This window comes from Triplophysa rosa, linkage group LG18 (genome assembly GCF_024868665.1).
Source record: "Triplophysa rosa linkage group LG18, Trosa_1v2, whole genome shotgun sequence".
In the NCBI taxonomy this organism is placed as follows: Eukaryota; Metazoa; Chordata; class Actinopteri; order Cypriniformes; family Nemacheilidae; genus Triplophysa; species Triplophysa rosa.
In genome coordinates, this window is record NC_079907.1 from 2,008,777 (window position 1) to 2,080,865 (window position 72,089).

At 38.7% G+C, this 72,089-nt stretch overlaps 1 long non-coding RNA gene across 2 annotated transcripts; it reads left to right on the plus strand.

Moving 5' to 3' along the window:
* Positions 1-3,567: 3,567 nt before the first annotated feature.
* LOC130569672 (uncharacterized) lies at positions 3,568-29,447 on the plus strand. 2 transcript variants are annotated; one of them, XR_008964871.1, is made up of 4 exons: positions 3,568-3,687; positions 4,024-4,090; positions 7,214-7,403; positions 29,358-29,447. It is a non-coding gene; the product is annotated as an uncharacterized LOC130569672 (long non-coding RNA). The 2 variants fall into 2 exon arrangements; XR_008964870.1 differs by lacking the exon at positions 29,358-29,447 and adding an exon at positions 17,797-18,010.
* The last annotated feature ends 42,642 nt before the right edge of the window (positions 29,448-72,089 follow it).

The window sequence follows — 72,089 nt, forward strand, 5'->3', positions numbered from 1 at the left end:
AAACCGTGATAGGTCAGAGCTGATGTCCGCCCGGGTCCCTGTCTTTACACCCCCAACAATCGATAAACCTCCACACATAACATGACACGATGTGAACTTGTGTTTAATGAAAGATGTGTGTGAAAGTGAATAAAAGAGCATCCAGGGATCCAGCGTGAACGCAGATGATGAAGATGCATTTGTCATTTGCATCAAACATTAGCCTAAACGTATCAGAGGTACAGGCCGGCGAGAACATTGGCGAGGAATTGCATTAGCTCAGTATGAGCGATGGTGGAAGCGGCGTGCGAGCAGGGCCCATGTCAAGCCCTTAAATGGCTCGCTGTTTCGACCTTCTTAAGTAGCCAAATCTTTATTGAGTGTTGCTCCTCCGGGACATTTTAGCCTTTGAGAAGGTTGTTCTTGTTACTATAGCTTTAGTGGATAAAACCCACAAGGACGTTCTTTTAACTTGTTTGGATTCCAACTGTTGTGTTTCATTTGATTTGAGGTCGCCGGGGAAAGGCTAATTTAAACAGCTCCGTGTTGCTTTTATTTTGGACTTTTTAACTTGAGAAAGGCAGGCAGGTGATCTTTACACGGTGTACGCGCAGACACTTTAGAATCGACCCCGACGAGCTTTTGCTCAAGTCAACATGTGACTTCAGACGCAGGGCTTCTGGAAGACGTGGTCCCGAGGGCCGCACGGAGGAGAAGAACACGAAACACGTCTGGCGAGAAAACAATTGAAAGTCGGTTGAAAAAAAACGATGCAGGCACACAAACAAAACCTGACCAGAGAGAGAGAGAGATTATTTGTCCTATTTTCCAACAGTTTACACCTTTTACAAATTTGCGCAGAAATTGAGCGGAGAAATACTCAAATGATTTATCAAATGCGGAGAAAAAATGAACAAACTAATGAAACAAAGTAACAAATAAAAGACACAATTTAGTCTTTGATCTTTTGTAGTATCCGAGTCTAAAGGAAGTTTGTGAGCAGTTAGTCTCTGTTCAGACCAAATTAAGATTTAGTTGAATTAAATTAATTTCTAAATGGTTTCATTTCATCAATACGGAAATGTAACAATAAGGGGTTTTATTTGCATAAAATCCCCACATTCACAGTTTTGCGTATGTGCTTACGATTAAAGGAACTCTTCTTCGTTTTACCAATGTAAATCAGAAACAAACGTACATTAAAAATCATAAGTTGTAATAACAGCTTTGTCCACAGGGTGGCACTCTTAAGCTGTGAATTACCAAGAAGTACAGCGCTCTCTCATTTCGGAAAGCCAACACACAGGATTTGTTGAACAGCATCACAATGATTATTGCCCTCGAAGTGGCCAAGAATAAATCTGCCACGTGTTAATACATACATTCCATATGTTTATATGAATACCCGATATTGCTTTGACACAGCCATAGAGTGACGGGACAGTGGAGGTTCTTTCTGGACCCATTAACATTTCAAGCTTAGAAGAAACAACTTTGAAACCTGCAAGTATTTCCTCAGCTGAAATGTGAGGAAGTGGCTTGATTCGCTGTAGGAGAAACAGACCGGAGTTAAACTAAAGCTGATTGTGAATATTGGAAGAGGCAGTGAGAGGGTGAAAGCGGGTCTCTGGGTTTCAAGGGAAAATGGGAGTCAATAACATGTTCCAGATCCTCCAGACAGGCAGAAGGTCAAGTACTCACTTAAACACGGACTCCACAGACAAAAACCATAAACCACACTCTCTCTCTCTTTCTCTTCCATCAGCGGCTTAATTTTTCTCGTTTTTCTCTCATAACATGGTTTATGTCAGTTTATCTTTGGCCGTGTTCTGTCACTTCTGTATTTTTGATATATAGCAGCGTTTGAAACTCATGTTAACAAAGTCAATATTTGGTATGAACATTCTTGTAAAAATGCATCGCTCGGGGCTGAAATAGCGTATAGACCACTTCACAAGATACAAACAATGGTCCCGAAGCCCTCCTGGTTTCAGTTCGTATTTATATATTATCATTAAAAAAATGTACATATACAGTTAAATCTTAAAGATACTTGTTTAACATTTTAAATCGGTTAAAAATATTTTGTTTAAATGTTTGTGAAGTGTTGAAGAACTGAAACAGGAGGTTCTTCAGGATCAGCATTGAACAAGTGTTCTTTACATCATCCGAAGTGTATTTTTATTATGCATCATTTTTGTTTATTTGTGAATTTACTAAGTTGGAGGCATTTTTAGTAATGTACTATTACGACTTGTATTTACGTAATACATATTAATGTTTGTATTGATGGTAAGGCTGCATGATATTGGTGAAAAAATGTGATATGCAATATTGCAATGCTTAAAGTGTGTTAAATGAAGTGAAATTGTATTCAAATATATTGTTAAAAAAATTATATGACCAGCTTACATGATTTACATTCGTTCTGAGGAAAGAAAGGAGAACGTCATTCAGTTAAGCAATATGAATATTGTGATAGGCTTGTTTATAATATTTATTTTATTTTCATTGCAGCCCAGTTTATGATTTGTGTGAAAAAAAATAGATTTAGATGATCTGAAACTATTGGAATGATATTGATGCAGTGATTCAGGAACATTGTTCAAAAGTTTACGTAAAAAAATGATCAAAATGAGGTCAGATAGTAGTTTCTGGTTGTCAGACATGTATTGTAAAGCATGTATGAACTTCTTCATCTGCTTCTCTTCCAGATCACCCGTGTGAACTTGAGAGGACCAGACTGACCACATCCATTCAAAATCACCTGTGTCAACTGCAGTTTGTTAAAAGTCACTGCAAAACCAGCTTTGAGAAGTTGTGTTTATTCTAAAGAAAAAGCCCAGCCTAATGTCTGTGCATCTACTATTTATATTTTACTGTAATACAATGGCATTATAACAGATGTAACTGTTCAAATACATTTGGGTCCACTGTATATAACTATAAAATGGTCAATGCATTATTTAATGAGCTCGCATATCGTTTTAATCCTACAAAATGTCAGCCACGTTATAAAACTAGGTTATGTGTGAGATGGACGGCTCTTTAATTTCCAGGTTGGAGTTTCTCTCTGAGGGTTACCTTACAACTGCTTGCACCGATGATGACTTTTGTCTTTAGTGATCAAAGCGTTGCAGAAAGTGCTTGAAAGTACAAGTAAACGTGAAATATGGATGAAGCCGGCCGGGTTTGATGAAGGCTGTGCTAAGTGTGCGAGTCGGGGGCTTTTTGGAAGAAAGTAAATGTGATTTGTTCCTGACTGCGCTTCTTATTGGCTACCTAACTGTGCGTTCACATCGGCCATGCATTGTTGTGTGTTATATAACCGCGTTCGAGGGCCAATTATATAACGTCAAATTTAGAAATGGGTCTTCGTGAGGGTGAAGTGCAGTGCCAAGGCCTCACTCCATAAATGAGGACAAACCGAAAGAAAAACAAGGGCAGCGATCAGAGATAGATAAAAAGATTAAAGAAGCAAGACGGCAAGAGCAGAAAGAAGTGTTAGTGTTGAAAAACAACTGCAGAGAGTCCGTAAAGCGTCTGATATGCTGAAGAGTCCAAATTGTGCATCTCTCAGGTGGTGGCCCGCTGGGTTTCTGTGGAGAGCTCTGGGGGGCCGTGCTGGATCCGTTCCCCTCTCTTCAGTGGGGCGTCTGGGGTCGCTCTGATCGCCCGCTCTGGAGCCCGACCGGGCGTCTTAAGAAGGTGATAAAACTCATTATAGCTTCTGAGGGGAACTCAAAAGCCCTGTACCTGCGGTCTGTAGGGGCCCGAGCAGCGTCTCTGGATCCTCGGAGGAGCCTTCACCCGGGATCATCCTCATCATCCTCCCGCCGTGAGCTCACCTCTGGGGGGCAATGCTGTAGTCTGTCATGACCTGAGAAATGCAAACTTACTATACGAGAAAAGTTTCACTTTTAACAAAAGAAAATAACGTATGAATGTATGCGTGTCTTATTTGAGAAACATAAATTCATATTTCATCATTCTTTTCTAAGTAAAAGTGTATTTTTGAAATGTAAAATGTGTTTTCTATTACAGCTTGGTGGATTGCTTTGCCCAAAAAAGTGCGAAGACTTTGGCTCAAAACATCGCTCATGACATGAGGGTGAGTAAATGATTTTTCTCACATATTTGTTAATGTTTAGGTCTTTTATGTGCTTGTAGTTGTGGACAAAAGTAATGTCATATTTGGGCATATTTGATAGAATATTTGCATTTAATGATCAAAAAACAAGTTGAGTAAATGTAACTTGTTTAGGTATTTATTTGACAAAAAAGGCCAACTTGTGTGTCAGAAAATATGGCTTTTATTTTCTTTTGTGTATAAAAATGTATAGATCCCGACTTTGACAAATGTTGTTCTCATGTATTTTTTTTTGCCAAGCCTTCTTACATTTTTTTTTTAAGCTGAACTTCAGTTTTTCAAAAATACAACATTCATACGATTTTTTTAATGCATCTTTAATAATATATTTGAATTAAAAGCAGACATCAATTTTCCAAAGTTTTGGACTATATGTTCATGAACATGTCACTTCCTTCACTGTAACATCACACACTACATGTCACTCTCCCATGTGTGTGTGTGTGTGTGTGTCCTCTCTGAGTTTCTTGCCTCCCGTCTCATCAGTATAATCGCAGCGATGCCTGTTCTTCCGGCCTCTCTCAGCAGGGCCGTCTCGTTCTTTGATGGCGGTTGCAGATCTAGAGCTGGAACCTGCGGTTACGGTCACCCCTACCGACAGCCCTGGCTGTGACCATCAGAGACCGACCGCGGTCAGGAACCGCAGGACGTCAGCGCTCTCCCACCCGGCCTGTTATCCCTCATGCCCGCCCCCTACCGGGCCGCTCTCTGCCTTTCCAAACACCCTCTCGCCCGCTTTTGATCAGCCCCGATCCCGTCTGCTCCCGCAAAGCAGCGGGCTCGAGGCCGGGTAACGGCGTCGACCGGTTGCCGGGGCGTGTTGCTACGGAGGGGGGTGGGATGGTCCGCGTTTGGTCATTCGGACTTCAAGGTTGGACGTACCACTGATTCTAAGCTTTAATTAGACGCTGGCATAATCATCGCTTGCTGAAGACGGCAAAGGGGCCCGTTGAGAGGTGGGGCCCGTGTGAGTCCTGTTTAAAATGCCCTCATATAGAGGTGTTCGCAGGCGGGGAGGTCTCTAATCGCTTTGTATTAATGAAAATTCAGAATAATCTTGGCAGCTAAAGTGTAATCTACATTCAGCAAGTTGATTGAATTAAAATAAACCCCAGTGTGAAGTTGTAAGAAGAACACAAAGTGAAGCTTTGCCAAATAAACAGATTTACGTTTTTTTAATAAATATCACGAACGTTTTCTGATTATTTGGAAGGTTTTCAGGTGCTGACAGGTGATGTGTTCTGTCCGGGGACGGTCACCCAGTGAAGGAAACTACACATTTTGCAAGACGTAAACAACACTGGTTCAGAAGCACTTCCTGTTTGTTTTTCTAACACTCCACAAACAAAATACAACCAACAGAACATTTAGAACTAAACTGAGATGTTAAAAGAACATCTTTAAAGGGCAGTTCACAATATGGGAGATAACTATAAAAATAAAGTAAAAAAAGAGTTCACATTAACTATAACGATAAAGATACAGAGAACGATGTCGTTGGCATCACATTCAGAACGATTTTTTCCAGCTGATGAACGATAAAACAAACAGTCTCTAATGTTTGGCTATTGATGATTGCAACGTGGGTTTGATGTAAGAATTAAAGACTGTAGCGGTCGGGAAGCGGTCTGTTTACGGCTGTATATTATATACCAATGTAACGCATATATAAATCTGAGCAAGCTGGCAAAATATATGCTTTACACCCCGGACCGGAGCGCACCTTCATCCTTCAGAGAGAGCATCCAGCCTTTGCTGTCATATTTTGGAGAAAAGACGTTAAGGATGAAAACATCATCAGCAGGTCATCTAAGTTTATTTTAGTGACTGCACGAGAACACTGCAGCGCGCGGACTTAAAATAAACATAACCTTATCGTCCACTGGTGTAGACGCCAATATAGTTACAGTTAACGTTATAGTTATCGTTATAATGAAAACGCCCCTTAAGACTCAATTATATACAGTATTTGAATTTAAAAATAAATATAAAAGTAAATAAAATAAAATAAATAAACAGGAAGTGCTTTTGAGCCGTGTTGTTTATATCCTGCTAAATCGATCAGTAAACACGAAGTGGTGTTATACTTCCTGTGCTGTTTATGCAGATGTGTAATTTTAAAGGAGGTAACCACCATTTAGTAAGTAAAAACAACCCAAAATCATATTTACAGTCATGCATTTATATTAGAAGTCTATGGGGTAAGACAGTGTGGCAGAAACATGTGGTTAAACATGAAAGTATAACCACAAGACTTGTGTTAACATGCGACTAACGCAACAACATTTGATATTTTCTGTGTTTAAACAGTAAGTGTCATGCCCATTCTGATTTATATGGGCAGGTTTTTTGAATATATCATCAAAACAATCCACAAATAAATATAAATATGTGTATCTTTAACAGTTAAATGGCGTAACACATAACTAGACATTATTTATCTAGAGCAGTATTTAAGTTTTTAAATATAATGTTATATAACGTAAGAAGTTATTATTTCTGGCTATAATTCCTCGCCCCATAGACTTCCATTGTAAGTGACTTTCTGTAAACGTGATTTACTGTAAGCCGTTAGTTTGTTCATACAAGCTGAGGGATGAGTCAAAATGATTGTCTGTGGTAGTCAACAAAATGTCACCAATGTCATCCCAAAATATTCTTAAACCCAAAATGTTTTGTTGTCACTTCTCTCTTTTTAGTCCACTGCAACAAAAATACGGAAATCTTATTTGTTTCTCTCTCTCTTTGTCTCTCTCTCTCCGTTCGGTGGGGTTCAGACGGGGTCAGGGTAATATCTGTGTGCTGTAATGAAATATTGATAATCAATGATGTAGCTGACAAATACAGGGTTACGGGGACGAGCACGCAATGACACCGGCCGCGCGGCCCGGCGAAGACAGACAGCTCGGTTTAATCTGGATACAGCCAGTGAAAACACTGTGAAATGCTCTTAAAGGTGGCCCGCTAATGTAGGATTATCCCATCACAGGAGTGACAGAGATTAGAAATAATTACAGACGTAATCCTAACAGCTCTGCTCTTCGAGAGAGAGTTGAGATTCTGTGTTTGTGTGTGTGTGGACAGGCTACTCATAGATCTTGAAAAGGTCAAGGATCGTAACTCAACAGAAGCCCAAACATGGAGCACTTGACCCTGGATAGAAGCGAGAGAGATGATCCAGACCTGATGAAAGCCGGCAGCTAAGCCCTGATGCTCCGAGTAAAACCTTCAGCAACCGAAGGTGATTGAAGACGAGTGTGACTGAGATAAGGAGGTAAACGCTCTCTCTCTCTCTCTCTCTCTGTGTGTGTGTGTGTGTCCTCAGTAATAGCCCTGATAAGTGGATGTGCTCTGTGTCGGCTCTCTAGGGAGTAAACACACTCAGATATACATCCATTAAAGAAACACAACAGTGTGAGGACATTAGGACTATAGCTTCAGTCTGGATTTCTTTAAAAACCTCACGTGTTTGTTTCTTGTTTAAGCATGTGTGTCTGTCTGTTACGTAAGAGAAAATGTAAGCGTTATCGGGGTTTGCAATAACTGAATGTTTTAAATGTTTTAAAAGTTAGTCAAAGTTTTAGGTGGATGCAGCAGAGACTGCAAGGGAATTATATTGTTTTGTTACAACAATTTTGTAGTTGTTTTATTATTATTTTGAATTGTTTTATTGTTTTTATGTTCATTTTGGTTACGTGTTTGGCTGTTTTATTTTATTTGGCTATTTTATTATCTTTTTATTTTGTTGCTATATATAAGATTCATTTAATTTTGTTTTAGCTTCCTTTTTGATTTCTTTCCAGTTAATATCAGAGCCTCAACTTAAATACATTTCATTTTATTCTTACATTTTTTTTTGTTTATTTTAAGTTTTTAAAATAATATTTAGTTTAGTTTTTAGTTCTTTTCAGTTAACTTTACTGCCTCAACTGAAAACGCATTTCAGGTTATTCTTGGGACAACATTTCCTATTTTTGTTGAATTTAAGTTTTTACAATAATATTTAGGCTAATATCTTTTGTGATTTCAATGAACGGAATTGTTGTAATGGTTCTAGTAAATATTACAATCTTAACGTGAATGTTAATGCCTTGTGTGCACGAGTATATATATGTATGTGTTTGGTTGTAACTTTTTTTTTTAGATTTAGTTTAATATTGTTTACGGACATAAAGCATTATCATTTCACATTATTTATCACATTAAGTTATCGCATAATGCATTTTCTTCAGTTTTGTGTAGCCCTAATGCAATGTATCCTCGCTTTGGATAAAAGTGTCTGTCAAATGCATAAGTGTAAAGGGAAGTTGTGTTTTCTGTGCAAAACTCGAGTGTTTTCCCAGACATCCTTTTTGGTTTTGTGGTGGTTAGGGTGTTGTCTAGATAATTGCTGTGGAATTGTGGGAAGTTGTCTGGTTGTTGCATCGAGAACAGTCGATATACACCTGTGACCAACATCAGTTGAATTTTATATGAATGCTTCAAGAACAGTAAAGAACTAAACTCTGCTTTCCGTTATGTGTTGTATTGTTTCAGGTCTTCTCTAACCGAGACGTTGTGCTCAGACATTCGTTTTCGTCCTCTGTTGAAGCGTCTTTTAATTGAATCAAAGGTCTACATTCAGTATCTGACTGATAAACCGCATTTATTTTTAATAGACACCAAACCCCCAAAGTTAAAGCGCAGTACCCGCTCAGATCCACTCTGTTAATCTAACAGTCCCACGTAGACCCGTGTTTATCACGGCAAAAGAAAGTTTTGCTTTCTTTTGACTTTTAACTCCTAAATATCCCCAATTCTATAACTCACTTCTCAAATGTATGTATTCTGCACACATCTGCTCAGATGCTAAGATGGTACTTTAAGGAGGCGTTTTTAAGTTCCTTCTAACAATTTTCACACGCCGTTTTCCGTGTCTCCCGAGTACGGTTTTCCACTTTTTAACACTCAGCAAAACACCCCAATTTGGTTCCGTGAAGTCGACTCGGATCGAGCGGAAATTTGAAATGCACGCGAGCCGAGATGTTTGTGGTCCGAGGGCTGGTCAGTCAGCTGCTCTCCTCCCCAGAGAACAAGGAAATCACTTGAAAAGATATTAAGATGTTGGCGGAAAAAGCGAAGGTGGTCAGAAGGTCGGTAAAGTGCCGAACGCTGTTTCAGAGCCTCTCTGCATGCGTTCCCAGGGCGCCTGGGACGAGGACCCTTCCCTTCTCGGCCCCCTCCTGTTGAGACGAGGCCAGCTCCAGTACTCCTAAGAGTAGTTTCAGAGGGAGCCTGTTAGCTTTCAGAAAATACACGCGTCTGGCAAAGCGAGAGCGTATTTCCTTGGTCTTCCTCCTGGAGAACAGAGATGTCCAATATTTGATCAGGAGACCGGCCACCGCACCATTCTGCTCAAATGCTAAATGTTGTCAAATGAGACCGAGCGGAAAATCTCCGTCCCGGCGGCACGCTGCGCTCGGCGTTACATCTTAGAGCAAACCAAATCAGAGTCCAGTAAATGCTGAACATGCCCGCGTTTAAGTGATGTTTTGCAGCGTTTTCCCATTTTGAGGATTTTACTGGGAATCACCAGGAGAATACTCGCTTTTCATCTTTTCCCTGCTTCTGTGTGCAGAATAGAGTTTAGTAACCTTCATAAAATCGTGACATTTTGTAGTTTAGTTAAGACAAAAACAGTTTTAGCAAGCCATAACATCTGTCTCTATGTCGCCATCTCTGTTTAAAGCCTGACAATGCAGGTTGGATCTTTTTTCGCTTTGTTGTATTTCTGCTCTGTTCTCTTGGCTGTGCTGCAAACAGGATTGTCCCTGAACGTACGCTTTTATCATGCACCACAACGGAGAGCTTTATTTGATTGGAAAGAAGGCATTTGCGCGGATGGTTCATTGTGTGAGTGCATGTGACAGTATTTACCTTGTTTACAGTGTTTAGGGCTAATCTGACCAGCTCTAATCCGGTTTCCAGTGCGAAGATTTGTGCTCACTTTGATGTACCCAATCCTCTTTACCATCGCCTTAAGCGTTGGCACACACACTTCTCTGTGTGGTCCGTGAGTCTTTGAACTGAATATTTCATTAAAAAGATCTCTCGAGACTGGAAGCGCTGTGCTTAGAAATCTATAGATCTAAATAAAACAATTAAAGTCTGAACGAGGCCCGAGTGGCTCCTGTTTGATTTGGGTGAATTTCAGAGGCTCTTTCATCAAGCGCCAGTCAAGCAGAGGTGATATGATTCCAAAACGCTTTAATAAGATCTTGAAGTGAATTTGACCGTATGACCCTGGGAAGATAACCTTCACAGGTATGTTTATGAATTTGGCTTTTTTCTTTTCAATATTTTCTATGATTTTTACAACAAAGGCAGTGCAAATAGAAATTTCGTTTTTTCTTTTCTTTTTTCAAATTGTTTATACCAAAGGGTTGTAGTTATTGATAAACTGATAACGCTTTACAATAAGGCTCCATTGGTTAACATTAGTTACCTAGATTAGTACTAACAATGTACACTTTTGCATTTTATTTAATTATTTAAATGAATCAAAATGTTAATTTTAACATTTACTAATACATGTTCATGTTACTATACTAATACTAGTTCATGAATAAATTAATTAATTAAAGTTTTTTTAATAAAGTGGTAGAGAAACGTATGTTTCAAGAAACATATGTTTTGGATTTTTGTTGTAAAATGTCAAAAAGCGGTAACCCCGACTATTTGTGTAAAATCAAACAACTAGAATGGGATTATTTGCTTGTCTTTCTGCCATGCAGTAAAAATAACCCAAATACCAAATGGCTATTACAAGAATTTTCCATTTTTTACTTGTATCTTTTTTCATAGGAAGTGCCCTTTCTGTTACCTCCTGACCTCTTAAAAGGACAAAAACAATTATTACACAGAAACTTTGTGAGTTATAGCCATCCCCATACAGTGAAACGGAAGTTTTCACCCCAGTAATTCCCGAAAGGAGAGGGGGGGGGAGAAAAAATGGTGTAATTTTTCTTTCTTATGAGTTTCAAAGTCATACACGCATGCATCAAATGAAATAGCTTTTCACTGGCACTCGATAATGGACACCGAATCCTTCTTACAGCTACTGAGGGATTGATGCTGAACTCACACAGGGACGGATGTCTTTGTGTGGCTTTGGGTGAATATATCCCATACTTTCCCATACTGTCACATGTCTGCATTCAATTCTCATTTTTTTACAGTGTTTTTCTAACGGTTTAGGTTTTTCAGCTGTTTTTATTTCATTTTTTCATGTCTCTGGATGCTTTCTGATTGGTTTGGGACTTGGAGTCTGTTCCACCTAATCTGTGTTGTTGCGCGAACCCAGGCGCTTGATTAGCGCCGTTCAGCTTTGCATGGCCCTGTGGTGTTCGCGTAATTTATGGAAAATGAAATCCTGCCCTCAAATCCACTTGGTTTCCATTTAAAACACTGCATTCAGAAGCTACGCTGCTTTTTTGGCAAATACCCCGGTGTTTACTGGCCATGGGATGAGTGAAGGACATCAGTGTGAGTGAATTTAGTTATGTAATGTAAAACTCACACAGAAAGTCTTTTTACCTATTACTTTAGAGCAGGTGTTTGACTGCAATTGAAATATTTAAAGGAACAGACTTGGTGTGACTGGTAAAACACGCATACGACATTTGTGAAGAAATACACAAACAGGAATGTTTTATGCAGCATTATTGGGCATTTAAATTGAGTTCTTAAAGAATCTTTTCAATTTCAATTAAATAAAGTTTCTGAGTTTGTGAGTTCCCAGCATGCATTGCATTTACAGTTGTAGGAATATTGTAATAACGTTTGCTTGTTTTTATGCTGTTTTTGTTGTTGCAATCTTCAAAAAGCTGGGTTATTTTCAACCAGCATTGGGTCAGAAAGAGGTGCACCCAACCGTTGGGTTAAATTAACCCAGAAAATATCAACTCAAACTGCTGAATTGCTTTTAACTTTATTACTTTAGTTTTTTAACTTTTAGTACTTTAGTTTTTTGAGGTTTGTTTGTTAAGGTTTTGCTTCATAAATAATGAATTAAGTTAATATAATAAAAGACAAGTAACTCAATTTGTTGACATTTTGTGCCACAATGTTGGGACTTTTGAGAAAGTTACCCTTGCATGTACATGTGTCTGTTCAGCTATGATTTGTGTTTTACTCAAGAAAAACGTTACCTTAAATGAGTAGTTCACTTTAAAATAAGCCCCCATTGACTTTCCAAGGTAGGAATAAAAATGAAGTTCATTTTATTTTGAAGTGAACAACTCCTTTAACACTTGTTTATTGGCAAAACTGTTTGCATTTTTAGTTTTAAGTCAGTTTGCATGTACAAACCAGTTGTGTTACTGAAGACAAAAGTCTAAATGCGCTGTGTTGCCTTTTCAAAATGATTTTTTGATGTATTGACAGTGCCATTTAACGTTGCATTGATGTTACATTTAACGCTTTAAATGGGATGTGGTCTCCGTAACGTACGGCAGGATTTTTGGCAGCGTTTAGAGGGAGTGCGAGAGAAATTCTCCAGCCGCTTAAGATGTGGAAATTATCCCTTTCCACTCGTATGATAATGTTCCTTTTTCCCGAAACAGAAAAGACAAAAAGGGGGGAAGAAGGAAAACGAGGGGTGCAGCATATATTATATATATCCTTGTCTTTTTTTGTACCCCCTCCACCTCATTCCACAAACCCCTCTCTTCACATTGCATTCCTGAAACATAACTTGCAGAAACTTTCTGCTTGCGTGGTGGATTTTCATTTCAGATGTTGCCAACTCAAGGGCATTTGGACCAATCGATATCTGTCTGTCTTCTGGCACACACAAAGTTGGCCATTAGAAGTGAGCTTCTTATAGCAGGCTCAGCCAATACCATTAGCTCTAGCCTCGGGGCAGTTCTATCCGAGAGACAGGCAAGGCACCTGCCCCCCTTCCCCGCCCCCACCATTAAGCGTCTCCCGCGGGACGTCATTTGGACATATCGGGCAAAGAGCAGTTCTTTATTCTTCCCCTCTTCAACACCCAGACTCTACCAAAAATCAATAAATCTGTTCTTTGCTTATTTTCAGAACTTTGCTTCAATATAAGCAGGACTTACCTTACAGCAACAAACTCGTACGCCAGCAGGTCATTTTTTCAATCCTCTCTCTCTCCATTTCTTTCTTTTTTTTTGCGATTCCCTCAAAGCTCCAATTTGAAGTCAAATAAATGGAGAGACGCTTTGCTGTGCGTTTTGTTTTGACCAGATTAAAAGGATCTTCTAAAAAAACGGGATGCTCTCTCATCGCTGATGTCAGTAACGCTTCTCTCTCGCATCCGAATCTGTGAATTTAACTCACGGGATTGTAGCGGTTTGACTTTCCTGCCGTGTGAACGATCCCAAAAATGGGTTGAAATGAATTCCGCCCATAGAGGAGCTTTCGGTCTTGGCCTGGTCATGATAGTCAATTTACATGCTTTGACCTGAACAACTGGCTTTTACGACACATCATATTGTCTGTTTTTGTGTCCGTGTTATATGTTACAGTCTCACGGCTGTGATTTCTGAGAGCAGTCCGTAGGGATCCCATAATAACAGAGGTCCACATCACCGTATATATATTTGGTATCGCGGCGGCACCATCTATCAGCGTTTGTGATCAAATTGCTTACACGTTATTAAAAATGACAAGAGCTTTTATTCACTGCTGTTCCATTATTTACGGGCCAGTATACTTAATTTCCAAGTATTAAATCCATCTCATTATGCTTTTAAGAGAAGGAAATATCATTCAGTTTGATTATATTATCCAGAGTGACAAATGGACATTTAACATTCTGTCCACATCATGCATATCTTTATTTTTATCTCCCTCTCTCTTTCTCTCTAGAGATGAGTAAGGAAGAGAGAGAATGTGTGAATGTATTCAAAGTCAATGAGCTTCCATTCATCTCGTTTTTTCACTTTTGAATATCACACTTGCTGCCAAGAGAAGAGTTGACCAGAGAAGTCTGTCTGTCTGTGTGTCTGTCTGTGTGTGCGTGTGTGTGTGTGTATCCGTCTCTCTCTCTCTCTCTCTCTCTCTCTCTCTCTCTCTCTCTGCATCTGTGTGTTTCCCTCTTTATTTATGTGTGCATATGTATTTGTGTCTGTCTGTCCCTGTGTATCTGTCTTTCTGTCAATCTTCCCATTTCTCTGTGTATCTGTCTTGCTTGTCTGTCTGCCTCTCTGTTTGTCTGTCTGTCTTTGTTTCCGTCTGTGTATGTCTGTCTCTCTTTCTGTATGTGTGTGTATGTGTCTGCCTTTGTGTGTTTCTGTCTGTCTGTGTGTGTGTCTGTCTGTATCTGTCTCACTCTCTCTCGCTCTGCATATGTGTCTGTCCCTGGGCATCTGTATTTCTGTCAATCTTACTATTTGTCTGTGTATCTGTCTGCCTCTGTCTGTCTGACTGCCTGTCTCCATGTATCTGTCTCTCTCTCTCTCTCTCTCTCTCTCTCTCTCTCTCTCTCTCTCTCTCTGTCTCTGCCTGTCAGTGTGTTTCTGTCTGTCTGTCTGTCTGTCCCTGTGCATCTCTCTTTCTGTCAATCTTCCTATTTATCTGTGTATCTGTCTTTCTCTCTGTATATGTCTGTCTGTCTCTGTGCGTGTGTCTGTCTGCCTGTCTTTGTGTTTCTGTCTGTGTCTGTCTCTCTTTCTTTATCTGTCTGTCTCTCTCTCTCTCTCTCTCTCTCTCTCTCTGTGTCTGTATGTACTGTATGTGTGCCCATTTGTCTCTGTGTATCTGTCTGTCTCTGTGTATGTGTCTACCCCTCTCTCTCTGTACTGTCTGTCTGTTTGTCCGTCTGCCTCTGTATCTTTGTCTGTCTCTTTGCATGTATGTGTGTCTGTCTCTCTACCGTTCACTGTGTCTGTGTCTCTCTCTCTCTCTCTGTTTGCCTGCTTGTCTGTCTGCCTGTCTCTGTCTATCTGTCTGTCTGTCATCTATCTATGAACTACGAGCGATTTTGGATTAAAAATAAATACCGTATTGAGAGAGCAGAAGAAAAATAAGCGCGGACAAAGAAAATGCTTGTTTAAAGAATTGAGCGAGAACTGGAGAAGAACCTGTCCGACAGAGCGAGCAGGGAGAGACAAATAAAGACGGATAGTGAAGGTGCCATGTGTTGGACTAGCACAGAGAAGAAAGAGAGAGTTTCTGCTGGCCAGAGGATGGGCAGCAGTGGCCTGTATTGATCAGCTGTAATGAGCTCCAGAGGAGAAGAGGCTAATGGTACAGCAGCTGTTGTGGACGGTACAGAGGGGAGATTGGAGATCAGCCTCTGGGGTTCAGCTCCTCTCGCCCTGGTCTCAGCCCTTAGGGCACACATGCACTTGAGACCGTATCACTGCATCAAATGAACTAGACTCATCCTTCATTTTTTCTCTTCTGTCCTGTTTTTTATTCTTGAAGTTTGAGCAAAAGGGTTTTTCATGTGTTGGGTCAGGCCATGCTCTTTAATTGTGTTTCCTTTCACTTGCATCACTTCTAAATGAAACATTTTAAGCATTGTAAATGATAAATTCATTTATTAAATGTGAGTCACAACAGGTTATTCATTGAGAAAAATGTAGGGGCGGGGATTAATTGTTACAAGAAGTGGGTGGGGCTTAGGTGTTTCTGTTCAAGACATGTAGGCGGGACTTAACTGTAGCTTTCAAGACTCGTGGGCAGGGTTTATTTTCCATTTCAAAAGTTGTAGGCAGGGCTCGATTGTATCCTTTAAGGTTTGTGGGAGGGGATTAATTTTATCCTTGTTTCTTGGAGCTGATTGGATGGTAAAAAGAGGGCGTCTGTTCCAGAAAGGATCCACATGTGAACGTGAGTTTACTTAAACAACGTGATTCAATTGTCTGTGTAGCCTTGCTTGCATCAGCCAGTAGGCAAAGACCTTTTTTGCAAGATCTTATTTTTGATGAAAAGGTTCTAAAGACAAAAAACGTTTGCTGTTTGTTAACTTTGAAATAAAATAAAAACAGCGAAATGTGATAACTGTATGACTGTATGGTGTAAATACTGTGCAATGGTTAATTATCTGCGATATTCATATAAAACAATTCATTTGATTCATTTGCACAATTGCCATTTTCTGCACTAATAAAATGAGTACAATAAGACCGGAGACGTGTAAAGTTTGAGGTAAGTTTTTTTAATCAATAAGTTAAAGTTTAGAGAAACATATTCATTTCTGGCTGTGACATCACAAGTCAAACTCCGCCTCCTGACTGTCCCGTTGGTTTTCCCTTCACCCTGCGGTCACTCTAGATAGCTGTATTATCCGTGTCTCTTGTTCCTGAGGAGACTGTGTCCTTTATACGCAGTGGGGGTTGACGTGTCCGACGAGACTCTGTCCGGGACAGCTGGTTCAAAACCTTTGCTCATCCTCAACAAGTGTCTGGGGATCTGTCAGACCCCCGGAGAGGGACAGGGGTCCCTGCAATTGGCCCTGCGAGGGCTGGCCCTATGGTCCACCTTAATTAATACACAATTATGCAGTGCATACGTGTGAAGTGGGAAGTGACCCGTGTCAAACAACACAGATTACTGTGGGAGCTCAGAAGAGAGATGCCGTCGCCCCTATAATGTCCTGCGGTTAAATGCACTGTATGTAAAGGTGCTCTATAGCGGTGTCTCTGCGATGTCCTGGGTTAAATCTTTCCCCTGGCATTACAGCCCTGGAAAGAAAGGACATTTGTAATTCTCTAAATTCATTCACATCATCTGTTATCCCAGAGTGCACAATAGGGTACAACAGTGCAAAAGGCCCCGTAGGGAAAGTGTGTGTTTTAATATTAGATTCAATATAGCTGGAGAATCACTATCATTCGTCTAAAATCAAATGATAAAGGAATTTGTTTTAGAATTGTCAAGATTTTAGATTAGCATTATATAAATTTATATAAAAATTAATTAAAACATTATTTAACATGAATAAGAATATATATCTATATCTTGGCATTATATAAATGTATATCAAATTCATGAAAAAAGTTTATACACATTTATTATTACTATTATTATTATATTGTTATTATTAATAATAATAATAATGATGATGATAATAATAATACACTTTTCTTGACATGGCTGAACATTTGATGTTTTTTAATACAAATTAATCTCAAAAATATGTCCATTAACTTTTTTAATCAACTTTAAGTTTTAAGTTAGCATTCTATTCATCTTATAAATCAATTAAAATGAGATTATAAAAACTATGCACATCAGTCTATACAAAACAAAGATCTCTCTCTCTCTCTCCTCCCTCTCTAACTGTATAAAGCACATATGAAATAAACATAAAACCTTGATATGGATTTTTACAAAAAAGGTAAGTGATTCTCTTAAATGTCAAAGAAAACAAAAAGTTTAATTAGTAATTTAATATAATGAAAAATTATATTATAGGTTTCCTGACGTGGCTAAGCATGTGTAAGAATGTGCTGAAAGTAGAGCATGTGTCCAGCGGAGAGAAACTGTAAATGGTCAGTAGCAGCAGCAGTATTTGTTTCGCCTCCGCCGCATCCGCGCGTTTGCTCTGCTGTTCCTCTTCATTGGCCTGTGCGTGTGCAGGATGGCGTTTAAGGCCTTGCTTGTTACTTCTAATTGATTTCTTTTCATGTGCTCGTCTTTCTCACCAGGCCAGTGAAGTGTTAAACGGTCCCAGCAAGACTCATCTCCCCCCACCCCTCGCGCTCACCGTCAGCCAAACCAAATTGTACTTTAACTCCAGGAAAGATGAAATGCCACCTCTCATGAGGCTAGCTGTCTATCCTGCATCTCGCCGACATTTATGGAAGAACTCGCCATCGCGCCGGCTTCCTCGCGACTGACAACTACTGAAAAACACAAGGGTGAGTCTGTGTTGGGTTTACCTCTCAAAACTCGCCCGTGTGCCCAGAGAAAGAGACGTTTCCTTTCTCACCTCTGACTGGACGCTGTTGATGATCAGGTTGCGTCTCATCTGTGAGGTCTGTTTTACATTTGCTGTGTAAAGTTTGACGCTGACCCCAGGGGGGGCTATTTTCACCTTAGACCCCAGAGCACTTTTGGGGTTACCGGCTCCCTCTGGAAGCGGTTCAGCACCTCCACATGCCCCCAAAACCCACCTTTGTATAAAATACTTTTTTGTCACCAACTAGCATCCAATGATCTCTCATCCCTTCTCTCTCTTTGTTGATGTGTCTTATGTGCTCTGAGCAGAGTTACCACCTGATATAAGGTGAAAGTGTTCTTTCTTTTCGGTCCATGAAAATGTATACAGTGTTGAAAACGGTCACTGTCAGTCTGATTTAACCTCTGAAAGCCCAAAGCCCAGCGGACACGCCGTTTCTGAGTGACATGCAGATGTTGACATTGTTCTGATTCACTGAATCCAGCATTTCTTTTCACAAGAAGCATAATTTTACATGAGTTGAGTGAGTTCAGGTTATTATCAATTTTAGTGTTTTTTAATACTTTTTTTGTTTTCTTTATAGCCTTATTTTTATTTAAAATTGTCTTGTTTTCAAAATATTTAAAAAAATATTTTTTGCTTCTTATCCTGTAAGATGGGAAAAAAACTCTTCAATTATTTCTCTTAGACATCAATGTGATAAAATGGTGAGCAAATGTTAACTTTTGCTCAAGTCTTATCTGTGTCCTGAGAAAAAGAGTAAGAAATCTCAATATTATTGAGTGAATATTGAAGATCTCAAAATGAATTTTCTCATCAAATTTACACAAAATCGTTTTTGGGTTCTGAGTTCATATTGAGATGGTATATAATATAAACTTTTAATTGCAGACTTGACAAATCTGAGCTCAGTTTGAGACATTGTTGACATCGTTTCTGAAACTCATTTCTAATGAGACATTTGTGAGGTTTCTGACTCTTTTATTCATTTATGTATTTTAACAACAGTCTAAATAGATTTTTTTTATTTTTCCTACACATTTTATGGAAAACATCTGAGACCAAGGTGATTCTTAAATGAAACACAACTGATGTTTTATTTAAAAACTTTTTCTCTTGTTCAAATTGTTCAAATGCACTGAAAAATGTACAGCTGTCAAAATGAAGTGGATAAAATGGATTGGATTTATTAGACAAAGTAGTAAAAGTACACAGTCAAATTTTATGTAAACTGGAAAACAGAAACATACCGTAAAATGTTTTTTTTTCTGTAAAATTATAGGATATAAGGATATATATTAAATTGTTTTCCCCATTGTTCTTGTTCTGTAATTTTATAATTTTTGACCGTATTTCAAAAATAAACTGTAAAAAAAGAAATCTTGTTTAAAAAAACTGAAATTTTCTGGCAGCTTGCCGCCGCTGGGGCACGAGAAATAAACAGTAAAATAACAGTTTTTCCTGTAAAATACAATTTCCCCCTGTTCTTCTTGTAAATTTGCTGTCTTTTTCTGTAATTTTGCGTTTCTTGACCGTATTTCTGAAAATACATAAAATCTGTAAAAAACCTGTCAAATTCCGGTTTTTTTTACATTTTACGTGAAAAACCTGTAAAAAATTAAAGAGAAAGTCTGTAAAATTACTGTTTTTTTACAGTGTAGTAAAATACACTAATTTGTCAAGGATCATTTGGTCAAGATCATCAAGATCATTTGGTCTTAGAAGAATTACTGTGTTTGAGGTTATGTTGAAGACTTATCCAATTTCAGTTGGTTTCCTTACGATTATTCTTTGTCATGAAATAAACCATTTGCTTCTTTACTTTCATTTTCAGGCCCCTACGTCATTCCAACACAATCCCTCCGGATGCTCCAGTGTCTAAAATCAGAGCAGCGACTCGACACAATTCTTCTCATTCCTGTGCTCTTTCTGTTTGTTTGCACTATAAAAAAGCTGTTTTATGTAGCGTCACTGCTTGTGGATCAGTTAAAGGTTTGAGCACACAGAGTTTCCCACAGAAGAGTCTGAGCTGGATCCAGATTAACTTATCACCCAGCTAAAGATGCTGTCAGGGGGAGATGGCAGGACTTGGCAGTGCAAATTCAAATGCATGTAAATTTCCCTGGTGGCTCACCGCACACTATGGCTGTGCTGTCAGCGAGTGACACGTCAAAAATGCATTAACACGGTTAAAAATATATCAGCGCAGAAAATCTTGTGTTTTAATAACATTCGAGAGGACAAATTCGAAGCGGATGCCACCACCGTGGCCTTATTAGAGTTTTAGCATCTCACGAAAGGGAAAAAAAAAACAACGGCGACTAGAAAGACGGCAATATCAGAAGGGTCGCGAGCGAAGTCGTTATTGTGCCAGGTTGTGCCTCGAACAATTAGCAATTATCTGTCAGAGCCACGGCGAGCCCCCGGGGGCCCGACAGCCTCGCTGGAACTTAGAGAGGCAATGTTCCGATAGCCTGGTCTGCCAAATTCACTTCATTTCAAAAACAAAGAGATTAAAAACATCTCGGAGACATGACGCAGCCTTCAGCGGCGAAACTTTGGAGACGTTCAGAAGGCTGGTCTTCTAATGAACCGTCTGTGCTGTTAAAGGCTGTGTCATTATGGTATGTGAACACATCAAGGCTGTCATGTGCGGCCATGGTTCAATCGAAACGCTTCTTTCGTTCCTTGAGAATGTTGGAGAGAGAGACTGTGTCTAATTGCATTGTCGTTGTCCTCGATTTTTTTCACGTTGCATTACTAATTAGTGTCAAGTTTGTGACACGCTTTAAGATGAAAAATTAGGGGTTATGCAATCCCAGCATGCAATTCTTCATAACCTGTAAGTAGCCTAGTCTATCACCCAACTTCATTTGATCTCAACAATGTGTCAAACTGAGCTCAGAAGTCTGCAATCAAAAGTCAATATTATTGAAGATCAAGAAATGAACTCAAGCATTTCTCATCACATTTACTCAAATCCAGATGATTTGACATCCACCATCTACAAGCATTTTACATGCATGTCTCATTTGTTTCTGTTCCTTTTCTTCTGAAGCAATTTTAGAAGAAACGTCAGAGACAAAGTTGACGCTCAAATGAAACAGTCTATCAAATCTCCTGAGCTATGAAAGAGCAAAGTCTGAGCAATAACATTTAAACAAAGCAAAGAACACCACGGTGAGTAAAGTTTCATTTCTGAATGAATGATTTCAATCTCCTGATCTGACCTCCGTCACACCTAACATGGCATGTTCCTCTGTCAGGACTTTGTCTGGTCGGTCTGAAGACATGAGAGATGTAGTTTTGAGAAGCAAACGACATTTCTTTCAATGATTTATCTTTAAACTGTCACCCGGCAAAAAAGAAGAGAGCGAGAGAGAGGATGATTCTCCTCCCTGTGGCATCGATGTCAAATGTGACATGGGGAAAGCTCAGCCCATGATGTGTCTCTAAAACAGATCTGTCATCTATTAATCATTCATAAACAGGAGAATGCAGAGGAGTCAGACGGCATCGGCGTGGGGAGGGACGACACGGCGAGCCGCAGGCGTGCATGTGGGGTACGACTTTGATGCTAAAATGAACACGACGAAGGGTAACGTGTCAGAGGCCTTCTCGCTCGCTCGCTGAGAGCCGGAGAGATAGAGACCCTCGGTGGGATTTTAAGTCTTAAACTGTGTGGTTGTATTCCACGCCCTTGTACCTTGACCCAGTAGCTTTTGTTACCTTTAGCTTCATTAGGAGGGAAGCACATACTTGTTTGTTTTATACACAACAGTTGTTTGGTTTCTTGTTTGTTTGTTTGTTTGTTTGCAGGTATGTAGTATAATCGACCTAGTTTGTTCTTGGAACCAAACGTTATTATTTCATAATTTTTTATTCCAATAATTCATTTGGAAGATGCTTTTATTGTATCCAAAGTGCATTCCCTGGGTACCGAACCCACGACCTACTGAGGTACACAGTATTAATATTCCTTAAAGGGACAGTTCACTAAAAAATATAATTGATATCATCATTTGTTCACCCTCATGTAATTTAAAAAATGTTTGACTCTTTGTTCTGTGGAACACGAAGGAAGATATTTTGAGAAATGTCTCAGTGGTTTTTTGTTCCTACAATGAAAGTCAATGGGGGCCAGTGTTGTTTGGTTCTTTAAAAGATCTTCTTTTGTGTTCTGCAGAAGAAAGAAAGTCATACAGGTTTGGAATGACGTACGGATGAGTAAATGATCAAAGAATTTTTATTTTTGGCCGAACTGTCCCTTAAAATATTTTGTTTGCTATTGATTCGTAACATATAGCGTTCAAATGACATATATAGATTCCTTTTGGTATACTTTAAATTATACTTTATAATACTTTTTTATTATTACTATAATACTTTTTCTTTCTCTGCATTGTGTTTCTGAATAGCGCGCTCAAAATGAATTTGAATTCAAATTGAATTGATTCTACACATCCGACTGGAAACGTTGACTAAAACTCTTCACAGCTGCTTTTTATTTACATGGCATAAAAACTTACTTAAAACATAGCACCGTTCTTTTGGCTTTCCTTTAAAACTCCAAAATCTAGTTTCTAATTACACCTCCATAAAAACGACCTCATATGTTTTCTCTCTGTACTCATCTGAAAGTTGCAGACGCTTTCGAGTGCGACACGTCTGAGATCTACCTGTCACTCGTGACCTAGATCCTCAGTTGCAAAGACTTAAAATAAAGTTGAAATAATATCTTCAGCGCTTGACGTCCAGGGTCGCCTCAATCTTCCTGAGCATCAACAACGGCCTCCCAAATTACATTATGCATGACAGCGGAAAGTTAATTTCCAGCATAATTCCCATCAACCTGTCAGCGGCCTGACAATTAAAAGAGCCTCGGCTTTAAACATTAATGAGACGCGCCATTGACAGCGTGCTAGAGGGGGAACCCGAAAGAAGGAAATCTCAGGACCAGACGCCACGTGAACGTGGGACGCGCTTGTCGTTTGTACCCAAATATCAATGCTAATGATATCGTGGCGTATTTTTAAATACACAGAAGAAGGATGTATAATTTACAGTTTCTTATGCCCTCAGAATGAATATTTGATGTCGGCGTTTCTCTTTTTTACCCGAGAACGAAGGAGAAAAGTGTGAATTCATTGTCTGGGGGTGGAACTCAGGTGTCTTTATGCGTGTTTGTTATTCTTTTGTCAGTCTTCCTTTGAAGAGAGTTTTTAAAGTTGGCGTAACTTTCGTGACAGAGGAGCAGACCTGAGAACACTGTGAGGTATTAGCCCTCAGAGAAAGAAAGTTTTTTTTTTGTTGAGTATTTGTAAAGAAAGTTTGTGAAATGAAATGAGGTTGAAAGGCATGCATTGATTGGTGAGGGTCCTGGTTTCTGACCTGCGGTCTGCACGCGTGCTGTGTGGAGATTTTCATCAATGGAGCTGTGCATCAGTGTCTGTTGCATTGGGGCAGTTAAAGTGATGAAATACTGTGTTATAAAAACTTTAGCTGTCTGTGTGCATGTATAACTGTGTCTGCATGATTTTGCGAGCCTTCTGTGGGTGTGCAACACAGTCTCAAGGGAATTCATGACATTGTCACGAATTGTAATTTATTAATTCGTGTTCAGGGAACCGAATTTCCCCCTTTTTTCGTGTCATCCAGCACGACTTGCAGTCTAACGTACTTTAATACTCGGTATCGTTCATATGTATAAATATATATCAAAGCAATCTGATGGGAATTCATACCTATTTTACAAGGTGGCTCATTCGTGTGAATTCCTGTTTCCTATACAATCTCATTCGTATGTTTTGTAATGAGTTGACTGTGCCCCTGTGACGTTAGGTTTAGGGGCGGGGTTAGAGTTGCCATTCATCAGGGACATTCTAAAACGCTTAACGTGAAAAACGCTTAAGGTACCTAAACAGCCATCAAGGAAAACCAAATTTCAGTCAAACCTTCCTTGTACTAAACACTCGCTGCTGTCGCGTAACCACGCGACCCGTGTATTGAAAGTCGTGCAGAGTGACACGAAAAAATAGATTCCAAATTTCATGCCTGTATGCCACAAACTGCATTGAGACTGGGTTGGTGTGTGTGTGTGTGTCAGTACCAATGTATTTGTGTGTTTCTGTAAGCGTGTATGTGTGCGTGCATGCGTGACTTTGTGTCTGAGTGACTGTGTGTGACTTCATTACTTTGTGTGTGACTGTGTGGTGTGTGTATGTGTATCTGTGTGTGTGTGTGTGTGCGTGCGTCTGCGGGTGTTTATATGTGTGAGTCTGGGTGTGTGTTTCTCTGTGTCTTTTATGTGTGCATTAATGTTATTCTGTGCGTGTGTGTGTAACTGTGTCTGTGCGTGCAGGTGTTTTTGTCTGTGTAACTGTGTGTGAATGTGTGTGTGTGTGTGTGTGCGGGTGTTTCTGTGTGTGTCTGTCTGGGGGGGGGGTGTTTGCGTGTCTGCTCGTCTGATTGACTGGGTGTGTGTATGTAACTGTGACGGTGGGTGTTTCTGTATGTGTCGGTGTATGTGTATCTGTGTGTCTGAGACAGTGTGTCTGTCTGTCTGTGTTTCTGTGTGTATGTCTGGGAGTGTGTGTGTCTATACAGTGTGCTTAACTGTGTGTGTGTGTGTGTGTGTGTGTGTGTGTGTGTGTGTGTGTGTGTAGTCTGCTGGTGCTGGATAAATGGCAGCTGTACTGTCAGGCCACGAGGATGGAGGCAGAGCAGAAAACTTGGTCTGGCCTGGTAAATGGAGGTTGATTGAAGAGATGCTTCAGTGGCTGCCTGACTGATAGACACACACACTCTCTCTCTCTCTCTCTCTCTCTCTCTCTCTGTCTCGGCTGCTGTTGAGGGTCTTTGTCAAGGCTTTGCCACTCAGACTGATGGAGCTCTTGACCTCAGTCCTTCATGACCGCTGCAGTCTGTCAGTCAGACATTTTTACAAATGCATCTAAATCCTGCTGATTATACCTTTAACCAACATAGAGTCAGTTTGTTATGTTCATTTGTTTATTGCTGATAATGTCTTGGATCTAAAGTAACAAACTGGACCTGATTATTTGATTATCATTTGTGATATTTTTTCAGTTAAATACAAAAAAACTAGTTTACAGCTTTTTTGGTAATATTTAGTTTATATATTCATAAAGATTTTTTTACATGTATTATATACTTTTCTAAGTATACAATCCAGAACTTAAGCGTAGGTCAGGTAACCAAACTGTGTCCGAAATAATACATTTAACAATAAAAATGTTTTAACAAATATATTTGCTTGAAGATAATTAAATCTATTTTTACAAAATTTGCATGATCATGCATGACAATAAAGCACATTTGCCCCCAAAATATCAATTAATGTGAAACTATAAAAAATTGTACAGTAATTATATTTTGTATTATTGTAGTCAGACTATTCTAAATTAAATTCAGCACATAAAATACTACCATTGATATATCATTGCATTTTTGTATGCATTACATAAAAATAATCCAATATTTATTTACTGTACGTTACAATATAAGCTACTTAAAATTGTAATAATGAGGGTTAACACCTGCTTATTTGTCACGAAAATAACGACGTCACATTTTTTTCTGTAAGACTTACCTCATATTGTACTTGTTTGTTATACTAAACATACATATATAGTAATAATATTTCAGTAGAGACGCAGCAGGATAGTTTAATATCTGAAATATCTCAGATTGACATGAAAGATTTTTCCATCAGTTTACGTGCAGTGTAGCAGTGCTTTCACCAGGCTCTCCATGTTACTCGGGCTGGTCAGTAATATCAGAGTGTTGAGAGGTCAATTAAAATAGATGGTGAGAGTGTGACCAGGTTAAAAATTGCTCTGCCCTTATAGAAGTAAAGGCGACAAGGCCATAAAATCCAATAAGAGCACGCACGCAGACGCACACGCAGACTGTGTTCCACATGGTAAAGTCTGATTGTTTACCTCTGTTAGTTTGGCTGACGGCTAGCCTTGCTTATGGCTAAGAGCCGGTGACAGCAAGACCACAGGCCTGTCCGACCCCCCCATACACACACACACACACACACACACACAAATCCCTGTCATTCAAGAGAGCTGTACTGCATAGACCTGTAATTTAGCCACAGCTGTACAAAACATCTAATGAAAATCCAAAACAAGAAATTGAAAAAAAAACCCAACAAGAAAATGAAGTGTCTTAAATGTATTTCGGAATCCAGAGAATGGTAAATTTTAAAGCTACATTTTCTTTCCCTGTTTACAGTAAATGGGTTTGATGTGGTACTTGTGGTGTTCCCATAATTTAGACTGGAATCCAGTGGACCGGAGAGTCCAGGGTCATTCACCCGTTCTGTGTGTGCCGAAATTGTTGGTTTATCTATACTGTACATTTTAGATTAATGTGTTTGTGTTTGAGTTCACGGCTAAATGGTTAACGGGTTAAAAATGTTAATTTATTTATTTACTATTTTTGTTATCTTTTTTTAGATCAGCTGTTTTGACTGCAAGAATGAGTCTTGCGCGTCAATGACCACTTGGAGCTGTGGCTTTGCGCTTATAAAAAAAAATCACAGGCATGTCTTTAATGTCTCGATTTTTTTCTTCTATACACCTAAATGAGATTAAATGTAGAATGATTAAAAACATCTCAGATATTTCTCCTGGGAAAATGACAGAAATCTCACAAATGTCTCCATTAGAGTTTCAGAATAGAGTCTCAAAATGAGCTCAGATTTGCCAAGTCTGAAATCAATCGTCAATATTATAAAAAAAATCTCAATTTAATTTCAACCATTAGAAATAAAGAGACACAAATCTTAAAAATGAAGCAAAAAAACGGCTGTGGGGAGCACAGTTCAGCATTAAATCACAATTGACAAGAACAGCAAAATCTGTCCTGGACCTGCATAGTGGGACAAGATTTTGTCTTCGCTATTAATCAGCAGTTCTTAAAATAAATCAAAAGATCTTTACTTGGCAAATACGACACGGGCAGAACAATTCTAATGGTCCAGTGTGAACAAGCTGTCTCTGAACTAAAACAACTCCAAGAGCTCTTCCTAAAGGTAACGTGCACGTCAGTGTAGAAAACAGTGTTTTACGAGCATGTCAAATCAGCAAACAAGAGAAAGGTTTTGCGAGTTTTCTAAAAGAAAGTCCCAGGTTGGCTTAGACTTTGGAGTGGAAATCCAGTCCTGAATCCAGACTCTGTGCCGTCCCGTTGGGCTGAATCGTTGTTCAGATTTATCTTCATTCGCACGGAGTCCGATCAGAAATGCAGACACGAGCACATCTGTGTTAGAAAGCATCATAGGGGGAAATTTGCACACTGTCAATGTCAGAAGGTTCGGCCAGGGACTGTGAAAAAACGTTTTTTCTTAGTGTTACCAACCTAAGTGTTCCCGAAGATTCCAATAGAGTGTGTCACGGAGGACCCGGCCCTCCCAACGCAAGATAAAATGCCTCATAAAAGCGCGGAGAAGTGGGCCCATTTGTGTCTATTAGAGAGTAAAGTTCCAGCAAGCCAGCCGTTCCCGGCAACAGGGCTTGTCACCACCGAGATTCCCGCGGGATCGCGCTCTCTCCACCTGCGGCTACCGCGTTATTATTTCTCCTCTTTCCCATCTCATCCTTCTCCACGAACCCAGCGGAGGGCGAGAGCTCTTCCACTTTTGAAGAAGAGAAATGTTTGTGTTTGTTTCAGCCGTGGACTGTGAGCGTGGAAGATCCAGTGACTACAGACAAATGGAGTTATACAACTGATCTCACTAACTTTATCTGTGTTACGACAGTTCAATGTAGTTCATTGTGCGTTACTAACAATAATGTAGCAAACATGTACAGGAAGTGTACTGAACTGCAAATGTACCTCATTTCTTTAAGTGTGTACTTTTTTAAGTGCTTTGAGTTTTTCCAGTGTTTTTCTGTCCCAACACAACATGCAGAAAGTACCTTAAGTCATCCATTTGAATAAAATGTGTATATCCTTTTGAAAATACTATGACTTTTAAAGAAATTGCTTTATTTGTGTGAACTTCCAGGCTTCCGTAGTGTTTGAGAATCCTTTGGTTTTCAACACACACTTCACTTTAAGGTTTAGTTTTAAAGAATTTAAAGACTTAATTTTCTATTAATTTTTTTAATTGCAGCTGTGCACTAATGATTTTTTAATTCACGGTTCTGTGCAATGATGGGCTGAAAAAATTGGTTTTCATATATCGCAAACTATTTACAATAAGATGCACTTTGCGATAGATAAATTGTGATTGAATGCATTGTGACGAATAGTTTCATCTTATTTGGTTCGCAGTTGAAGGAGAGATCCAACGCATCCATACAGAATCTGCTGGTTCAGTGTTATTACCTCTCACGTCGTTTGATTCACTTTTATGGCAATATGGCAACTCATAAAAGTGTGTCTGACCACAATGAAAAATGACAGCTTTAGAGTTTCAGTTTTCAGTTTTATGTTTCTGCAGATACCCTTGCAAAAAAAAGAATACTTCGAGTTAATTTAAAAACAAGTACATTTTTATTTTAAGTTTTGGGTGTACTTAAGCAAAGTTCAAGTATATTTTTCAGTATATTTAAATGTTGTATTTTAAGTATATTTTTAGGTTTGATTTTAGTTCCTTTTCATGTACGCCTAAGCAAAGTTAACTTAAATTTAAATGAAACATATATTTACAGTATATATTTTTAAGTATACATAAGCAATGTCTAGGTATATTTTTAAGTAAATTTTATTTAAGTAGTAGTATTAGTAGTATACTTTTTAGTGTACTTTTACAATATTGCTAAGTTGGCCCATTTTTTACTTTGTAATAATAGCTAATTTTAATGTAATATTAGTTAACTATGTTTTTTACTGAGAAATACATAAAGTATAATTTTGAGAAGAACAATAAAAAGTAGACTGAAAATTTAATTTCTTATTTTTAGTTTTCCTTATCATTTTAAATAATTTTCTTTTTTGTAAGAGTATGCAAAAAATTTCAGTACAAGAAGCGAAAGTATTGATGCGAAAGAAAGAAAGAAAGAAAGATAATCAGTGTTAAATATATCGAAAGAAAGAAAGATAATCTCTGTTTAAAATACCTAAATCCTGAATGAATCTGTCAAAGCATGACTGATGTGGTTATATGAGCAGTGAAAACATGTACCTCAGTTCAGTGGTTCATCTGATTCACAGTAGTCAATCTGACAGCACGACTGCTCTAATACAGTTATTTCATCTGCAGATGAGTGACCCCCAAAACTGCTCATTTCCATGGACAATTTCAGAGATGTCTTTCTCTCCTATCAGCACACCCTGAGCAGCAAGCCGAGAGAGAGATGGAGAAATAGAAATGAAAGACAACCATCGTTCACATCTGATGCCAGAGATCCATCAGGCCACCAGCTAACAGAAAAAGAAGGAAAATCCTCTCCGTTCATATTGATGACTGAGGATTTTCAATGACCTAAAAAACAACCAGCCAGGAATGAGGTGTGTTTTCCAACTTTAGTTTCACGGCATGTTCCTAATAAGTGTGCAGCACTCCTGCAGGAGCCGTGAGTCTCCATGGATAGATGGTCTGTCATCCAGCCATACAATTATTCCTCGGCTGTCCCACTATGAGCAGTAATGGCCCGGAAGGTTGGGCTCAGACGAGAGAGAGAGCAGGCTATTAATCTACTGTATATCCTAGTTCACCTCTTGAAATTTTTCTACAGATCACTGCCATAAAACATTTCCTGCGTCCTTTTTGGTCTGTGATCTAATCGTGGGGGTCTGGAGAGTTTGTCGAAGGTAAACACTGCAAATTGTTATAAATGATATTAACAGATTTGCATTGGCGAGCATGTGTAACATTGTGGCATCGTGTTCTTGTAGCTTAGTTGGTAGATCATTGCGCTAGCAACACAAAGGTTGTGGGTACAAGTCCTAGGAAACACACATGCTGATAAAAATATACAGACAATTGCACCGTTTGGGTAAAAGCATCTGTGAAACGCTTAAAGGGATAGTTCACACGAAAATGAACCCCATTCACTTGACCATAGTCATTTTTATAGAAAGTCAAAGGGGACAATTTTTTGGGTGAACTATTCCTTTAAATGCATAAATATCAATTTATAATATACATATACATTTTCTAATATATGTTATTCATAGTAATATTTAAATTATATTGATAATTAACTAATTATTATTCATATTAACAACGAGTCTTTTGACCAGCAGCAAATGTCTTTTTCATCTGTTTCTTTTGCTGATCAGAAATATATTATGTAAACATGTCAATGTTTAAGGTGGCTACGAAATAAGAGTTTTTAAGCAACAACAGGGTTCTTTTAGACATTGAGTTAAAGGTGATGATAACAGTCACAGTGTAATGTAGTGTTTTGGATTTTCAAATGATGAAGATTTTTATATTTGTTACTTTCATAGTAACTTTGTTTGGTTCATTTTAATTTTCAAGTTCATCTTCAGCTTCATAGCTAATATAATATAAATGAATGCCTTAATATTTTTTCCATAGTATTATAAATAATAATAATAGTTATTATTATGAATAATAATAATCTTCCAGTAGTATTATGTTACCTTAAAATAATGATGAAATACAAATGAACTGTAACTGAGAACTCTAACTCTAATCGAAAGCTAACTTAAAGTGATAATTCACCCAAAAATGAAAATTCTGTCATCATTTACTCACCCTCAGATTGTTACAAACCTGTTTATTTAAATGTATTAGTTCTGCTAAACACAAAGGAAGATATTTGGAAGAATGTCCGTAACCAAACAGATCTCTTCCCCTCTTGACTCTTATAATATTTATTTTCCTTACTATGACAGTAAATGGTGGCCAAGAACTGTTTGGTTACTGACATTCTTCAAAATATCTTCCTTTGTGTTCAGTAGAACAAAGAAATGGATACAAGTTTAAATCAACTCGAGGGTGAGTAAATGATGACAGAATTTTCCTTTTTGGGTGAACGATCCCTTTATGCTAAATATAACTTCCCACATTTCTGCCCTCTTAAAATATAAAAAAAGATAACCACAACAGAGATGAAGTCTCAATAGACATTTCCCCCTCTATAGTGTCAGTATACGGGGTCGTATCCATTTTGGGGGAATCGCTTAACATACGATTAGCATCCCCGAGACCATATCTGTCCGCAGAATTGCACGCGTCCGGCTGTCACGTTAAGAAAGAAAAGAGTATTGTGTCTGTTGTGTGGACGCATGCAGCATGGCTGTCTGTGCTGGAAATAAAAAGTGCTCTCATTTATAATGCAGGTAGCTGCGGTCGGCCCAGACGCACCGAAGGATATCATAGAGAGAGTGACATTGGGCGGCCAGGGTCTTCTCGGCCACGCTTCACTGGATCTTCCAAAGGGCCTTTGCTTCGTCCACTTCACTTTCTGTCCCCTCCACGGCGGGCCCCTGGGGTCCCCGGGACCTCGAGGGAAGGGGAGGGTGCCGACTGCCCGCACCAAAGCTGATGGGGGGAGACAAAGAGTGGATGGACGGAGGGAGACGGTGTGTGTGTGCGCGAAGGGGACGAGTGTGAAAGTCTCCAGATCGGGAGCGGCTGGCACGCGGTGCAGTCTGCGTCGCATTCTGACAGAACAAGTGTTGCATGAGATGCCCAGAGGTGTCTCGGAGAGCCAGGAGCAGGTGTTGCTCATCGGCGACTGCACTGGAGCGAAGACCCTTGTGCATAAGAGCACCACAGCCAAACGGCCGGGCCAGGACACCTCACACACACACGCACACACACTAATGATAATAGATATGGGGTGAAGAGGCAGCCAGATTCTAATAGATGATAACACACACACGGGGACGCTTTCAGCTGCTGGTCGGGATAGAGGATGTTAAACTCTCATTAACATGTTGACATGCAAAGGCATTTGGGTAATGTGTGCCATTATTTGCAGGTGGCCATTAAATATTACCTTCAGACCTCTTAAGATTTTTGTAACTGTCATTTCATTTTTTTATTTAACCTTTGATAATTTATCATTTAATGATGAAGTCTACCATCAATAATTTTGGTAATAATAACATGGGTGAGAACAGTCAATCTTTCTACCTTGTTCACACTAAATCAACTATTTAAATAGGTTCTTGTCAAAATGTGTCGGATGGGTTGTGGCTGGCCTGCTGATAGGACGACAGAGAATCAAACCCAGTCTAATCCAAGCATACCTTCTGAGTCCACCAAACATCTGCTGGTAAAAACCTTGCTTATTATTTAATTATCTATCTGTATTATCTGTCTAGCCTTTTTTAGATCTGGATTTTTAAATGTTATTTTGCATGTTTGATTATCAATAGAAACTGTTTTTGTAGCTATTTTAAAAAATCAGAACAAATAAACAGTGGAGACCTGGACAAAGTATTTCAGTAAAACGTTACACTGTTTACTTTTCGTACGTTCTTTTCTCTTAATTTTGAGTTATGGGTCTTGCTGTGAAAATGTGATCGATATCTTATGCCAACAAATGTTTTTATGTTACTTTAACTCAAAATAAACTTGGTTAATTGATTTCAAGTAAGTTACAGCAACACATTAATATTTGAGTTGAAATTATTTTTACAGTCAATTTGATAAAATACTAAAAAATAAAAAGTGTGACGCGTCTCCTATGATTTCATTTCTCTTCTTTTTCAAAATTTCATGGGCTAAAAAAGAAAATGATTTTAAGACAAAAATCTTACTCAAAAAGCAAGGTTCCATTTGCTAACATTAGTTATTTACGCTACACGTTGTTAATATGAACTCACAATAAACAATCCTACAGCATTTATTTGTATGTTTTTACTAAATTTACCAATTAATGTTAAAATCAAACATTATGTTAAATTAGTAATTGCTCAATGAACTAATACGAACAAACAATGAACAATTGTATAAACTACGATCAACAATACGTTAATTTTATATCTCATTGTTAGTTTATGTTAGTAAATGTGTTAACTAATGTAAATGAATGACGCCATAGAACATGATCATTTCCTACACACTGTTCATGTTTTTACAAATAATAGCACTTGTTAAAGAATGAGTTGAAAAGTCGGCGTTACGACTAATGCAAAATCAGCCAATTATAATAACTAAAATGAACGTCTTAAAGGATTTTTGTCTGACCTTTGTAGAATGTATTAGCTCAGTTTCGCCGAGAGATAAACTGTGAAGAGGCTTTAAATCCCTTTGTTAAAAACTCAGTGGATTCATTAAAATCGGGAGGGGACTTTTTCATCTACCTTGCTGATAGTTGAATATAAAATAAAGTACAGTACGCCTGTTTATCTTCTTAGAACAATAGCGGGGCCCGATCTGGCCGGCGTACGGTGGCAAATTTCCTAATTAGGTTATATCGCCGGCGGTCACATTTTTCGTGAGTCCTTTTTGTGTTCAGCGGAAGACCAATTAGCGCTCGTAGCCTCATGAACATGGTATAATGAGAACCCTCAACCCTGGCGCAAAGCAAATACCTCGACTGTGCAATAAGGAGCTTATTTCTCCTCTTTCTGCGCAAGCCAGCTGGCTCTGACACGCCGTAAAACTGGAGGACGAGGAGGAGCGGAGCGGAGCAAGACAAAACAGGCTTTAGCGGGACAAGCTGTCCATGTAGCGGCATATCTGCGTGTGCCATAAGATGCCCGTTTGCAAAACAACAACTGCTGACGCTGGAAGTGGTAAAAGGAGGGGAGGGGTTGAAACAGAAATGAGCTTTTCGTGTCCAGATTTAACATGAATAAGCTTGAATTTAGGGGATTATTGACTCGATTTGTTTATTTATTTCTTTGGGTGCTAACAGAGTTTGGCATGTGGCGGCTGAACGCGGCTGCCAGCAGCGTGTTCGGGGAGCGGCGGTCGAGAGGCGCGAGCGTTCTGTCCTTCTTATCGCACGTTCAGTGTTCTGCCCATTAGTTACACTGTTTCATTGAAGTCGGTTGTTCCTCGTGTTCTGGCCTTCAGCAGCTGTCCGTCCGCTAGGGCTGGAAAGAGATGATTCGGTTTTCAAGTTCTGCACGATTAGGATGGCCGCCCTTCTTGACCCTTTGAGTGTTTAAATGACTGAAAGTGTTAGCAGAAAGAGAGAATACTTTTTGGAATAAAAAGGACTAGTTTGAACTAGATAGCTGTTGCTATGTGGTTGCTTTGTTGCATGGGGTGGTTGCTAGGGTGTTACTAGGGTGTTTAAATAATCTTTTTCCACTTGCAATCAGGGGCATATTGTGCCTTAATGAGGACATTTATAAAAAACAACATATTGTCCATTTATGACAAATTCTTAATGGTTGCAATCCACAACTTTTGTCTCTCTATCGCCATCACTGTTTAAAATGTGAAATTGCAGTTTACTTCAGGTACTTTCTTTGCATTTGTTTGTTAAAAAAAATAACAGATTGCAGCTTTGTTTGATAGACACTAACGCATTCTGAATATTATATAATGTAGGATTTTCAAACATTTTCCAGATGGGGGCTTTTTTGACCTCCAAATCTTTAATATCTAGACATTTATGTAACGCGCAGTGTCAGTTTTGCCCTGAGCCATGTTTCATTTCTGATCCTGGTTGTTAGGTGGTTTTTAGATGGTTACAAAAGAGCCCAGCCCCAAATCTCTGTGATATTCTCATCCATAGATACAGCCGAGGTCCTTCCTTGAATATAAGACTGTGAGATTTCTCAGGCAAAAATTGTGAGTCTGCTCACTTAGAAAACGACAGCACGCTTCAGAACCACATCTGAAGAAACATTCACAAACAGTGCACAAATGTTTAATACTTATTAGCAAAGGGAACACGCATAGTAAAATAATGTAAACCTTGTGAATTGCCTGGATTAAAGGAACAGTTCACCCAAAAAATGAAAATTCTGTCTTCATTTACTCACCCTCAAGTTGTTCCAAATCTGAATAAATATTTTTTTCCTGATGAACACAGAGAAAGATATTTGGAAGAATACTTGTAACCAAACACATCTCGTCCCCCATTGACTCCCATAGTATTTATTTTCCCTACTATGGCAGTAAATGGGGGATGTGATCTGTTTGGTTACAGACATTCTTTCAAATATCTTCCATTGTGTTCAGCAGAACAAAGATATTTATACAGGTTTGTAACAACCTGATGGTAAGTAAATGATGACACAATTTTCATTTTTAGGTGAACTGTCCCTTTAAAGCATCTGCCAAATGCATAAACGTACCAATCACATGCATTACATCATCAATTTCTAATCGATTTTAAACTATTGTAGTAGAATGTTTTCTCTCTGGACCAATGGTTTGGCTAATGTCTTCTTGATCTGTTTCCTTTGCTGATCAGAGATACGATGGCTGCCTCCGTCCCCTCAGACCCACATTAAAGAGAAGGTGGCCTGAGGTTCTCCCTCTCTTTCTCTCTCTTCATCTGTCTATCAGCCTGTAAGCCAGCCATGGAGATGAAACGCAGAACACGCTTGTCTTTATGGGCCCCTATAAGCAGCCAATAAGATCTGCAGAAGACAGCCTTCACCACCACCACAACAACAACAACAGTGGCAATACTTCACCCTCAGGATAACAAGACTTTATAACCTCATGAAGGGACTCTCTGATCATCCGGCAAGATCTTTATGATTCAGACAGAGAGCGAGAAACCAAAGAATAGAAGGAGGTTCCTGTGAGAGATGCTCAGGTTATAAATGTTTGTCTCGTACCTCCTACCAGGGCCGTGCACAGAACTTTTGAGGGGCATGTGCTGAAACTGATAAAGGGCAATTTCACTGCGAATTGATTGGATGTGTAAAAACAGCTGTTGCGTTGATTTTGAAATGAAACTGGCAGCAGACTGACAGTTGAAGGGGAGGAGTTAACGGATGCTCCGCCCAAGCCGCCTCGTTTACGTCATTTGAGATGGATAGTCATTTCAGATTTTAACTGAAGATTATGAGGGTACATGAATTTAAAAAAAGAAAATGACCCACATTGACAAGCTATTTACTGTAAACGCTGCAATATTTCATGAAAAAATAAGAATTGTCTTTTTCAACTTCACTGGGACTTTAAATGAACATAGGTTGTTCTGCTCTGTACGTGTCTATAGTAACAGAATCAGATTGTATGTAATGAAGTGGAGGGCAGCAGGTTCAGGCAGCTGTCTGGAGATACAGATCTGCTTCCTGTATTTCCACATCATTGATTACTACAGTCAAGAGCGCTGAGATTTTCCCATCGGCCTGTCAGACTTCTGTCAGTGGTCTTTTCTCCTTATTACCTTTAATATCAGCCCCCCTTTAAACCCTTTTAACATGAGCACCTCAATCTGCTTTTTAAGGACGCCTGTGCATTCTACAGGAAATCCCTTAATTCTCTCCAGACCGCCTGCCGGGGTTTGTGGTTTTTAGCGGTGCGGCCGTACGGAGTCTCTTTCAGTTCACATCATGAAGCGATCAGGCCAACGAGCTGGAAGAGGAATGACAGGTCCACATACAGTACGGCCACTTTCTCCATTGGAAGCGTTCATGCTTCAGCGTCTCCCGACATCTGATAGATATTTCCTGCTCATTACAGCCGGCCTTCAAACTCAAATGACACATTTTCAAACTTCGTACCAACTAAACATCCTTCACACCTTAATTGGCTCTTGAACGCGCTCGTCTTTTTCCCCCGGACGTTTGTAATGACGTTAGTGAGAGATATAAAAATCAATCTTCTTTCTTGATATTTTTCTTGCCACGTAAGTCTGTTGAAACGGTCATGGAGTCGTGGTCTTCCTCTTCAAAACCGTATCCGTCAGAATTGGCTAAATTGAAGTGTGGAGCTGAAGGGTTGGTGGAGAGAAAAAAAAACATGTCTTACCCCGAGGGAAACCCGTGGGAGCAGCTTCCTTTAAACTTAAAGAAACAACATCGATATCAACATCTGGGGCATCTTCTCCTCCCCGCGCGGACAACAATCTCACTCGTACACGCATCCATATAAAACACTCGCACGTGATAGAAACTTTCAGCGAGCGAATCGCTTCGGAATAAAAAATTCATGAGGCGGACGTATCAAAATATTCCTGTAGAAATACCACCGTTCTTTCATTATTTATTATTCGTTTTCTATTCTTTCAGCCGTCTATCAGCACAATATTGGCCACACGTCACAATTCATCTGGCCGTTAATATGGAACCCAAAACCGGAAAACGACTTGGCACGTTTGAGGGCTAAAACGTAGACGGGGTCTCTGTGGAATATTGAGTATCCACCCAACCCGAGTGTGAGGTTTGAGTGTCAGCTCTTACCCACACCCTCGTACCCTTCTCCCTCCGTATCCTTGTCAACACTCGCACATCAAAACTTGTTTCCCCAGGAAAAGCCGTCTGGGTCCTGGAGGTGACCTTTCTAGACTGGCGTTAACCTCTTAGGAGTTCTAGATCTTTCTCTTCCTGCTCCTGACCCAGGGCAATGAGTGCCGTGACCTCTGAACCCCAAATCTGAGGGGTAGAGAGAGAGACCCAGAATCCCCCCAACAGACAGTTCTGTGTCGTGGAGGAAACCCAGACGAGAGAAGGCGCTGGTGTGAACAGATCGTGTTTCTCCGTCTGGCTCGGTTGAAGATAGACTGCTTAGCTATATAAATCCTGAGAAATGCTCTATATTAGAAACTGACTTCATATGCTGGAGTTCTGTTAGGAGAAAGATTGCGTCGTGATAAAAACCACGAGGCTTGGAGACGCACACTGAGGTGGATAGGTGGTTAATTTTCCTATTTATATGGAAAGCTTTGGTTGACAATCTTTTGTTTGGAAGTCTGATCACTGAACGCAGCGACTCTGAGCTCTTGTTTCTCTGGCCAACTTAAGTGATGTGTTGTTTTGAGCTGTTCTGTATCTGTTGCGGCAACGGCCTCAAAAAACGTCTGGACACTTAAGCCACATAACAAATATAACTGACATTGTAAAATATCAAAGAATCAAAGCAGGTAGCAGGAAATCACAAGATGTTTCATGAGCAGTTTGTTAGATCTAAAGAAATACTGTTTAAAACACAACAATGTCATTGAATAACTAAATGTTTTGTGACACTTTCTAAAATGCTTTTCTAATCGATGATCTGAATCTATAATCTGACCTAAAAGTCATGAGGTGGTAAAAATGTACATAATAATTCATTTGTGGATTTACAACACTTAAATGTGGTTTATTTTGTGCAAATGTCTAAGGCTTAAGACTAGTCCCAGACTAAAATGAATTTTGAGCTGTCTTAACCGAAAATAGTGCCATTGTTTTGTTTCAAGACACATTTCAGTAATTTATTTTTCTACGGCATTTTGATAAAAGCAACTTAAGTAGCCAAAATTAACTAAGGCATAGTCCTGACTAAACTGGGCCTAAGTGTTTTAATATTTAACATCAATAATATCATTAATTTGAATATTTTTAAAAACACTTAAATATTTTGCATGTTTGCAAAGTCGTTTTACAGTGACCACGTTTACATGGACGTCAGTAATCAAATGATTTGCCTTATTCTGAGTAAGCTAATATTACGATTGAGGTGTTTACATGAGTTGCTTTAAGAATATACCTTTCATGTTCCTGTTTTACTACATAGTTGGATTAATGGCATACGTCATTACGTCCCTAAGCGACGCCGTTCGACGTTCCCTCCATAATTTCATGTATCAACAAACAGTTCGTCTTCGCCATGGTACCACATACAGTTTTTGGTGTTTCATTTATTTTCTAGAATTGTTGGCATCTTTCTTGTTTCCCGTTCTTACATTTTTTCATAATATGTACTAATTTTTATCTTATTTCAAGTTAAATTAGCCCCTGTATTACAATAGATTTTTTTGTGCAATATAGTTTTTGTTTATTGTAATTCTTCAAGAAATAGGCTATATATATATTTAATGATAGTCTTTATTTTAGTTTTCTTGTTTTTAGGAGTGAAGTGTGGCCTTTGCCTCATGAACATATAAACACAGCATGCCCACTACTGCTGAAAATTACTGCATCATTTTTTTCAAACATAACACACTCGGTCACAACACTACAGATGAATGATTGTGAAAACAACAAGGTCATAGAGTGTACTGTGCAAACAGACGTCCCCCACGATGGCCGTGTGCGCAAGTTGCACCTGGACAGCTCCATCACCCCCCGGTGACCATATGGATGGGTCAGATGATTCACACACATAAATACAAAGATGCACCTGGACACTTACACGCACACACGCACACTCAGAGGAGAGATGGTGAGCACCTGTGCTTTAAACCAACCTCCCGAGTTACCTGAACATGAGGGACGGAGATTAGAATCAAGAGAGAAACGGTTTGTAGCATTTTCAGCAAACTGTCTGCACAAGTATACATTTATCAGAAACTGGGGAGTTTTCTGCACAGAGGGAGTATAACTTTTCCTGAAGTAACCTTTTTATTCTTTTACACTAACCTTTGTCGAAACTTTATTCAAGCAATATTATTAAAAGCATCACCAATGAATCTCCCATAAGAAAGAAAAATAACAGGTGAGATTTCTTTAATATCTCTATTACTTATTATATTAATGAGATTAAATAAGAGCAAATGCATCTAAAAAAAATCCCAAAAGAGCCAAAAATAGCACAAATTTTAGAAGTTTCAGAAGAGATCTCAGCAATGTCTCAAACTGAGCTCAGATTGGTCAAATCGGCAATAAAAAAAATCAATATTATTGAAGATCTCAAGATGAACTCGAACATGTCCCATTAAATTTACCATTTGATTCAATTTTTATTTCTCCTAAGCAATTTTAGGAAAAACATCTGAGCTAACAATAAAACCATTTAACAGTATTTACAACGTTTACATCCATTTTAGAGAATTAAACATGTGCACTTTTGTTTTGAGTTTTTAATATCTTTTGTTTTTGAGAAATGGGTTGAAATGAGACTGGCCCACAGCTTCAAACCTTCAACCCCATGAAAGCACCTGTGCCGCTTATAAATGTAGTACCGCTCCACGGCTCCAAAATTTGGAGCATTTTATTTGACCCTGAACCAAGTTTTTAATTGTTTTATTTTCAGTGCGTTCATTGCTGTGTCCGGTCTCTCCTCTGGATGGTACTTGAGATGTTCATAACAATCTCATTAAGATCTTAATAAGAATCTGTGTCATTATCTCTTCATCTGCACGTGGGTCTGATGGTTTTCTCTGTTGTTAATGGTGTCATATCTCTCTTTTGTTTGACGCCCCGTGTCTCTGAAGAGAAGGCGTTTAGGCCTGCCGTGTGCCATTGAGCGCATTCAAATATCTTTCGTGAGTTTTGTTAAATGAGTTTAATGTTTAAGATTTCACACGGTGGTCTTTATTGCACGAGAACACCGACAGATGCCTTCCTGCAAAGCGATTATTGTGAAGGGCTCGTTCCTACACCGACACCTGTTCCTCTGCAATTTACCTGTTTACTGACAAGTTACCAATGTGATAATTTACTTGAGACCATTCTGCGTTCCCTGTCTGTACACCTACTGCTCTGAGACGCTGTTACAGCAGATGTGTGTGTGTGTGTGTGTAGAAGAGAGAGAGCAAAATGAAAAACAGTTATGGAAAGATGCATTTGCCATCATGTGCCTCTAATGCATGCAATTATCTGATAACATTACTGTATTTGTGCATATATATATTTATTGGTTCATTTGTAGCTATGACATGTCATAAAAAGTATTGAGACATTTAAAGGGGCTGTTCCCCCAAATGAAAAAGGAGACCAACTGATGGAGTTGTATTTCACTTTAATTCATAAATTACACTTGGTTTAATATTTTGTTATATGATGCAATGACATTTCTTGTTTCTTAAAGGAACAGTTCACCCAAAATAAAAATTCTGTCATCATTTACTCACCCTTAAGGTGAGTAAAAATAAACTGTAAAAAAATCTTGTTAAAAAAACTGTAAAATAATGTTTTTCCCGTAAAATTACATGGTTTCCCTGCTTTCTTGTAAATTTGCGGTCTTTCCTGTAATTTTACGTTTTTTGACCGTATTTCAAAAATACATAAAAATCTGTAAAAATAAAAACAGTAAAACATTTTTTTTACATTTTATGTGGAAAATCTATAAAAAAATAACATTTTTATAACAATAATTTTTTACAGTGAATTTTTCCTTCTATGGTAGTCAATGGAGGCCAAGAACTGTTTGATTACACACATTCTTACGAATATCTTTCTCTGTGTTCATCAGAACAAAGACATTTATACAGATTTGGAACAACCTGAGGGTGAGTAAATGATGACAGAATTTTCCTTTTTGGGTGAACTGTTTCTTTACATATCCAAATACTTTTTAGGGGCATTGTGTTAAATTTTGTGTGATCAGTAACTCTGTTTAACAGACTGTTAACTCTAACTAATTTATGATTTACAGCAATTAACTTTTGCTGATTAAAGCGATAATTTGGAGTGTGGCACACTCGGGCCCAAATGATGTTTTCTTCCAGTGTGACGGACCATCATGCCAGCAGCTTTAGAGTTCCATCAGGGGTCCTGCTGAACCTCCGCCAGTCCAGCTAATCTGTAATCATTCACGGCTGACTTATACAAACTGTTCGGCCTGGTGCTCATTTCTGGCACTCGGCGACCGCATTCTCCATGTCCCCGCAGTAAACAAACGGCACGTGGAAAGGTTACCCGCTCGTGTGAGCAGCCGCATCTCCGAAGGAAACGGGGTGTTAAGCAATCCAGAGCTTTTGATGTCCAAAAAGGTGATTTGGGTTTTCGCACCGGATGACTTTTGTTTTACTCGTTTGCATTTTTGAAGCTCTGACTGCTCCACAGGAGACACATCGGCTTTCCGGCCGACCTCAGTAACACGGCACCCTGATGTGAAGCGGCTGAAGTTTTATCTTGAGGTGTTTATCAGTTGTTAATGTGTCTTCTGTTGTGTTTTAGGACATTAGCGAGGGAGTTATTCAGAGGTGAAGCGAGAGCCGTGATGTTGCACGGGTCCTTTCAACCAACTGATTCAAATGACTTTCATTAGGTTTGTATAATAAAGTACTTGTGGTCAGAGAGGACAACACATTTAAAAGTAGAAGATAATAGGGATAGACTCTGTGGCGCTCCAAGAGAGACCAACATTTTATAGATATGATGTCTTTTTTATTTTGAGGAAAAGACAAAAAGGTGGTTTTCGCTTTCTCCGTGTATTAGCTTTACAGCCCAATTCATGTTCATTCTATAGGAAATATATAAAATGATTAAATATTCACATACTGTATAATACACACAAGTGGTTTCATAGAAAAAGTGTACCAACCTTCATTACAATGTAAACACAAATATCAAACAGGGAATTCAGAAGTAAGCTTCGCAGCATAAAAACAGAAGATGTAATGCATTTAAAAATGACTACATTTATCCCAGCATTAATCTACTTTCATCTACTTTATTCTGTGGCAAAGTGTGATTTTGTCAGCATTCAGGTGAAACTGTGCAGTGCAGCCGTTCTTTGGAGTCCCCAAAGGTGAGGGGTTATCGTCACTTCTGGTATTAATCTAATAAGTGAAGTTTAGGTGCTAATGGAGGGCCAGGTGCATGTGTGTGTGGCAGGCCGGCCTTGGGGACGATGCTCTGAGAGTGTGTGTGTGTGTGCATCAGGTGGGTCTTGAACTGGCTCATTTGACTCAGACAGCATGCGCTCTGGACGTGTTCTAACCTGAGCGGCAGGCGGCATCTGCCTAATGATGAAAAACTAGATCCTGCCACACACACATTACCCATCATCCTCTGAAGACACGGCCAGACATTCTTTAACCACTGACATCTATGCCTTTACTAGCGATATGTGCAATTTGCATCACAGAACTGTTTGTACTTGCATTTTTTAATATTTAAAATGACAAAAATGGTTATGGATATTATTGGTATTATATAACATAAACAACGTAAGGTTAATTTAGCGTAATGGTTGGGTTTGTCTCTTTTTGATCCAATCATGCGTTTTTATGTTTTATTATATATACTAAATATGCACAGTAAATTACAGTAATGTAAGGAATTAGATTAAAATGATCATGAATTAATGTCATTATAATATAATCAATCACAGTAAAACTAATTTTGCTACTGTATTTTTTTATTTTAATACAAAAATAGTGCACTATTTTATTGTATCTATTAGTAATATTGTACTTATTTCTTTTTAAATTGTCATGAAAATATTAATAAATAAAAATATTATAATAATTTTAACTTTTTTAAATTTAAATTATTATTTTTTTAATTTAAATTAAATTAAATTATAATACAATACAATACAACAAACAACTAACTAAATAATCATGAAAATGGTACTAAAAATTGGCTTGCTTTTTTGTATCCTAAATCGAAATGTTTCCAGCAGTTTATTTTCATTAGTAGTTTATTTACAGGAATGTTAAACACGTGACAGTCACAAGGTCACTCTAACCTTTTTGTATAACAACCAAGTCAATCTGACCCCCCCAAAATAAAATAAAAAAAGGGTTGAAATGTTGACACGGAACCCTTAGTGGACTTGGCGCACAGAAGGGACCTGGCCGTAGCTGGCACGCCGGCCAGAAATTTCTGGCAAGGGCCAGATCCCTCACCCACCCTGAGAATTAATAAATAATGACTCCATTTTGTTCTCGACTGTGGCCCAGAGCCCACACCATTAGACATTAGAGGCAATTTGTAGTCAAGTCTCAGACCTGCTTTATCTAAAATATTATCAATGAACCTGTCAGCTTTGCCTCTAACCTTCTTTTGTTATTTTCGGCTGTTCTCTCAGTAGGATGTGCGACTCGTGGCCCACTTCCCCCAGCGGACTATAGCAACAGGATGTCATACACCTGTTTTGCTTAAGGCGGGGACTCCGTGCCCCCACCCTCCCTCTCGCTCTCTCCCGGCCCGGCTCTGGCGCGCGGACCCGCCCCGCTGGACGTATATGTCAGGATGTGAGATGAAGGCTGCTGAAGTTGCAGCTGTTGCATAAGAAAAGTGCCAGGGGCGCGAGCTTCCCACGGTGAGCTTTAATTTGCTCTTGCTTTGCGTCGCCCCGCTCTCACCTTCATCGGGCGGCTACAGATGCGGAGGGCCCAACACCCTCACCCAGATGGGTCCTCGCCCAAGGCACTGTTTGTGTGTGTGTTATTGTGCGTGTAAGCGATTGATTGTGCATACATGTGCTACAGGGGGCAGCATCGCTGATTCCCATGGAAACGCAACATACAGACATTTACAGTAAATGATTATGTGCAGTTATGATTTTTCATAAACTTCATACAATCAATATAAAGATACTTCAAACTCAGATATATACATTAATATACAGAAAGTAAGATTATAAGAGGTAAAAAAATAATTTTGGGTTTTTAAATGGAACTTTTGCGTCACTTTACATTCAAAAAGACATTATTGACATCAATAGACAGATGCTTGTGTTTTTCCTTCCGGTGAGCATTTAATATAGTGAGAAAGGTGGTATATTCTGTTCAGTATTTCTCTCACCAGGAGGCCCTTTTGTGGAGATGTCTTCCTTTTAGCCAATCAATAGCTTTTGTTGTGATCCCAGCATGCAGTGGGAATGCTTGTGTGTGCTGATGCTTAACAGCGGGAAATGTTTTGGATGCAGACACACACACTCCAATTAAGTGAAGCGTACAGTATATTCATCTGGACGGAAGGAGAGAGTTGCAACTACTGTAGGAGTTTCATTCAATTCAATTAAAAGCACCGATATGAGATAGTGGGATACTACCAGAATAACCAAGAATGTTTGGATAGAAACAAAGTGGTACAGCTGTCAATACACACATTATGATTCATTAGAAATATTGAGAAATAGATGTAACCCTATTAAAAAAATCAATTTAAAGGCAATATTTGAGGGCATGTAAACTACAGTGCTATGTATTTATTCATGATTTAAATTGATAAGGTTAATGAAACATCACTCTAAAAATGTTGTGTTGTTTTACCCATGATTGAGTCAAATATGGACAAACCCAACCGTTAGGTTAAATTAACCTAGAATATTCTACAAACCCAACAGTTGGGTTAAATATACCTAGAAAAATCTACAAACCCAACCCGTTGGGTTAAATAAATCTAGAAAATTATACAAACCCAACTGTTGGGTTAAATTAGCCTAGAATAGTCTACAAACCCAACTTTTGGGTTAATTTAATCTATAAAATTCTACAAACCCAACCGTTGAATTAAATAACCTTATACAATTCTACAAACCCAACTGATGGGTTAAAGTAACCTTGATTTTTTTCTACAAACCCAACAGTTGGGTTAAATAAATCTATAAAATTATAAAAACCCAACCGTTGAGTTAAATTAACCTAGAGAATTCCACAAACCCAACAGTTGGGTTAAATTTACCTAGAAAAATCTACAAACCCAACCCGTTGGGTTAAATAAATCTAGAAAATTCTACAAACCCAACTGTTGGGTTAAATTAACCTAGAATAGTCTACAAACCCAACTGTTGGGTTAAATTAACCTAGAATAGTCTACAAACCCAATTTTTGGGTTAATTTAATCTATAAAATTCTACAAACCCAACCTTTGAATTAAATAACCTTATACACTTATACAAACCCAACAGTTGGGTTAAATAAAATGATGAAAACCCAACCGTTGAGTTAAATTAACCTAGAAATTTATACAAAGCAACCGCTGGGTTGAATTGACCTAAAATATTTTACAAACCCAACCATTGAGTTAAATTAACCTTGAATGTTCAAAAAACCCAATCGCTAGGTTAAATGTACCTAAAATTTCAAACGAGGAAAAGAATTGATCAAAACTGTGATATTGAAGTTAAAACAACCTAGCATTTTTAAAGTGATCTCTCTTTTGGTTAAATGTTTAAATCCTTATAGAAAGTTCCATTCACTGTTAAAGCTTTATTTATAAACATTGACCCATTTGTAACTTTTTATCCCCAGTTAAATATTCGCCTGCTGTTCAGAGCTGAATATTCTCCAGGTTTGTTGTCAGTGTGAGCTTTGGGACTCTGTATTCACGTCATTATCCAGCTTCTTTTACAAACATGTTTTACTGTATAACTTCTATTCTCTGTTTTTGACGTCTGCTTTGCTTGCCGATCGGAAGTGTTTGTAAGGCAGCGTTGTTTGTGAATCAAACAACGTCTCAGATTCTCACTATCACACGTAACTGTCACATTACGGCCCTCTTTTCATGCTGCTATTTACCCAAGAGCATGCGAGTCAAATGAAGTCTATTCTCACGGCGCCTTGACATGCCACGCAGGCAAAGAGATTCAATTGTCACCTTTCAGGATGTCTGGTTCTCCGGCGCCCGCGTCGCTCTCCGCGGCCCTTACACGGGGGCCTTTGATGTTCGCGACTAATACACGCGGTATGAAAACGCATTACGGAGATATGCTGACAGATAAAACACCGAGCGCTGCCATTTTGTTCTCTCTCTCTGTATAATGAGGGGCCAGAAAGCAGAAAAGACATCAGCCCAGTCAAATTACCTCTGTGCAACTGAGTTGTGTGTGTTTTCTGACAGCTTCGCAGACAGCCAAACACATTTCCATACGACTCTCACTGTGAAGTGCTGACACCAAATAAAAAAGAGGCAACGGAAAAGCCTTTGATGAACATGTTAGGGAACCCCTTTTTTCACTGTCTCTCGCTCTCTCTAGGTCTCTTTCTAAGTCTCTCGCCCCTGCCGCTCTGTTCCCAACAGCAACTAAGTCCTAAAGCAGTGGGAAATGATGTTGAATCAAGCTCAACCTCAAAGCACACACATTTTCCTGTGTGTTAAAGGACGGTATCTTAAAAATGGATCGCCTGACAGAAGGATTGACATGACACGCTTTACATACTGTTGTAACATTCAGGTATGATATGCAGATATGAGCGAAGCATTGAACTGAAGTTTCTTTTGTGTTCTTAAGATGAAAGAGTCATGCAGGTTTGAGAGTAAACAAATGATAACATCATTTTTGTTTTTGGATGAACTATCCCTTTTAGACTTCAGGTCACGTTCCTGAAACCCTAGCTAATTAAGTCTAATTGTATTGTCATGTTCAGTTAGCCTCTACCCAACATTGTGCATAATAAACCGGTATTTACTCCTTTTTACAGATCTGTCTGCCCTATGATGTGCCAGCGAGTAAATACATAACGACTCCTTTGCGTTTTGTACATTTAAAAGCTATAAAAGCCGGCAGCTGTGTGCACGAGCCCCTCTCTCCGCTGCCCGGGGTACAGTTGCGTCTGGATGCTGACACTACGACTTGACGACAGGCAAAACAGAAAAGGCGTTATTGCCCCCTGGATAGGTCATTTGGTGGCGTTGGCCAAAAGCTAAACTGAAAGAGCGGTTTTAAAGACAGGAACAGGTGCGAGTCACCGCGGGGGTTGGATGAGGCACAAACGGCGAAGCCCAATTGTCATTCGCGAACATTTTCTCGCTACCTTGTAATTAGGCCATGGCTTCAATAGAAGCTAACTCAGGCCATATGGGCTAATGTGGCCGAGATGAAGACCCCCCACACAGGTAGCAGTCTGTCAGCGCCGCGGACAGCGCCCGTTCAGCCACATAACTCACCGCCGCGCCGCGCAGGAGAGCCGGGAGAAAAACACGATGCTGCTCGAAGGTTTGATTGAGCTTGAAGGTCAGCTCCATCGTATGTTGGGGTGGAAAACGTGGCGCAGAATCCCATAATTAAACAAAGTGAAATAGTACATCTATAGTTTTTAAACACTGGAGGTGGCAAAATTTGCACAAAAATTGCATTTGGTGTGTAATCCTTACTTAATTAGCTATAGTGATGCATTGTTAGATATTTTTATAGTATTAAAGTAGCATCAGCATACTAACAGGCATTTGGAGATATAGTTTGCATACTTGAATTGATGTAGCTTGATATGTCAAAACAGAAATGACAGTTTTAAGGGTCTCACACTCGTTCATGATTTTGAAAATGGTTTTACAGAATATAGAAATGTAGGAAAATTATTCTTTTTAGAACCATTGACCATAAGGTTCTTTGGGGAACCAAAAATGGTTCTTTTGTGGCATAGTGAAGAACCCTTTTTAGTACCTTTACACTGTAAATTAACTTATTTTGTCTTGTTTTGCATTACAAATGTCTAAAAATTCTTAAATCAAAATACATTTACTTGACAAAAAAATAATGATACTAAGTTCAATGCCTGAAACAAGCAAAGATCTTTACGTTTATTTTTTTACACCACCGTTTTAAGCATAAACATGCCTAATTTTAATATTTTACTTTTAAGAACAAACAAGTAGGAAAACAAGACATAAATACTAAACGGTTCATTGTTTTGCAGTGTATTTCCAACCGTGAGCTCAGACCACCTTTGCCATCTGCCATGCAACCAAAGGGATGGTTCACCCAAATATATATATTTTTGATCATTTTCTCACCCTCATTTCATTTCAAACCTGTTTGACTTTCTTTCTTCTGCAAAACACAGAAGATGATATTTTGAAGAACGTCGGTAACCAAACATCGCTGAACCCCATTGACTTTTATTGTATCAACACAAAACCATTTCTCAAACTATCATCTTTTGTGTTTCACTAAAGAAAGAGTCACATACATTGTTTGGAACGACACGATTCATGTTCACATTCGAGTATTGTCAAAAATACTTGGTACACATAAGCACACTTCAATGCAGTTTGAAGATAAATAAACGCCCTCTTGATGTCATCATATAGAATAGACACAAATCAAGTCATGTGACCTGCAGTTAGTGGACACAGGCCCAGACCGATCCACTGGTGAGTCCAATCCCTTGCGTATTATATTAGTGTTTGTTTCACCAAATAAAACAGATCTTTAAAGCCTTTATCATCTAATCAAAATTATATAGACGAGCCATGAAAGCCAAGCGAGTCGGGCGTAAACAAAAGCGGTCTGATCCCGTCTGTCTGCACTGGAAGACATTAGAGCTTATGGGAGCCAACATCTGTTACAGCGCGAACGCAAAACAACGGGACCAAATGATGTGTGCGGGGCCGCGCTAATGTGCGACTACAGGTCCAGGCAAGCTGCCTCGCTGAACGCGAGCTGAGAAATTGGTTGTGTTTGTTTCACAGTTTGAGGAGATCACGTCAATAAATGCTCGGGATTTAATAAAAAGAGCTGGTAAGAAACGTGCTAATTGATTCGGCGTGAAGCAGTTAGTGTGTGTTGATAATTACGGATGGGAAAAACACACACAGCTTTGGAATATTTATCAGGAGTCTCGGCTGCGGTGGAGGAGTTTAATGAATCTATCATGAGCCGTCGGAAACGAGCTAACAAGGCCTGCCATGCCGAAGAGCTCCGTTCAGAAGTTCATATTTCATTCCCTCACAGACTGCCTAATAAAAACATAACAAGCGCCAGCCAGCAGATACCAGATGAATGATGATTGTTTTACAGTTGCCTGATTCACAAAATACTTTGGGCTCGACTTGTATAATGAGGGAGCGTTTTACAGCTGTCATAAGACTGCGTGCATCTCTCTCTCTCTCTCTCTCTCTCAGACTAACAAACTATGACAGAACCTGTGATCTAATGAGAAAATAGTGCATCTACTGTAGGAAATGATTTTTCTTTTGTTTTTATAATGGAAACATCATAGTGTAGTAGCCATGTTTTTTGAGCAGATTGATTACCATTCGTTATACCCCAGGTTTACTACAAATACCATGGTTAAACTATAGTACATTTGTGACTACGGCTATGGCTTTATAACAACCAAAGCAAATAAACTGATATTGTTAAACCATGGTTAATAAGGGACGAATTCCAGTCCACGTATTTTGCTGTAGCTTTTAAAATTTACTTTTACATTTTTACTTTTATGGGTCACAATTTTTACTGTTTGATATTTTGTCGGCTCTGTCCCTCAACACTTAATGGAAATTTACCTTGGTTTTACCATAGTAAAAGTTTTTTGGTGGATTGGTTACCATTTGTTTTACCGTAATTTTTCTACCAAAATCATGGATAAACTGTGGTTACTATGGGGAGACAATAATAAATGTGTGGTTGCCGTATACTTCAACTATGGTAAATGTAGTAAAATCATGGTAAATTGTTGAAAGGGAATGTCTGTGAGATCTATAAATGTCTGGAAAAACTGTACAACATAAATGTGTACAAAGTAAAATATAAGGCAAGAATTGATCTCTAGTTCATATGGCTCATAACACGTAATGTTTCTTAATGTTATGTGTTTTGAAGAGTTTGTTAAAATCACAACAAACAGCACTAATAAAACACTGCACCTGTCATAAATTATGAAGCGACTTTTACATTTTTCATCTCTGCATTTTTGACATCCCGCCCTGTAATTAGCAAGGAAATGTTCTGTCGCTTCCCCACCGTCATGACTCAACAGATGATGAATAAACATACAGTTCACAGGATGTCACTTAGCATCAGAATAACATTAAAAGAAAGCCGCAAAAGAATAAAAATGACTATGTAAAGTGAATGGGGGCGAATTTCGAAGTGAACTACTCCTTTAAGAGTTCGGGTCATATTATATTCTTTGATGTACAGGAGGATAGTCACTTCATCATCTGCTGTCAATCATCGTATGCTTGGAGCTTTTAATCAGCAATGTTATAGAAATTCTTCCTCTACGGCTGTTTCTCAATCTGGATTTTTTCGAGAACAGCCTTTTTCACTCCTCAGTGGGGCGGAAAGCTGAGGCCTACGGTTGCCCTCCAAACATTTTTATTCCAATAACAAGAAATGCCACTTCGGTCAAAAAACATTCATGTTTCTGCAGAGGTTGACAGTTACATTGGTTTCCACAAAGCAATGCCTCCCTCTCTGTATAATTCATCACTGCTTTGTCACCATGTAGCTGTCGGCACATACACACACACACACACACACACACACATGCACAGACTCGCTCGCTCGCTCACGCCACACACACACATACACAAGCGTGTATCTAACCAGTGTCAGTCACATATCTCACAACCAGCGCTGGAGGTGATTTTAAATATCTGAGGCCTTGTCTTTCTCTCTTCTTCATTCATTTCTTCTCCAAGAACTTAAAACTTCTCTTTACAACTACATTTCCCCTCTCTCTCTCTCTCTCTCTCTTTCTGTCTTTCACATATTCCTTTTCGTCTCCAGATGCAAGAAAAGTGACTGATGCAAAGTGGAGTCTGTCAAGCCAATGAGGACGGAAGCTAGAAACAAAGACGTGGGAACGCTGAAATAAACGTGGGTGCTTTAGCGGGTGGTTTGAAATTCTGACGCTTTCCCCTTCGAGGTGCAAGTAGCCTCAGATTTGTACGCTCATCAGATAGCAGTTTGAGCTTTTCAGATGCGTGCGGATTGTATTGTCAAGCGTCGGATAACTGCTGAGGTGTATCTCAGAGTTTCTTTTGAGTGCGAAAATGGCAAAAATGGCTTCTAGTCACGAATATCAGGATTCATTCGACTTGATGGTTTTACTTGATTCTCTCACATACATTGTTGGAACATTCAAGAGAATATTGGACTGTGACTTCAACAACAGCTCCAACTATTCTGATCTGGTTTGTGAAATGTTAGTCAAGCGTTTTTCAATCTGTCTTCAAATTCAGCACTTTTTTTCTCAAAGTCTAGAGAGATTTAGAGATAGTACGTTCTTTATTATTTTGGGAAGTATTGTAGGTTCATCAAAGAACACTTTTCATTAAGAAACCTTATGCTGTACAGTAAGGTTCTGAGCTGGTCGTGAATTTTAGAAAATAAAAAGTTCTTCAGATCGGTTTATTGGTTTAAGCACCAGTTCATATGCTCTTCTAATTTAGTTTAACTTGTTTATTTAAAAAAGTTAAAAGCAACACTAGATGAACAATCAGAGTAAAAAAGCTATAATGCATACAACATAAACATGAAAATAAGATTAGCCACAAGGACGATTCCACAGTATCAAGATTTTTCCACAATGTAGGACCGGCTAAAAGCCCGGTCACCCCTTTTCTTCAGCGTACTGTAAATCTAAGATGGGAGCTTCTGATTTGATGACCAAAAACAATTCAAAATAAAAGTTTGTTGTGGAACTATTTTTAGTTTTTAAAATAAGAAATTAGTTTTAATGTGAATTTTTGTTTTTTATTGTGAAACTATTTTAGTTTTAATTGTGACCTTACAGGAATAGTTCTGTCATTGTTGAATTACATTGTATCTCTTTTCACTATTTTAAATTTTAAATCATTTGCTGCCATGTTGAGATTGGTCACGTGACAAGAAGTTGTTTATGTCATTCAGTGTGATTGTCAAACTGTGACACATTACACGACTTTTTTTTATTGAATTAGACTTTTTTATTTTAAGGTGACATTTTCCTTTACTTTTTATAGGCGGGCCAACAAGCCTGGATACTTGTAGACACCCGACAGGTGTTAAACAGATACAGTATCTGGGGTCCATCTGGAGGTCTTGTTAGATTAAACACTGTTCTGTTGGGTTAAAGAGGAGATCTGCTTGTCTGATTTAGTTTGAATGGAGAGCAGCGTCCTGCTGTGGTGAAGTCCCTCAACCTCCAGGCCATCACAACTCAACAGGGACTCATAGGGAGAAACTATTCAGTAAACAGACAGTGAAAACACGGTCACGGTCAGTATATTTCTTGCTTAATAGGCCTCTCCTGATAAAAATGTTATGAATTGTCTTGTAGAAAGCATTTTTTTTGTAAATGTAAAGTGTAGAGAAAAGCACATTGCAATAATTGCAGTAACTGTAAAAAAATTGATAAAGAAAATAAATGATTTTGATGAATTAAAGTAATGTGAAAATATATGTTTTTCGTGATCAGATTATTTTTTACAGTGTACTGAGAAATTTTTATTTATTAACATAAATATATTGCTGCTGTCCTTCTCAAACCTTGTATCTCCATATTTCTTGATTTTTATTTTTTTGCCATAAACCATTAGTCACCCTTTATGTTTGTCACTGGGTTTTGCAAATATCTAACCAATAAAAAGTATTAAAAAGTGCTTGTCAACTTTGACAGTATAGTATGCAATCATTGAAAAAGTTAGCATATTTGGACATACGATGTATTAAATTCCTAGATAGGACAGAATAGAATAGAATAAAATAGATTGGGTAGTTTTCGCAGTCCTTTCAATGTGAAAAAATGTCCCAATTTTTTTGTGGCACACAAAAGGAGAAATAAGAATTTTTATAAAGCGTTTTCTCATTTTTAAACAACAGCAGTTCTTACATTTCTTAGTGACCATGGATTTGGCTATTGCTATTACTTGTTTTTAGTGCTGTATTTTTTATTTTTAATGTTTTGAGCTTGATAGACAAAACTTTTGTTGTATGAAAAAAAAGTCTTTGTAGGATTCCCTAATACAGCAACGGCCCTATAGTGATTCAGAGTCCACACACAATGCATGTCTCTCTTTCTCTGTCATTTACACACACATTCACACTGGTGCACTTGTTTGGGGCATCAGATTGTTCTGAGCATGCTCCAACACGCCCGGCTCAGTCCGGCGGGAATTACATCAACCGCGAAGCAAATAGCAACAAACACGCACGGTAAACAAGCTAGCAGGCAGCTCGCTGTGCAACACACCTTTTCCATCTCTCTTCCAGCCCCTTTCTGCCACTACACGTTTGCCGCATCTTCAAAACATCAATACGTAATTGCGAGCGAACCTTCCCAGCAAAGATTTGCATCTTTTTACGCGAGGCACCACCGCACACACCTCATTTGATCCCCATTGCTCACCAGCTGGTTCCAGTACATCCCCAGTTCAACCAGTTCACTATCCACACTTAATTGGTTCCCAAGGCAAGAATTAAATATTTACTTTAAAGGCCTTTAAAATTCAATTGATTTTTATCTGACAGCTGTGATGGTCTCGAGTGAGACGATTGCAGGCGGTCTCCACGAGGTCCCACGAGCGATAGGGAAGTGCACAACACAGGCTGACAAGAATCCTCCTTTTTACACACACACACACACGCACGCACGCACGCACGCACACACACACACACGCACACACGCACAGCACACTCTCTCTCATTTACACAGACGCATACACACTCATACTCGGGGCACAGTGGCCCCTTGATGAAGACCTGGCGTGGGCACTGACTTCATTTCACACCCAGATGCTGTGGAGTGGCATCATGTTCAAAACATTCACATGTCACACATCAATTAAGGGTGGAGTTAAGAAACAATAAAACACGCAACATTCTCCTCTGATAAATGTGCCGTTTTCTTTAAACATGCCTCTCTTTTCAACCCAAACCCACTGGAAAATACAGTAATATGACGTTTTCATGTTTTTCTTGTAATTTTTTTTCAAAAACAGACAACCCCAAAAAGAAAACTTTCCGGCAGCTGGGGCGACAAAAATATGCCGTAAAAATGATTAGTTTTTTTCTTACTGTAAAATTATTACTGTAAAATTACACATTTTCCTGTAAATTTGTAGTCAGTTTTGGCCATATTTTTAAAAACATGTGAAAAATCTGTTCCGTAAATTCCGTAAAACCCCATTTTTTTCATTATGCATGAAAAATATGCACAAAAAAAAATGTTTTTACAATGTTTTATAGCAGACAAGTTTGCAAGCAGCCAAGAGTCCAGGGACTAATTTAAAGCAATTGCCAAATAGTAGAAAAAAATACACATGTTATAAAATAAATCATATAGTAGTAGTAGTAGTAGTAGTAGTATAGTATTTACATGGTACACTGCAATAAAATGTCTAGATACTATACTGAACCTTACTATAGTAAATATTAATGTATACTATAGTTTATCAGTGTACATATAGAAACTACAGAATATTGTTTACTATAGTAAATGCTAGTACACAAACATGAGTATTTTTTCATGTGGGAGAGATTGACAGCCTCCGGTTTGTGCCGCAATACATTTGAAATTTTCACCAAGTTTTAATGTATTATCAACGTTAGCCATATTTGATATTAAAATTACATATGTTTTTTCTATTTAGGTTGTGTTATTAAATCAGTAGTCAAACATATGCTTACACTCACAATATATGTCTTTAATATGGTTCTTTTTTATAATTTCTCCCTAATTTTGGAGGGAAAGCCGTGGAACGGGTTTAGGGGAATAACATGTGTTGAACTGACCATGGTTTAACCATAGTAAAATACCATAATAACACCAAATTTACCATGGTCTCACTATAGTGACCATAGTTTAACGTGATATTTGTAGTAAAACTATGGTAACACAAATGGTAATCAATCTGCCGAAAAACATGGTTATTATATTTTTACTGGTTAAAAGGCAACTTAATCGGGAGGCTTAAAGCATAATCAGATTTTTCTAAAACGGGCTGTAGGTGAGAGGACAGAGGAGGAAATCCAGGGTTATAGATCAGGTGAGGGCACAGGAAAAAATGAAAGAAATGAGAGACATTTGCTAACATTAGCCAGAGTCAGACATGGTCGCGGTGCCTTAGAGACTGATTCAGTCTGCCAGACCCTGAGTTAATAACTTATGAATAAGTTACAGCGTTAGCATGAGAAACAGAGAGGATCTCGGTGTGTCATTCCCAAAGCGTTATGCCAGCGTTTCCTGAAAACCTTTGGAGGGTTGTTAGCGCCTGAGGGGGAATCAATCACTGCGGACTTACTGAGCGTACATTAAAATGTTATGTGGTTAATACTGCGGCTGAGCTCTGCGTTTCGAACACATTATATGTGCACATAAGATGAGCCGTCTGTGCATACGGTCAGAATCTGATCTGACATCAGTCTCTGCTGTGGATTAGACACGGAGGTTAAATCTTAAGTGCTAGAAAAGGAGCTTTTAAATAGACCGCAAGTAAATTGTCAGGAGGAAAACGTCACGTTGGAAACGTTTAGTGAGTTTGAGTTGCATGATAACCAGAGGCTTTATCGAGGACTAAGATTGGAGGTGGAGACCCGATGTGGCACCAAAATGATTCTTAAAATGTATAAATGCTACTGTAATCCACATTGTGCCAATAACACAAAAAATAATAATTAGTGATAAACTGAAAACATGATTTCATTTTGTTACATTTGCGACATTAAACAATTGATTATTAATTTAACTTCAATGCAAAGAAAATGTTTATAAGAACTTTTTATTTGCCAACAACTGCTGTTATACAGACGGAACAGACATCATTTACACAACAAATCCTTGAAGCAAAAGTTACAAAGTAACTTATATTCCCCCATCACATCTGAACCTTGTGGTTTTAACCTGTAGTGCGAGACATGTGTACTTGGCTCTTGTTCATTTACTTTGACTAATAGTCTTTGAATCGCTCCATTCATCTACCTTTCGACTCCTGCTTTTTCCTTTATAAATGAGGAATTAATTACATCTCCATTAACTGTCATAAATATGGCTGCGGTGTCACATATGGGATGTGACCTGGGTTAATATAGGTTAAATTCTGTAATCTGTATGATTTACACCTCTCCATTTTTCATTTTGTGTTGTGATGGACATTTAAAATCAGGACTGAAGGGAAACAAGTTTTCAGAATCACAAGTATTTTCATTGGCAAGTCTATATTTAGTGCTCTCTCTCTCTCTCTCAAATCCCCCGGGTGAGTGATTTCTAAAGCAGGCAGATTGACCAGGTTAATATCATGTGCTTTCAGGCTCTAATGGACGGATGATTTGGACATTACTGGAGTTTGTATGACTGGTCCCAGCAGATCAGTGAAAAAAATATGAAGATGCAGATCTGTAACAACTCGAGTGCTTTACGGATGGTCTATTTAAAGTGTAAAAGGTGCTCTGATAAAAGCGACTATCTCATCCGGTTTAAGCCTTTATCTCTCTCAAAGCTCTCGCCGTTCTGTTTTTTTCTTCTTTTTGTGTGTGCGTGTGAGAGAGAAAGAGACTGGCAATCTCCGTCTCCCCGTTCATTAGCACTTCAATTAAATAAAAAAGGGATATAGCAGCGCCTGAATCCTCAGCCAATTTGGCAGCGGGCCTGGGCACAGACGAGAGCCTCTTTCCACCCGTAATTCGGCCCCTAAGCAAAAGTGACAGGATCTGTCAACGCGGTCGAACGGTCCGGGGATTCACCTGAGCATCTAAGTTATATAACACAAGTCAGATTATAATTAGTGTCAGTTTTAATCTGCTCTTAAACGCGGCGGCATCTGTGGGCTGTTGTGCGGAGAGACAGCGAGATGTCAGCGGCCGTTGATGGCCCTGCGTTCACCCCACCAACTCTAACCTGAGCATGAATTTTTCAAGGGGATTTGGAGGACGGGAGGAAAGCTTTAATTATTTCAAATTAGGGAGCGCCGGGTGATTTCGCCGTAATGGCCGAGCGTTCTCTGGAAAAGGTGTCCACCTCACTTTGGGAATAATGCGAGCCTATGCGAAAACAGGTTACATTCGGTTAGATCGGACGGGATACGTGAACCTGCTTCTCTAAACACATAGCCTACACGTGATTTATTTTCAACACAATTTGTAGTGCACAGTACAAAAAACACAATACATTATAACTATTATTATGCTTGTATTTTGTTGTACATAACATAAACGTTGCACCTGAAATCCAAAACATCAAGTGTGGCAAATTGGTAAAAAAAATCAAACCAATCCTATCATGTGAATCATATGAAGCCCCGCCCCTAAAATCTCACTGGCGCGAAAGCACATCGAGCCAAATCGTACAAATGAGATTTTACATGAATTAGCCATCTCGTAAAATAGTAATTCTAACACTGATTGACTGATTGACTATTTCACGACATGTGAACAAACATGCTTGCAAATACATCACACAGTATAATAATGCCCATTCACGTGGTAATTCCCGTGAGATTTGTGTTCCCTGGTATCCAATATAAGGAGTCAAACACACTACATAATCTCAGCGTGTAAATAACGTCATATGTCGACTTCTCTCATACAGGATTCATTCATGCTTATGTAAACATTCAGATTCAACATAATGAAAGAGAGATTACAGCCTGTAATAAAGAAATACATACGGTGGCATACGTATATTTCGCTGCCTGCCTTCGCGTGCGTTCAGATCTCGATGTTAATTACATTTAAATAGAACGGGACTCATTTTGATTCGTTCGTGCGTGTGTATAAAAGTAACTCTTAAGCTGTTCTACCTGTCAGTACTTGAACATCACACACTAATGCTTTATTAAGACAGGGTCTGCTGGGAGTGCCTGATCTCGTTTTAGTACATTGGGCCCAATGTAAGACTAATTAAAAAGTGTATTTTTACATTATTAATTTCTGAGTTTCACACTTAATGAATGTGAAATGACAGGCCTCCTATTTTTATATGTACACACTCAGGACCAGACGGCCGGGGGAATACAGATACGCAGGTTCGGGGAGAGGGGGGAGCGTTGTAGAAAACATTCATTTCTCCTCCAGGGTCCAGCTGGCAGGATGGGAACCGAACAAAACAAGCAAAACAGTTCGGAGACAAAACACACAGAGGCTTTCATTAGAATTAAACTGTAAAATTATGTGACCTCGGAGTCCTTGGATTTTTCATGAATGCACGTTTTCAGTCTTGAAATTCATAACGGGAAGATTTTAGCCATCGGTTTGGTATTAGTCGATTTGAGTTTGTAGATGTGTGGATTTCAAGCCATCCGAGCTGTACAATTGAGCTACCACTAATGGTGATGTTTTAGCAAGCTGTGTAGTTTCATTTGTGTTCTGAGAGAGAGAGAGAGAGAGAGAGAGAGAGAGAGAGAGAGATGAGAGATGAAACTCTCTGTAGAATAAATGTAATCAAGTGTGCAGAGATCGTTTTGCCAAAACACTGAATCTCCAAACACACATTTTCCATCTTCACTACCGAAAGGCTTTGTTCAGCAGAGGCAGAGAATTGATTCAAAATTGTGAAATCCCAAAGCTGGAAGTAGAAATACAGATTGACAACAACAAGACGATGTGCACATTTATTTTTGAAGTATTATAGTGCCATTCTGTTCTTCCAACAATCCTTCCAACAAAAAGTTTGCTTCTTTTTTTACAAAATGTTGTTTTTTTATTTAATAAATGTGATAGGAACAAAAGAAGAATGCTTAAAGGTTAATGCTAAAAAGCAGTTTTTAAGCAAATTAAAATAAAGAAATAAATTATTTATTCCATTTCTTAAATAAAATGTTTTGGTGGGAAGTAAATTAAATCTGTGTATCAGCTTTGGGGATTTTGGTTTGCATGCTTTGATTCTTAACCCCAGCCCCTGTTTCTCCCAGGCTGTATTTTTTTGGTGACCTCTGACCTCTAAGCACACCCAGCGTGGGGCGTTTGTCAGCAAGGCCTTCCACTCGTGTAAATATTAGCCTAGAGCTCGAGCTCTAAACTGCTGCGTCTCTGTGCAGAAACGACTGGAGTCCCTCCAAGACAAATGCAGCGCCGCAGCTACGACTGCATGTCAAACACGCCTGACGTTTATTTTCCTACACCGTTAATTTGTCAACAGTTCTTTCGGTTTACTCGACACAGATCGCTGAAACGTGTCCCTGTTTGTGCTCGAAGATATCTGCACAAATTCACGGGCGAATTACATACGTTGTCACTGTAATTATTATCGCAGGGGTTGTTATTTGTGTCAGTACGACGCATTCATTCAACCTTTCATTGCGGTACGCGTCTTTTATTTCCTCCGCGCAGCAGCTGTCACATGATGAAAACATTTTGATGGATGCAAAGGAATTTCGTGCATCAATATTCTGCTTGTCAACAGTCCATTATGTTTGTAGCTCCTGCCCTAGCCGAGGCAGAGAAATCTATCAGAATGGTCTGAGGGCAATAAACGCTCTCTAACAGTCCATTGCTTTGCACAAATAAGCCCTGAGATGCAATCGGCCGTCTATTTATTAAATCGCCCTCAAAGGAGATTGCACTTTCCTTTTTTCTCGCGTGCGTAACGATAGAGTGCAACTCTGCAATATATGCGCACTCGCATGCATGCGCGCGTACTCGCGGGGGGGCGGACGCTGCTGTTGGACCTGGCTTATTAGAATACATTCAACCAACCAACTTCAATGGTGGGTCCCTGTGTGTGTGCGCGCTTATCACTTCTCATTAGCAGATCATTGGGTGTCCCGTCCGCTGCCAAGCGTTAATCAATGTGTTTTGTGGCTCTGTAGGGCAGCTGTACAGAGATACCGCGCCCCTCAGGTTAATACAGTGAAGCCCACGAAATAAAAACCACGGCCATGTCCTCAACACAAGGCTCGGCATTATCTTTCAATGAGCTGGGACGGGACCACATACATATGGATTTTCACTTGCATATATTTCGATTGATGTCGCTGTGAAAGCTTCTTTTATTTTTGAAAGGTAGTTACTGTGAAGGCTGTGTGCTGTCCGCAGTCGGTATTTCTTCCTTTTTGTGTGTGAATTGTTGTAAATTATGCAGCTACTGACAGACGCAGTGAGGAAGGGATTATTTATGAATAACTTCAAACACACACTGTTTTTTGTATGAAAGCAAAGGAAAACAGTAGCACACACTGCAAGAGAGAAACAGATATTGGTTTTTATTAGCTTTTTTTCATCATTATTTAGATTAAAAAATGTTCTGATTTTTAATTGCTAAAAAATAAAACGGTTAAATAAAGAGTACAAAAGGTAGAGGCACAAAAGTTATAGATTTGAGACCCAGGGAACACACAACATTATTTAGAATGCACTGTAAAGGCATGTAAAATATCAATATTTCATCATTCATAATGATGATTAATATTAAAGTAAATGCATCTGTTATCAGTAGTAAGCATGTAGCGCTTATTCACAAACAACACTAATGTTAAAGTCCACAGAGAAGCAAACGCTTTTAAAAAGTGATTTTCTCACATTCAGGAAACACTTTTGGCAGCAGGAATTTCCTGAGAGTGGATAGCAGGGGATGACTGCGGTGCACGCGGCTCCACAGGAAGAATCTGCGAGGCTCCGGAGGCAGAGGTCAAGGCCGGAGGTCAACGTGTGGCGTAGCAGAGGTTTACGTCGAGAGAAAGGCGGCAGTTCCTAGCTCTCATCTATTTCCGCCATAAACTCGACGTTTTCATTTTTCAAGGTTTCGTCATAAACCGTCATCTTTCCTCCACTTTGATTCGAAATGAAAAAGAACAATAGGCCAGAACATTTGACTGTGCTTTTATCTAACCTCCCCGTCCGCGGTTTCCGGCACGGACCACCCCATTGTTTAAAGGCACCCCTGGCAAAAAAGTTTCACATTTTCTGAAACGTGTGGGGCTGCTCTCTAAGGTCCGTTTCATTTTAACCAAATGGGGGGGAGCTTGTCTTTACCGCGGTGAGCAGATGGAACTATAAATCAAGGCAGCCGTTGCCACTCTGTAGAGGGCCGGCCACAGCTGCCACTCTCTGCGTTGGGCTGACATCTTTTCAGGTCCATCGTCGAGCAATCTGGGCTTTTTCACCACACCTCCCCTCTCCGTACAGTTATATCCATCAAAACGACGGGCACCCATCAACCTACCGCCGCGATCGATTGGCATGCTTATTTCAGCGAGCGGCCAACACCGCTGTGGAGGTGCGCCCCGTGACAGGCCGCTCATTTTGGCTCTTTAGCCCCCAGCAACCACTGTGGCTTCTGCACCGGCCTTCTCCATTAAAGTTGCATTATGATGGATATCAGGGCAGCCCGGCCCTGAGTGTTTTAAACGAGAGGTGACAAGAAACACGACGCAGGCTATTGTTTTCGCTCCGTTTTTAAGAGCCCCCTTCCCCCAAACATCCTTGGCAGTCTGTGATTTTAACATATTGGTTGTTTTGCAAAGTAAATAGACTCAATAATCTGTGAGTAACCTAGAAGAAAGGAGCGGTGGGGGACGGGGTGGCCAGATGGTGGTGCTCTAATGCCACAGATTTCATCAGACAGCTTTGCTTGTGTGAGTTTAGGGTTCAAGACAAAGAGTGTGTGTGGAAGACAAATGCACAAATGAAGGGACTGCAAATGAACTTCAAATAAATGTATATTTGTGTACTATTTTAACAGTAGCAGATATATACATATATTTTCTCAAAACTTGTAGAATATCACTAAGGTTAATAAAAAATTCTGTGTCGGATGTAAAAGTAAACACTAACAAATTAGGTAGGAGCCCAATGTTACTTTGAGGTTAATGGCTGATAACACATTATCTGGTTAAGAGAAATCTAATCACACGACCTGTTTTAATTAAGATTATTACTCAAAGGTAAAGGTGAAGTTTGAAGATTAATGCCAAAATTTGTAATGAATTCAAAAAGCAGTGTTTAATTTTTTACTCTTTTTTTTAAAACCTTTTCCCAAACTTACTGTCATTCAGCTATAATGTTATGCATTAAATAATGTGATCATATATTGCTTTATTGCAAAGATATAAAAATATGTATTATTATTATCTTTATTAACCAAACAAAACAAAAAAACAATAAATTAAGTAAATTAACAATTTCAAGTCAATCTTGAGTCTTAGATTTTGTTTCTTAAACTTGTCCGGGATGTTTTGTTGTTGTTTTATTCACAAATGTGTCTTTAATATTTGTTTTAACCGTGGAGAAATCCAACATTATGTACATTTATTTTTCTAATCTCTCTTGCTTCACAATCCATTCACAAATGTTTCATTGTCTTGAATATCATACTCAAACATGTACCATTATTTTGTTTAATCCAGACGTCTGTATCTTAAATGGCAAAGGAAAGAAAATGAACATTAGTGATTGTTCTGAAGTTTTTCTTTTTAAGGCAGGGAAAGCCAGACCTTGTGGATGATGGGACATGATTTCTGCATGAGATGGGACATCGGCGGTCATTCATTATCCAAAGAGAGAAGGAAAAAAGAGAAAGAAAAGACAGAGCTGGATGTCATCTTCACATATTTCAAAGGATGTTAGATTCAGTCATTTAAAAGAGGGGCACACGCTTCAAATGTGAGTGCTGTTTATTTAGCATCCTAATATAATCTCCTAATCTCCATTATTCGTTGCTCTTTAGATATAAATGACAGAAGATATTTTGAAACGTTAATATACCAAGCAATGATTGGCTAATATTTGTCCATCATTGTTGGCAAACATCAGTTTCTCTTGTTTGTGGCACTTTAATGTTCTTTATGTTGTCTGTTTATTACTAAAACTAGATAAAACATTTCCTTTGACATATTAAGATAATGTATTAACAAATCGTGTTTCCTTTAGCAAGTTTAGGTTGCAAAGAACATTATCAGAATATAAACTGTTGTAAATCAATTTTGTGAAGGTGCATGTTCGGATTAGACAGTAATGCAGTAATGCATCTACATTGCATAATACTTAAATGCAAAGAACAAATAATGCCAATATATAAATAATATTATTCATATTATTTGTTATTGCAAATAATACTTTCAAATCAATATACTAAACATGCATTATCTGTAAAGCAGCGTCGAAACTACAAGCATTGTGAAAGCACAACACCAGATAAATGCGAATTGATTTTAAATATTTAAAGTAAAAATAAAGTAAGTTGACCAAAATATAAAGCCAAACAAGAAAATGTTTAATGCAACAGATGTTTTTTTTTTTAATATTATAAAAAAAATTCAAAGCACCTGATACAGGCTTTAGAATAAAAAAGTAACTGCACAAATATGCATCATGCTAATAAACAGATATGAATAGATAAAGAATTCTTATGAATAGATAAAGAAATGAAATGTTGATTTTCTTGTGAAATTGCTTGTGCAATCGCATATTTAATATAGTACTTGAAGAGTCAAGAAAAGCAATAAGCTTTAGAATAGAAACAACCCAGAATTCATTGTGTCGGGATGATGGGGACTCCATGTGTCGCTTAAATTGGTGGGAAACAACGAAACAGCTGAATGCTTCGGTAAGCTGCTCCTCAGCAGTATGAGTCCAGAGCTTGTAAATGCACATAAAACCCTGGTGAAAGAAAACAGAACAGCCACTATCGACAGAGACATAGGCCTCTCCGGAATCCTGCACCATCAAAGTTTCCGGCTCTGGCGAACGGCAGAGAAACTCGCAGCGAGAAACCAAACTTGTCAGCTGTGCTGGTGACACTACTGGGTTTCCCACAAACAAGGAAATCAACCCGGGAAGTGTGGCATTTCATTCCGACAACAATGTGACAGATCAGTGTGTAACAATACAAAAAGTAGAGAGAGAGACAGTACGAGGGAGAGAGGGAAGACATGACAGTTTCTGAAATATCAAAAGATTCCTCGACTGCTCTTGGGACTGAGCCATGAAGCGGGAAGGTCACTATCTTCGAGTTTTCTCTTGCTCTTATTCCAGCTCTGCCAGTTTCTTCTGTTTATGTGTGTGTGTGTGTGCGTTTAGAGCCGCAGGGGTGGTGAGGAGGATGTTGTCGCTGACTTTTGAAGCGCCTGACAGGGCGAGTGAAGGGGGCGCTGAAACTGATCCAGACACTGACAGCCACGACCTCTGAGGTCATAGGTCGTGACCCTGGTAACACAAAGGTAAAATTACCTATTCATGTGTCATGTGTGCTGCTGTGGCCACCGGGCAGAACTACGTATGTCAGATGGACGACCGCCACGCTACAGCCACTGTCAAGTTTAACTCAGCTTCTCAAAATCTTTACACAAATATGTCCAGTGATTCCCATAAGAACGGATACGTACTACACGATATTGCAACAGCGCGTTATTTATACGCAATTGATGAAAATGGGTTCTAGATAGACTAGTTTAATAATTCAGTACTTAAAGCAATTATTTTGTTTATGAAAGTACACTTCGAAGTATACTCTCAGTAAACTAGTTACTTTAAGTAGTTTTGCACTGCAGGAATACTTTTTACTAGTTATTATTTACTAGTTTTATTTAAGTCAACTTTACATCATACAGTACTTATAGTTTACTATTTATGTATTATTTTTGCACTTCAAGTGTACGGTTCTATTTAGGTATTGATTTTTAGACGTCAACTATATGTTTAAGTGCACTTTAAAGTCCCAGTGAAATAAAAAATGACAATGTCTATTTTTTTCATGAAATATTGTAAATATTTTATCATTTTTGGGTCATTCTCTTTTTAAAATTCATGTGCTCTAATAATCTTGAGTTAAAATCTGAAAATGCACTTACTTCCTGTAATGACGATCCATCTTAAATGAAGTATGTTAGACGGCTTGGGCGGAGCATCCGTTAACTCCTCCCCTTCAACTGTCAGTCTGCTGCCAGTTCCATTTCAAAATGCAAAAGCTGTTTTTATACATCCAATCAAATCGCAGAGAAAGAACGAAAGCCACGCCCACTATTTTTCTCATTAGAAATTATATTTCACGTGGAAATGCGACAAAATACGGAAGTAAAAAACGATCGCAACTTCCGGTTCACGGGGACTTTAAGTAGATTTCAAGTACATCTTGATCAAAAGACAAAGCACAAGTACAGGTTAACTTACTTTTCTGTTAGTAAATCTCGAGTATACTTCATTGTCATTTTTATTAACTTCTGAGAAGTATAGACTAAAAGTCTACTTTTTTCTTTTTCTTTTAAAACCAATAGCACACTTGAATAAACGTTTTGGTCAAGGTAGATAGCTAATTTATTTTGTATTTTAAGAAAACACCCCAGTGATCCCTTGAGTTCTTGAAAATCCAAGATGCTCCGATTTGTTAAGACGTCAACGTCTGTGATTCAAAGTAAAAAAGTTCTTTATCATCTTACTTTTTGTCAACAGTTGTCTCATGCGTGTCTCACAATGTACTGTATTTATTTTTATTATTTTCTACTTCTATTCTCACCTTTCCTCTCCTTTAATCTCTTCTCCGTGTGCTATTTTGAAGGAGTTACTTTTCTAAGTCATGAGGTCTCATCTCTCTGTGAGTTTGGGCGCAGTCACAGTGACCACATTCACTCAATTAGCACACAGCAGATGATAGCGAGTTTGCCCGGCGAGCGAAGCGTCTCTCGGCAGCGTGAAAGAGTCAGTGCTTGTGAACATTAGGAAGCGGGGAGCGATTGCATGGCGGGAAAGAAGACGACACCTTCATCCTCACATCACGGAGTCGAACAGCCCTCACCGTATGATTCACTGACCCGTCCCGAAGATTCACAAACTGTCAGTCTGTGTGAATCTTCACCGTCTCAGGATGGAGAGGGGAAGGAAACTTTTCTGTGACATCAAACTTACCTTGACAGGTACGCTGCCCAGGGAGGTCTGCGACAAGCTGTGTGTGACCGACTCTCACTGGCATTGAGTTTTATAAAGTACTTCTTCAGCATTGACATTTCGTGTCAACATGATGTGAGCGTTGGTGACCTATTTTACGTCTGTAACATATTTCAGAGTGAAACTGGATACTCAACAAGCACATCATTCAAAGAGAAGGTGCGCATATTAAGAAAAACTTATTATTGTATGCTGACTAAACTTAAGATACAAGTTTCAACTTATTTTTTTAAACAAAGGGAGTTTGAACTGAAGTTTATGAAGGTTTTAGAATTTAATGCCAGGTTAGGATAAAATAAAAAAAATGAATTGGCTGCATATATTTAAACAAGAAAACATGAGACCGGAATGGTCAAAAAACGATGCTTCAGAAATGCACGTTTTCATTGTTTCAATGTTTAAAAAAAGCATTTTGGCATGGCTGCATCCATCCCCAATGGGTTTAGCCCGAAATCTTCACGAACAATAGTCTATTCCATTTGTTCGGTTACAGCTATGGACATGCATGTTGGTACGAAAGGAATGGTGTGTGATTTAAGTATGTGTCTGGCACAACTCGGGCTCCAGAAAGCATCAATAGAGAATCCCAGTCTGACTGATGGACGGCTCCATACAAACACGGCCGGAATTATTCTTTATCAGCAATCGCATGCAGCACCAGTGGGCCGACTTCGCATCCCGAGTCAACCACGTCGGGCTCGGGATTAAAGATGGACATGCAGCCTCTCCACGCTCCAGCGGCCTGAAATCCATAACCGGATTGGAAGTGTTGCGCCGTTAAGAGTTAAACCAGCATCAAAGGCCTGAAGCTGGAGAGAGACAGCATGCTCACTGTCCAAACCTGCTTAATCAAGACCCTGACAGAAAATACAGAGGGGACGCCGGGGTGGATGGGGTTCGAGTTGAACTTAAGGTATTGGATGGTGTGAGACGCTTCAGCCACTTAAACCCAGAGCTGGAATGCCAGACACATTTGCGAAGGATTGTGGGGAATCCGGCCGAATGTGGTCGAGAGGATTGCTTGCGGTATGCCCCCTCGTGCCCCCCTTCCATAGAGAAAAAGTCGCAAATGCTGAAAACAGACACTGAGGAAGAAATAGAAAAACAAACAATCACAAAATAAAAGTAAAAAACAAATGATCAAATAAAATGACATTATTTCAGACATATTAATTTATTTGAGGTGAATGAAATGAGAATTTATTCATTTACTTCAGGTAAATTGACTAATGCTTTTTATACACAATGAAGAAATACAACCTGCAAGTTGGCATATACAGACTCTTAAACGAAGATCTCACTTTTTAAAATCTGTTTATGAAACGTTTTCAATATTAAATAAAAACAGAAGTCAGAACACACATCTGTTGTGTTTTAAAGCCTATACATCAATTTGTTCATTAAACATATTACACTTTCAAAAATAAGGAAAATTATGTTTTTATATAAACATATATACTATATATATAAAGAAAAAATAAGTATAAATAATAATAAAGAATTATGCAAAAAAGTTCATTTGTGGATATTCCCTAATTAAGCTCTCTCATTAGATTTTTTTTATTGTTTTAGATATCATATAATTATCATGATCACATATTTTCTTTTCATCTACTGTGTATGCCTGTAAAACATTGCTCACAGTTTTTATAGGTGTTATGTGAAAGTTTTTGAAGTGTCAGAGGTCATGCAGTGTGTTTATCACAGTGTGTGTGTGATGTTGCTCTGTAACCTCTGCATCCGGCCGTGTAATTATTCAGAGGTGAACACCAGAAACAGGTGACTTTAATGAATTATCGGCGTAATCTGTGGGATGATACCGACAGCTCGTCCGCGGTGAAATGTTTACAGGAGTGCTGATGTACGAAGACACTAATTTGAATAAAAATGAATTTATCGCCGCAGTCTCATTTGCAGGAAATGTTCACATCTCTTCTGTGCAACCGGCACAGTGTGAAAACACATGTCTGCGCACATGTTCACACCAACAAACACACACAGATGCATATGTTGACATCACTTTTAGTGTACAAAAACTTACAAAAAATAATGTAGAAGTACACAAAAGGAGAAGGGAGGAGGGTTGGGTTGGGGGGAGCTATACGTCCCACCTCATTGATCTAGCTGAAGGACAGATGTGGCATCAACCTCTCTTGTTTAATTAACCCAAGCCGGAGGTGCAGATTGAAATTCAGACACTACGCGACACGAAAATGTATTTACACTTGGCAAATTAGCAAGTGGCCAACATTAAAAATGTGTGAGAAAAGTAGATTTAGAAAAGAGCTTCTGGAGATGAATTCACAAGAATTGTTTGTAGTATTGTATGACTTGCAGATGTGAATTATCACTTCAGTTCCGTAAACATTTTAAGGATGTCTCTAGAGGCTAATTTGATTATCACAGATGTTTGACAAGATCCATCAAATAAGAAAATAGATTTAACATGACAAACATTACAGGGGGTACTGAAGAGTGGGGTCCAAATATTGGTGCGTAAAAATCAAAGATTTATTCATTCTAAAGCTCATAATACAAATTTAAGATTTGGAGAAACATAAAACAAAAGTTGTTTTTTATGCACTTTTAAATGTAAACACATTTGTGACATTGAAGAGGCGGCATTTATTTTGTGGAATCCAGAGCAACTTTTTAACCACTTTTTTGTGGTTACCAAGTTTTAAAAATGCAAACATTCACTTTTGTAACCCAACATGCTTTTTTATGACAACCATGGACAAAATTGACCATTCAAACAGATAATTTCATATTCATAAATCAGTCTCACAGTGGTCTGAATATAAATTGCAAAACAGCCAAACTGTAATGAAAACGGGAGATGAATGCCAGAATGGAAGGTGAGCATTTTTGTCACATGAAATTAGATGTAAGGTTGCATTCAGCAAATGGAAACAGAAAGCATATTGGATTCATTTGTTCCGACAAATTGGTAATTTGAACGAGAAAAAAAATGAGATTGCATTTCAGGCTTTTAATCAGAGAGGCATTAGTTAATTTATCAAGCACTGTATAATTTGTCTTTGAGTGTTCTTGCATTTCTGGCAGTAATAGCGAATCCAGTCGGGCTCTCCTGGGTCGTTGTCGGCTAATTAATGTGTGCCTGAATCCTATTGCATTATCACAATTCAACCTGCAGTACACAACACCGCAATAACAATGCAGGAAAACACATGAATGCACACGCACGCTAAACCTAAAACTTCACTGTGAATTTACCAAAGTAGTTCAACCTGTATTTAAAATCACTTGGATTAAACCCAGAGGAACATTCTCTCATTGCTCAGGAATTTTTATTTACGAATTGCATTGGAGAAATAAAAACAGCAAGAAACGAGACAATTGTTCACATCCATGAGGAGTATGGTGGTGTAAAATGAATGTAGATTGTTCAGGTCAAATCATCTGGATTTGGGTCAATTTGATGAGAAATGTTAGAGTTGATATTGAGATCTTCAATAATATTGAGTTTTGATTGCAGACGTGACAAATCTGAGCTCAGTTTGAGACATTGTTGAGATCTCTTGTGTGATTTGAGAATTGTCTGACTCTTTTTCTCAGGAGAAATATCTGAGATGCAGGAGACAAGTTTGCATTTGCTCATTATATAATCTCATTGACGTCTAGAAGAAATAACTGAGAAATTAAAAAGATCTCATTTGTGTTTTCTTTCTTTTGGGAATGTTTTAGTTTTAAGTCAGCGCAAGCCCTGATTCACTTCCAATAACAACCAGTCTGTTCATTTGGAATAAAAAAACCTTATTATAAAGCTTGTACCAATTCAGAGCTTTGGGCATTCCCAAGTAGCAGCCAATATTTGGGTCACAAACGATGCAATTAATCTAGACTTGAGAAACAACAGTTTGCATTTTCCATTCACATAAAACAATTTGTACATTCAGAATTGCTCACAGCATCGATTAACCCGTCAGCCTCGGTTCAGTGGAGAATGTTAAAACAATCCAAAGCTGAAGGATTTCTTCTACTGGATCTGATTGGATCGTTCGGCGCCTCTCAGGAGTCCGATGAATATTCAAAGATCCGAGCTGATAAAGGAGCAACCAATAGATGCCTAGGAACACCACAAACTCACGGAGAGACTTTATCAGGTGCATTCATCGACAGCACGTGTAAAAGGTCAGCATCTGTAGTCGCAAACGCCGTCCTTATAGTTCTCTGTAAGTCTCATAAACTATAGTCCAAGACTTGGAACAACTCTGAGGTCAATTATTGACAATTTATCATGCATTCTCAGGCAATGCTATTTAGAGAGAGAATCTGTGTCAGAATCAGGACATTTTTAGCATACAATTAACTATTACGTGACCTTTTTTCTGCAAAGTAGCACAGCCTAATTGTGAAGCGTAAACTGGCCGTGCCAGCCAAAGTGAGAGAGGCATTAGATGAATGGCCGTGGCACCATCTGTGGGCAGAAAGTGATGAGGCGAAACTTGGCGAGGACGTGATGGGTGTCCGATCTGTTTTGGCTTCTCTCGTCGTGTGTTTTTGTTCACCTGAATCGTGCAGTGTATCTGGTTTTTGAAAGCCAAACTCCGACGCTAAATCAAAAAAAAAACAAGTTTTCTTTGAGCGCCCAATTTATTAAGAATCATTTCATATGAGCCTGTATGAGTTCTGGTCATGAGTGTGCTTGAGTTCTTTCAATTGAAAGTTATTGATATGTTATATTATAGTCTAAAAGACTTTCAAACCTCTAAAATGTTTAAAGTTTGTAAACCATTTGACTTAAAGGGATAGTTCGCCCCCAAAATTAAAATTCTGTCATGAATTACTCACCCTCAAGTTGTTCCAAACCTGTATACATTTCTTCCTTCTGTTAAACACGAAGAAGTATAGTTAGAAAAATGTTAGCAACTGAGATTTCTGGGGCACCGCTGACTATCAAGGAAAAATTAAAATGGTAGTCAAAGGTGCCCCAGAACAGTTTGTTTTCCTAATTTCTTCATAAAAAATTTGTAAATAAAATTTGTATAAAAACACTCCAGTATAGGGGGAAATTCTCACTATTTGTTATTAGCATGCCTGTTATTGGCATATTGACTGTTTATTAGTACTTATAAAGCACATATTCTGCATGACCATACTCTACATCCCTAATCCTACCCCAAACCTAACCACAACCTTACTATTAATAAGCCACAAATTAAGAGTTAATTGGGGAAAAAGTCATAGTTAATGGTTTGTTCATAGCGAGAATTGCCCCCTATACTAAAGTGTGACCAAAAAATCTAATTTTGTGTTCAGCAGAACAATATTTTTTTCTTCGATGGTACGCTGTAAAACTTGGCCAGTAACTTACTGTAGATTTATTTTACAATTTTGTTTTAAACATTAACTTGCCTATTTCTTATATTTTCTTTAATGAAACAAGACTAAACATCTTAGGTCACTTTAACGTACCGTAATTTAAGAAGTTTTAAATATTTTTACTAGAAAACAAAAGAAAAATGCTTAGGAAGAAAGTCATTTTTGCAGTGTTGCTGTGCTAATGCCAGTAATGAGACTCTTCTTGCACATTTTAAATCTCAAAAGTCAAAGTGTTTTGATTTTGGTTTAAGTAAAATTGAACTCAAAATGAAAACAGGACTAATAGGAATTAGTAATTAAATCTACAGTAAGTTACTGGTAAACCTGCTGCAAAACTACAGCAAAGTTTTACAGTGTAGACAATGATGTCCCAGAAATGTCAGTTGCTAACATTCTTCCATATATATTTTGTGTTCAACAGAACAAAGAAATGTTTACTGTTTTGGAACAACTTAAGGGTGATTAATGAT